This window comes from Amphibalanus amphitrite, unplaced genomic scaffold (assembly GCF_019059575.1).
Source record: "Amphibalanus amphitrite isolate SeventyFive unplaced genomic scaffold, NRLGWU_Aamphi_draft 001542F_arrow, whole genome shotgun sequence".
NCBI classification, from domain to species: domain Eukaryota; kingdom Metazoa; phylum Arthropoda; class Thecostraca; order Balanomorpha; family Balanidae; genus Amphibalanus; species Amphibalanus amphitrite.
In genome coordinates this window covers 6,943-79,031 of record NW_024883035.1, presented here as the reverse complement: position 1 = coordinate 79,031, position 72,089 = coordinate 6,943, and the positions used below count along the sequence as shown (strand labels likewise).

At 50.3% G+C, this 72,089-nt stretch overlaps 1 protein-coding gene across 1 annotated transcript; it reads left to right on the top strand.

Moving 5' to 3' along the window:
* The first annotated feature begins 14,578 nt into the window (after positions 1 to 14,578).
* LOC122373722 (dipeptidase 1-like) lies at positions 14,579 to 57,644 on the top strand. Its single transcript, XM_043352060.1, has 10 exons — positions 14,579 to 14,715; positions 20,950 to 21,106; positions 40,504 to 40,636; positions 45,654 to 45,804; positions 48,612 to 48,669; positions 51,880 to 52,056; positions 52,589 to 52,673; positions 54,316 to 54,391; positions 55,566 to 55,704; positions 57,524 to 57,644. The coding sequence occupies exons 1-10, from the start codon at positions 14,582 to 14,584 to the stop codon at positions 57,629 to 57,631; spliced, it is 1,218 nt and encodes a 405-aa protein (XP_043207995.1). The 5' UTR covers positions 14,579 to 14,581; the 3' UTR covers positions 57,632 to 57,644.
* Positions 57,645 to 72,089: the final 14,445 nt, after the last annotated feature.

Here is a 72,089-nt window from a genome sequence, read left to right as displayed (position 1 = left end):
TGTGAGGCAAGGGCCGGTCGTATCAACTCGGGCTCCGGGCGGAATCGGTTTAGCTACCGGTCCACTGCACCCCGGTGTCGGCGAAATTAAACACTGGCAAATAACTTAAACTATCAATGTCCCCACTTGAATATTACGATGTATTGATCTCGATGTAAGGTCCGCTGGTTTAGTTTGCCTCGTTTGGGTCGCTTCAATTAGGCATAGTGTGAGCCTCGTCATATCTGTTTGCTCAGTTGTATGCAATACAGATCCACTTGAGTTAATTTCTTGTTATTTGAAAATCAAGGTAAATCGTTCGGTTGGTGTCGTCACCATCGTTTTGATCGAAAGACGTAAATGTAACAAATACAGTCCACTTTTATCAGTAATCACAACATAGTCCTCCGGGCCGGATATAGCCGAGACCTGTGGTTTCAAGTATAGGTCGATTATTTCATCGGGTAGTTTTGCCTAGGACAGCTTCATTTCTCTTTATCTTTAGTCATGGAGGAGTTGGCATCCGCCAGGTCTAAACTTCGCACCAAAGCTACGAAGCTTTGCAACGATTTGAGGGCGTATCGTCAGGGAGAGTCCAAAACTTTGGATCAGGATCAGCTTGCCTTGAAAATTCATCACATTGAGAAACTTCAGCATGAATTGCACGACATCCAAATCCAGCTGGATAAACAGGGCCACGTGGACGACACGAGTCACGTCCAGACGATGGAGGACGAGGTGTTCCTCAGCTCTCGCCTACTCGCCCGTCTTGAGAAGGCTGAAGAAGCCAAGGGCAAGGCTGAACAAGGGAACGCAGTGGGGAACGCAGACCTCAAATCCTCACTCGCCGTGAAAATTCCAATTTTTCACGGTGATGTCATGAAGTGGTCCGAGTTTTGGGAGTTGTTCGTTATATCAGTCCATAACAATCCTGGGTTCGCTGATGTCCAGAAATTTGTCGTTCTCAAGTCCCACCTGGCTGGTGTGGCGCTGAGAGCCATTCATGGTATTCCAGTTTCTGGAGAGGGGTATTCCGAGGCGGTAGCAGCGCTCCGAGAGCGCTTTGAACAGAATGATGTACGCCGAGACACATTGATGCGAGAGATGCTGAACATGCCGTCGATCCGCTCAAACGATCTGAAGGCCATGCGGTCGCTGATTGACCACGTGTCGGCACACACGAGAGCATTAAACTCGCTTGGCGTTACAGCCGACAGCTTCTCTAGCCTGCTTCTGCCTATCGTGAAGGATAAGTTACCCGAGAACTGGCGCCTTGAATGGGCCAGGCGGAACACTTCCGACTTCTGTGAGTTCCTGAAATTCCTCCACGAGGAAATCCGAATTCGAGAGTCGGCAAGGGGAGCCACCACGGCTGATGCCTCTCCCAAGCCTCTGCCCACAGTGCCTCCTGTGGCGAGCAATCTGAACGCACAGCGTGTGCACCGCTCTGAGAACGCCAGATTTCCACCCAGATCAAAGCCAGCCTCCTGTGCAGCCTGTGGTAAGACCGGGCACGGGCTCGATCGCTGCGAAAGGTTTAAAGGCACGACTGTGGATGCTCGTTGGAAGACTGCCAAAGCGGCCAAGGCCTGTTTCAAATGTCTCGTCACCGGACATCGTGCCAAAGACTGTCAGGCCGATTCCTGTTCTGTGTGTGGCAGGGGCCACCATCCTCTGCTCCACTATACGGCATCGAGCTCCAGCGAGTCCCCATGCAGCCTGACGGCGCCCGAGCTGTCGGTACAAGCAGCGCCATTCTCGCCCCGTCCTACCACCGCTCAAGCTTTTGGCTCTGTGGCTGGGTCCCAGCCATCATTGGGTCAGCGCCGCTACAACGCCAGCGGCGCCGGTGGAAAAGGCTGTTTTTTCCAGACAGCTCTGGTTAAAGCAGAGGGTCCGAAAGGTCACCGGATGACACGAGTTTTGTTGGATGGGGGCTCGGATTCATCATACATTCGGAGCTCCTTGGCCAGCGAACTTGGTCTTCAGACCACAGGCACGGGAGTCTTTTCATGCGTCGGGTTCCAAGAGAAAGCTGAAGAACCTCGTGAATACGACCGAGTCAAAGTGAGCCTATACAGTCGTTTCGGCGACGGGCCAGTGAGCCTTGAGCTCTGGAGCACCACTCAGCTTTGCTCGCCTCTCCCTGCTACCCCACCGCCAAATGGGCCTTCCGGGCTGCCGGATCTGATGGCTGATGATTTTGAGGGCGGTGAGGTGGACATCCTGATCGGCATTGATAACTTGTATCATGTCGTGCTGTGGGATCAAGTCGATCTGGGAGATGGTCTGAGAGCAATTGACACTGTGTTCGGCTACGTGGTGCACGGTCGTCACGGTGATGGATCACCTGACCAGGACCAGCCAACGTGCCGGAGGGCGCATCACATGTGCCAGGTGGAGCGCCTGTGGAGCTTGGATACGGTCGGAATCAGTGAAAAGGAGGCATCAGACTCAGAGGCGAGACCAGAATGCGAACCTCAGTGGAATGACGATGAGGGACGCTACGAAATGGGTCTCGTGTGGAGATCTCATGATCGTCCGATGGACAACTTCGAGGCTACGAGGACAAGGACACAGCGCATGACGAGGAACCTAACGGACGAAAAGGCTAAAAAATATGATGAACAGATCAGAGAAATGCTGTCTAACTGTGTGATAGAAAGTTTACCCGTTCAAGTCGCCTCCCATCGCATGAGAGAAATGTCGAAGAAGGAAGCGACTGGTGAACGTGTTCCTGGCACAGAGGCAGCTGAACAAGAAGAACAAGCCGTACGTGCTCTGGCAGCGGCTGGCAGCGGGATAGGTCCCGAGCCTAGCCCTGGCTTAACGCGCGGTGAGAACACGGCGTCCGCTTTCTTCCTGCCTCATCGCGGCGTGTTCCAGAAAGACAAACTCAGAATCGTTTTCGATGATTCTGCAAGAGACGGACGTGGCAAAAGCCTCAACGCTTGCATATATGCCGGTGATGATCTGCTACTAAAGCTGTCTGCGGTGGCTCTCAGCTTCCGCCCGTGGTCGTCCAGCACTGCTGCCTGCAGTTGGGGATGTTGTCCTAGTTCATGGACAAGGACCCCGCAGTCGCTGGCCGTTGGCGTGGGTTAAATCTTTGATCGTCGGCAGCGACGGTCACCCGAGGGCAGCCAACATTCTGATGCGTGGGAAGAGAACACGCAGGCCGATCAACCGGCTCTTCCAGCTTGAGGCTGCCGCCTCGTCCGATCACTGAAACGTGGTCAAATGGTCAAGCTCGGTGTAGCTACCGACGGCCCAGCATTCTTCGTCGTTCTTAGGTTGCTTGTAGATTATTAGGTTAAGGCACGTTCGGTATGATCACCGATGTCTTGATAGGCATCGTCGTCTCTTATTTGTTAGCCCATTGACAGCCCCTTCATTGATGGGTTTGATAGATAAGTTCATTGTATTTAAGCAGCATTAGGCACTTAAGTTTACAAGAGATCGCTGATCACTTGCGGTGTGGCCACCGATCTAAGTTATGACCCTGTTTTACTTCCTCTTTTTTCATTGGTGAGGTTGTCTTACCTGACGTAAATCTGAATACCTTGCTATCGCATCGTTATTACTGGATGAGTCATTCAAACATAGCACCCCTTGATGATTAAATTCTCCCTCCACATGCATCGTGACACTGTATATATGTGAAAGTGTTCTTACAACTTCCTCTCTTCTTAGAAGCATGGCTTGTCTCGAGCTGGTGGATGCTGGGGCCTCGGGCCACCACCATATATCGTCCCGGTCTCCAGGACGACCGGGTCCTGAGCCACGCCAAAGGAGCCGAAACGCTTCGAGACTGCCACGCTTCAGGGCAGCCCTGCTGGCTGCTGGAGCGACGCGACTCGACTCGAAACTGAGGACCACCTTTCCCCTGAGGGGTGCCAGAAGGTGGCTGATGTGGTGCTTCTGCGGTAGCGGGCGTCGGACGTGGTGCCTCCGTGGTTCACCCTGTCGTAAGCGCATCGACAGCGTGGCGTGTGGAATTGGGAGTGCTGTGAGTTGCGCCGTTTCTGTGCGCTGTTGAAAAGTGACCACTTTTCAAGGTGGGGAGGAATGTCGTGATTTGTGCCTAGCGCCGTTTAGTTTGTTACGCGCCCCGCGGTAGCGGTCAGCCGGCCGGCGAGCGGCCGGCGCGATGAGTGCACGTGTACGGGTCGTGGGCCGTGTGCTGTGTCTATGGCCCGGGGCGGGGACCCGAGCTTATGTCAGGGCCGGCCAGGTAGCGCCGGCCAGTTGATCTCTGGACCTCCTCGCGAGCGGGTACGGTACTGATACCGCCCCGGTCTGTGAGGCAAGGGCCGGTCGTATCAACTCGGGCTCCGGGCGGAATCGGTTTAGCTACCGGTCCACTGCACCCCGGTGTCGGCGAAATTAAACACTGGCAAATAACTTAAACTATCAATGTCCCCACTTGAATATTACGATGTATTGATCTCGATGTAAGGTCCGCTGGTTTAGTTTGCCTCGTTTGGGTCGCTTCAATTAGGCATAGTGTGAGCCTCGTCATATCTGTTTGCTCAGTTGTATGCAATACAGATCCACTTGAGTTAATTTCTTGTTATTTGAAAATCAAGGTAAATCGTTCGGTTGGTGTCGTCACCATCGTTTTGATCGAAAGACGTAAATGTAACAAATACAGTCCACTTTTATCAGTAATCACAACAGTTTGACAAGCACAATTAATTGTCCCTCTGTAGACGTTTTCTTGCAGCGAACAGCAAATGATCGAATTAGACCCGCCTGTTAACCGCGGCACAATGATGAGTAACATGCAGTTCTACTCTCAAAAAACGAAGAAACAAAACAAAACCCAGCTTTCTAGCGTCATCACCGTGATAAATGCTTTAGTTTCCGATGGAGTATGAGTTGCATACATATGCAAGAAAGTCGCTCGCTCGCCGTACCCTGTCTAATTTCTCTCCCTCCCTCTCTCTCTCTCTCTCTCTCTCTGTCTCTCTGTCTCTCTCTGTCTCTCTCTCTCTCTCTTTCTCTCTCTCTCTCTCTCTCTCTCTCTCTCTCTCTCTCTCTCTCTCTCTCTCTCTCTCTCTCTCTCTCTCTCTCTCTCTCTCTCTCTCTCTCTCTCCACATATTCGCTGATGAGAAACGTCTGGTGGAATACTATTTGCATTCGCTGACTTCACAAAAGCGTTAAATGCTAATTAGATAAAACACTCGGTAGAAGACCAGCTTCCAATACCTTTTTAGCCCTGGCCAAGAGACGCAATGCACAGAGCACGTGCGTCGGGCAGTATGGAGTCGCTCACCAGCTCACGCTAAATTAACTGTCTGGGCCGAAAGGTTTGATTCATTAGTACTGAATCACTCGGCCACCTTTTCTTGTTCGAAGAAGATAATTTTACAAGGAAACCCGATGAAGTTGGATAAAATTTGATAGATCTCCAAAACTGAATGACCCTCAGATGGAATCAGGGGAAGTAAATGACCGTCATTGACCAATGAGGAAGCTATATCCTATTGAACGGATGCCGATAGAAGCCCCCGAAATAATTATGGGGTCCTACACACAGTCAAGTGTTGTGGAGGTAGTTCACGATCAAAGGCTAACGGCTTCAACCCACTCCCAAAGGTTGTGTTGGTAACCCACCGTCGAACGTTACGCCACCGCCTCAATTCGACTCTCTGAGAGCTACCGCTCCCATGGCGGGACCGACTGAAGACTTTTTGATCGACTGACCCCGGCTGAATACCAAAGACTCCCACATCCGGCCCCTGGTCAGTCTCTGAAACCGAACCTCACCTTTTCTGACTAAGAATCGGGCAGGAGTCGGTTACGTAATAGCGTCTGATATTTTGCACATGGCTCAGGCATACCAGGGTGAAGTAACCGAAATGATGAGCAGTAAATCAGCATTTACTGCTCAGAGGGGGCACTAGTGTATTATTTCTATTTTAGCACCTGAGCACCAGTATCGGCTAATACAGTCAGATGTTAGTCAGGTATTGTCAGAAGCATTTTGCGTCAAACTCTGTCAAGATCTTGAGTAGTCATCTCAGACAATTTTTGTCAGAAAATCAGCTTCGCGACATAGGTCTATGAATGACGAATAGGATACCGTCAGAAGTGTGTGAAGACGCGCTGGGGGCCAACGTGTAATTGCAGGCAGTGCTGCCAACCGACAGCCCCACACCGCTCCATCGGCAACCGAGAGTCTGTGCTGTTTTGGGAGCAGACCAGTGCAGCTCAGTTCATAAATGAAGCCCGATTGTCCAAGTTTGGCCAACTTGGAGAACTGATGTAGCGCTCAGCGGCCGCACCTTTATCCGGCTCTGATTATCGGTCGGCATTGGCTGCGTCTGGTGTGCTGTTTGCTGTAGTGGAGCACAACCATCATCTGTAGTGAAATAATGGCACGGGTATCTTCCGCGCCAGTGCGGAGGACTCATTTCTCAAAGCGGGGCTGTACGGGACAGAGCATCCCTGTTCGCGGCAGTGTGGCAGGCGGTGGTCTGGGACTTTTCAGCCAAATGATGTGCTCAAACGGGTAGTTAGTCAATTACCACCAGCAGTACAGGAGTATTGAGGAGAATGATCGTTTGGTTTATGCCTAAGCTAACTAGCAATCCTTATATGAGGCTACATCACGTCGACTTTTCACTTTAAACACGCCCATCACAGTTTATCGGCAGCTGGAGGACCAGGCGATGCCTCCCTTGCTGTCTTTTCTATCCTGCACTGATTTCTGCCAACCACGTTCACCAACTGGGCCAAAGTTTGGCATAGTTCAGAGGACATCCACTTATGGTGTCAATCGTGTCAGACCGGCGGTCCTAGGCGGAGACTGGTCCGAAGTTGATGCCCCGGGGGCCTTTGGCTTGATCATTCATATGACATGTCGTGTGTGTGTCGCCAAGACCCTAAGGTGTAACTTTCGGTTGAACATTGGAACGTGCACCACATGTGTGAAATATGTATGAGGGCTGAATGAGTTAGTCAATGAAACACAAACGTGATTTTAACAAGTCAATGTGATTTACTAGTCACTACAATGCCAATGTCTTACAATAGGAAGCCATGGGCGCTCTACCAAAGATGATGTTCAGACTTCAGAACATTTCTGTAATGGGGTGGATTATTTAGAGCTTGAAGTACCACCACAGCAACGCAAAAGACGCAATGCGCCCAATTATACCCCTTAGTGCGTGCGAATTATCACATCAACCCCTACAAACATTTTATCTCAGAATTTTACACCCCGTTTCCGACGTCTCCAAAGTTCCTCACCTATGACAGCTCCGGCGGCGTCTCCACCATACGTCGGGCTCATTTTACGGCCGCCGTATATCATCTGCACCCGTGTCTAATTAAATAACGCGGGGCGCACTTTGTCCTTTACGCCGCCTCCAGATGGACATCACGGTGCCAGTGGCGGGTCATATAATGCTCACCAAAGAGCGCCCGCTGAATGTAACGACTGCTCTCATTTGGCTCGTTTGTAGCCTAATAAGGTAGGCGCGTTTAAGGAGCGCTATCGACCCCGACTGGAGTGGCAGGGCTAGGGTGGCGCCGAGAGATTGTGAGGGGGCGAATTAGGGAACTGTTTGGGAGTCTATGGTCGGGAGTAATGAGTCAGGACTCATAGCTCAGGAGTCTACATATGTCGGAGTTAGGACTGCGGTTCAGGCTTTAATTCAGAATTTGGGGTCTGGTCAGCAGTTTGGTCCGACTTTTGGTCAGGGATCATGGTCAGTGTTCTGGCCATGGATCTGGTAATTGCAGGGCCACTGTCTGGTCACTGCCGGGTCAGTGGTATAGGATGGTAACGCCGTCATTTCTGTATCTTGGAAGAAGGACGGGATTGGGGTGGCGCCGAAACTGCAGCACTGCACTGTCGCAATGAGATCAATAATGCATTGAAGTCTCTCTATCATTCTATCTCAATTTCTCTTTCTCTCTCTCTCCCCTCCCTCTCCCTCTCCCTCCCTCACACTCTCACCGCCTCCATGCGGCTGTCTGGCCTCTGACAAAGGTGGCCCATTTGAGAGCGAGGCGATAATTGAGTGCCAGCGCCAGATTCTCCCGCTGTGCCGGTGCTCCGCAGTCTAATCAGCTGCCTTTGGACCGTCAATTCTGGGCAGTCAGCTGTTCAGTGCTCCGTTGTCAGCTGCTCAGTAGTCGCCATCAGTCACTCGTAGTCCGTCTCCAGTAGTCCAAGCAGTCAACACTTCAGAATGGCCGGCAGTTTATAGCCATAAGAAATTGTTCCTATATGCAGATTGCAGACTACCTCAATTTGTTTCGTATCTTTCATGCTGAAATATTTTCACACTTTCAACATCCCCAATATGCTGCAGTCTCAAAGCGCCGAAGAATAAGTAACCACCCAGACTGACGGTCACTTTTCCTTATCCGCTGAAATTGCTGCTGACCAATATTCCTCATATGGAGCCATTTCTCCCTAATCCCTTTCCAATGCAGGCAACACATGCCGGGTCACAGCGCAAGTCAGCCGTAGTCCGGGCGGCCAGCCGGTTTACAGAACGACAGGCTGGGGTCACAGAGCGGCAGGCTGGCCGGCCGCCGTCTCTGGTGCCGTTTCCACGTCAAATCGATGATAAATCTCACGCTGGTGGTGGCTGGCGGCCGTCGGCAGGGCCATAGCCGCCGCACGTGCTGAATAGCGAATGGCGCTGCTGAGCGCTGCCCCGTCGGCCCAGCGCGACCACACCGACCCCTCTCAGTGGTCGGCGCCGCCCAGAAGCCGGCCGACATGTTAACTTTGCCTGGAACCAGCAGCGGCCCACCAAAGAAGTTAGCGATGCGCCAACTCCTCGGGAATATTCCGGAAAGGGATGGAACTGGTGCTGAAAGCGGATACTAATTTGCACCGGAAACTACGGGACTGCAAGACTGGCAATGGCTGTTCCAAAATCGTTGAAAATTCAAAAAACAATGATGATTACACGCAACGAATAGTTGAAGTCCCAACATTTACTAACATTTAACATTTTACACTTACTGGACTATTTTCCTTCCTACCTTCCTTCGCCATTATCAGGAGCCTGAACGCTGAGTCCTGCGTGCGTTTCTCCTTCGTCCCGCTATTGATATTCTTCTGTTCTCGCTCAATCTGCGTGTGAACTCTTTGCAGCATCCACAGAGCGTCACGGGCTAATAGTTCTCCCCCGTGGATACTTCTGTTCTACCAGCCTTCCTCGTGGAGGCTCCCATTCTTCCCAGCTCCCTCGTGGGTGCTCCGATCTTCCCTTTCTCTCTTTCTCTCTGTGGACGCTCACATTTTCTCACACTCCCCCGTGGGCGCTCCCATTCCTCCCCTCTTCCCCGTGGGTGCGGCGCACAGCTCTAGATCCGGGATAAGTTCACACATCCTGGAGGAGCCGCGCCCCCCAGCGGCCACTCCGGCGGCCGTTGTTTGTTTTCAACGCTTGGCTTCTCTGGCGCAGCCTTATCTTCACGTCAGGCGGCCTGATTTCTGAGCTTCTAAGGCGCCCGATCGCTGGAGAGAATCCGGAACCCTTGGCTTATCCGGCTGCAGGGGTGAAACAGCAGCTAAAGCACTCGCGTAGAATCGATTGTGCTCTGCATAAATAAACGCGCTTGCTTTGCAGTCAGATTCACGGAAATTCATATAAACTGCTGTGCTTGATTTACGCGGTTGAAGAAGATTGCCGATGTTTAGCTCTGGAAGCTCGATGTATAGAGGCACGCGTTGCTATTGATTACGAGAAACATTATAACAATGTATTGGTGTTTCTAAGGAGAGACGGAAAGAGGAATGAGGCCGTATCACAGAAGCATCGCTCTTTGCTTATTTATTCCCAGTTGTAGGTTGGGCTAATGAAGCGTATTCGCAGTTTTATGATAAGAGTAATATAAGCAGTTTGAATAAGTTTCATCTCCATTGACGCTCGAAAAGACTGTGTCTATTGTCGACATAAGTTGGCTCCTCTCATACGTGCCCCGACCTCCAGCACGGTGGTAATTTTTATTCGCCCACCTTGTGTCAGCTATTACCGGCCTCTGTGATCGCTCGATCCGTGTGGAGGCTAGGGAATTCCATTTTACCTGGGAGGGGTCTTCCTACCTCGCTCGAATGCGCTCAATGGGATAGGTACTCACTAGCTCAACATTTTCATCATCAATCCACACCAAGATCGCGTGACGCATGTACCACGCCAGAGAACTCACGCCACGCCGTGTGTGCTATAACTCAGCTCTGTCGTAGATGAGTTAGCACTGACACGGACAGGCGTCGGTGAGTTAGTGCCGATGAGTTGCCGCTGATGAGTTAGTGCCGACTGCGATAGAGTGAGGAGCCCCGGCAATGATCCGAAGATTTTCCGGCGCCATTTCGCTATTTCTCGGGCCATGAATGTCGGAACCAGGCCATTGGGCGCTGAACTATTGGCAATCGGTGCTAAATCGAAGCAGAGGAAGGCTCGCGACGAGTGTTGTCGGACGCTCGGATTTTGGGGATCGTCGGAGCTGTCGATGTTCGCACGAGTTGCATTCAGTGTTTTTATTGTTTGTCCAAAACATCATCTCACGGACATATTCGATTTCGGAGAAATAGCGCTACGAAACGAGACGGCGTATCTTTTTGCTAGGGTGAACTGAACGTTATTGTGTACATGCGAAACTTCGTCAAACGTGCACTCTTTGAAGAATGTAACACTACACCGTATACGTCATCCGTCGATGATTGCCACTTACAGAAGCAAACACCATCCGTGCCCACCAAGGAATGTAAATTCGATTAACCGATGTTTAATTCATAGCCTTCTAGATGGAGTTACGTGACCTGCATGCCAACTGTGGCTCCCGGCCCTGGAATCGACATTCCAGGGAGGCAGGATTTGACTGGTGCCGAATGGCAGCGCTCCGCTGGCAGCTCAGCTGTGACTAGCACAGAGGCGGTAATGAGTTCACGGAACGTCGATCGCACAGCGCACGTGTCGGGTGTGGGTGTTGGAAAGGGGGGATTGTGGCACTCAGCTGTAGGATAAAGCATCAGTCAAACTACAGACTAGATAATATGTGGCATTCTCCCTGCTTGTTCAATCGTACAACACACTATTTCATCGAGTTCAACAGTATAAGCACAACTTTAGTCGTCTTTAGTGATCACACAGTTCACCATGTGAATAAAAACCCAGGCATTTCGAATAACAAATTGGGCATCTTTTCTGAGATATACTTGTTAATTTCATAGAATGCTTTCTGATATTGGTCCCTTCTGTTTGATTTGACACACACTGAGAATGCCACCCACTGATCATAAAATATTGCCGTCTGAAACAACCCTACCATATTGAGTGCGCTTGGTTCGTTTTGTTATTTTTGTTTCCATATTTCACTGTTGTAAAATATTTAATCAAACCACCCGCGACTATTCTCACCACCGACCCATCCGTTGTGGCTGCACTCGACACATTATGCGTCATCGGCACCGGGTGGCCCGTCCGACCGTCCATACGGCAGCCTTCACTCAGCCGAGGCCCATCGGCGCCAGATTGCAGTGCGGAGTTTGACAGATTTGCGACCGTCGCGGGGTGCCTGTCGTCGGCGATATTCACAGCTCCACGGTCTGGCTCCAGACCGCAGTCTGCAGAGGCGGCCGTGGTTTCGTCCTGGCTCCAGATCTCAATACTGAGCGAAATGGAATGGGGGCCCGAGTAAACTGCGCCGCTTGAGTATTGGTATGGCTGAAATGGAAATGTATGGCGTTGTGTCAGTGCAGGCTCTAACTGGTAATGCAACAGGGTTTACATACTTTCAGGAAATTGTTTATTATCAATGTGTGGTGAAATGTATCATCATTGCAAAAAAAAAAAATCATGAAAGAATAGCAACCGATCAATTCTTGTTTTATGGTTAACCAGCTCCAGAAAATCAGAACGATTCCCTGGCATTAACTGTCTCTTATTTCACTATCATGCCTCTATAATACGCTCTACCTTTTCAAAGTAATCCACCCAGCTAGTCTTCTCCAACATCCCCCGACCATCGGAGGGTCAGTTAACCGGAGTCGGTCCATTCCGATCCGCCGAGCGCGGGCCGCCGTGAGACCAGGATCGTCCGGTGCCGGTCGGTCGGACCTTGAGCCATTTCCGAGCCGGGCTTCGGCCAGACGGAGATAAATCCGCTCAGTCAGAACCGTATAAATCGCTGTCCGAGACGGCCGGCCGCCGGCGCTGTCCGGCCGTGCGGGCTGCGCCTGTCCGCGAGACGCGTCACCGGCCGACAGACTGCCGAGCCGCGTCGGGAAAGGTAGTGCCGGGTCGACCTGCAAGGTTTGTTTGGTATACATAGTCTTTTGAGGATGCAGTCCAATGATGCCTGACAACACCCAGAATGCTTGTCATCATATGGCTAGAGGAATCCAGGTGTGTTCTTTGCTACTGGACCTTCCACCGGTCACCTATCTCGTCTCTTTTTTTTAAATAAATCTAGGTATTGCAAAAATAAATTTCGACAAATTATTTAACCTCGCTTAAGAACCTTAAATGACCTCACTGTTTTTATACTTATCTTATCATTACCAAAAACCAGCAAAATAACTAATAATCTAGCCATTTATCCTCAGCTAATATGAAACTGGAATGGAGAGTTTGGATGCGCTCGATATGATATCCGAAAACCGAGTGCTTTTACCACAACACTCGTCATTTCTTGTGATTTCCAACCCATTGTCATCCGGACTCTGTGGCAGACCAAAACCATTACCAGCCGTGACACTGCGAGCTGTTGTATTTATGGATGGGTTGAGCAGCTGACAAGCGGACGATCCTATTGTGTGGCAATGGTCGGCCGTTTTCCCGCAGTCGAATTTACGCGAACGGGACCGGCCGGCCGGGCGGCAAGGCGAGTGTTGCGGCGCAGTATCATACAGGCGCTCTACCCGCAGAGCTATCTGTCGGGCAGTCTGATAACTACGTCTCCCACAGCTGTGGGGCCGGGCGGGCGAATGTTGCGGCGCAGTATCATTCAGGCGCTCTACCAGCAGAGCCATCTGTCAGCAAGTCTGAGAACTACGCCTCTACGGCAGTGGGGCCCCGTAGTATAACTCGCAGCCTATTACATCTGGACTGCTCATGTCTCCAGCCGGGCGTATGAAGTCTCCACGAGTCAGACAACCTCTGGTTGGCACGCCGGTCGGCTCTGGTGCAATATAACCGCGTTACCGCCCGGGCGACGGCGCCGTTCCGCGATAGCCGGCCTCTGAGTCGGCTGTTCAGTGTCGGCAGAATTCTGACACCGCCGGCAGCACGGTCAACCGCCCGGCCTTTGTGCCGCCAGCCAGTCCGTCATGGGGCCTTTGAGACGAAGATCAAAGGCAGATGTGGCGCCGGGGGTCTGGCTTCACGCCGCTTGACTATGAGCGCAATGTTGAGAGGCGGGATCAACTATGGCTCCATTATACTAGGAATGCCTTGATATGAAGCTTGCGCGATATTCGGTCTGATTGTGAAATGACTGGAGGTCAGGAGACGGCTCCACTGATGCTTTGTGGAGTTCATATCCCGTAAAGGTTAGATGTCGCATAGAAGCTGCAATATGCGACGCAGGCTAGTACTATGAAAGCACACAGCGCATTACGGCGAATATTTGTGTTGTACCGATTATACATTGCCACAACTCACAGTGATCAAGGCTGTTTAAGCCGAAAGCGTTGTGTATTTTGAATATATTTGATTTGTATTAATTGGTTTATTATTTACATCATTATCCACACAGCGCATTGCACTTATACACTCAATATACAGCATCCAGTGCCCCATATGCGTATGGGCAGTAAAGTTGGGCGGGCACACCTTACAGTAATTGTATGCCTTTTCATCTTTCACTAATGTTGCTGTTCGTGTGCCTACGAATGTGACGGTTCTCACCATCGTCCTACGCTCGAGGCCACCGAAGCGGCCACAGTATAACTCTCCCTGAATCCGCACAGTGTGCTGCTCCTTTGCCACCGTCCTCTGTGTCCGCCAAGCTCTCACTGACTTTGCCCTGTGTGCGCAGAGGCAAGCAATCTCCCTGTCCGCATCCTGTCTCCGAGGGCGCTTCTCTCACTCTTCCCTGTCCTCTGTGTCCTGGGCCGTCTCTCTCTCTTCTCTCTCTCTCTCTCTCTCTCTCTCTCTCTCTCTCTCTCTCTCTCTCTCTCTCTCTCTCTCTCTCTCTCTCTCTCTCTCTCTCTCTCTCTCTCTCTCTCTCTCTCTCTCTCTCTCCCCTATTTTCTGTACCATGTGTCCGCGCCCCCTCTCACTCTCTAATGTTCTGTGTCCACAGAGGGAGTCTCTCCGTGTCCGTGTCCTGTGTCCGCGGTTCCTGTCACTCTCTCTGTTCTCTGTGTCCGAGACCGTCTCTCTCACTCTCCCCCGTTCCATGTGTCCTCAGTGACCGTCTCTCTCAATGTCTCCTGTGTATCCACTGTGTGCACCCTCTGTGTGTCCACAAAGGGTGCCTCTCTGGCCTTCCCGTGTCCTCAGTGAACGTCTCTCTCACTCTCTCCTGTTCTCTGTGTTCGCTGCTTCTCTCACTCTATTCTCTGTGTCCTCAGAAGGAGCACCTGGCGCCGAGATCGGCCGTCGCCACTGGTGTGTCGTCTGTATGATTCTCCTAGTAGTAGCCGCTACCGGCCTCATCAGCGTACCCCTGCTGCTGCGAGACATGGCACGCGGCTCCGCCCAGCACCGGCTCCAGATCGCCAGGAAGATACTCGCCCAAGTGCCTCTGATCGACGGGTGAGTGTGACTGACCCCCAAGGCTATAGAACTTCACGCTCACCATTTACCGGTAGATTAGCGCACCACCGCTTCTTCCGTAAAGTGCTGTATTAACTCTTTTTCGGAGGCGGATCGGTGAACGAATTTTGTTTGTTCGACCGGGGAATTATCTGGTTGATTTTGTTTTCAAGCGGACGCTGATTCCCTAGAGTATTTGCAGCGCGCATTGGATACGCGGAGAACCAGAATAGAGCTGCGACTAGCGGTCGGGTAGAAATTATTCGCTTTGGTTGAGCATCGATCCTCGACACACCCTTGCGGTCGCGGATCAGTGTTCTGTGATAAATTATTCAAGAGAATCGTCAAAACGACTGCGCGTTAGCCGGCCTCAGATCCCGGTTCCATTTCGCGTGTCCGGAAGGACGGGAGATGGAGACTCTCTTGTGAAGTACGGAGACACGTCAGGAACGTTCCGGGGGACCCCCGTGAACCTGACTACTGAATCTCTGAAAATCGGTCCACCTGACATCTGATAGCTGCAGAGAAAGACGACCTGAAGTTACCGGAGAGCTCAGATTACCTCGGGACTTAGTGGATTACTGTGCACGGTTAGAATAATTATTCGCAATTTTGGCTAAAGTTACTCCACCACATATCTTGGGCGGGGTCAAAATCAGGTAACTATAACAGCCTACAGACAATGCCTTCTAATTATTCTCTTATATGTGGTCGGTATAATAATTCCGATGAGCTACACGAGAATTGAAAATCAGCACCTTCTTTGGTCCAATATTGTACTTCACAAACCTTTATAAATAAGTGTTGAGTGAAACGCTGCATGTGACATAGGTTTCCAACTACCACAAATCTTTAGGCATTTTATCTGGTCCGTTCGCATTTGTATTAATGCTTAACTATCTGATGCATCAAATACGCAATAATCACATATGAATGCATTTCAATGCCACCATCACTATCATGAAGGTGACTCTGATAAGCATCATCTTCTTGGTGTGATGATGGTGATTTTCATCATCTTTATCTCCGTCATTCATATAGCATTATTAATAGCATGAGCAGCAGCAGCACCGGTATACATAATAAACATTTAATAACCGTCACATAGCGCACAAATAGCAAGCTACTGCAATACCTTCTTTGTTCTCTGTCGTATGCTTTAATGAGAAACAGAGCCCTTAGAAGCGCCTCCGGGCACGGTAGTCACCAAGTAAACACGTGGTTCTTGTGGTTCTTGAACTTACTGCGGCTTCCGACCGAGAATAGGCCCGTAAATGTGTCGAATGAAACTCAGGGTAGATAAACTTTGGCAAATAACTTCCAGAAAGACCCTCGGCGTGCTTGTGAAACCACAGCTCTCCTCTGGTCTTACCTAGACTGCATTCAAATTAGAGGTCGTGCGAAAAGAAACAGTAGTGTTCGGAATGCTCTAAGATAAAATAAAAAAATATATTTTCAGGATTTACATATCAGATAGCAGGGATCTGAGAGGAACCAGAATTTGAATGAACATTACTTAAAAAAGAAATTGTCACCATAACTATTAAACTTTTCGAGCCTGTTACATTCGTCACTTCTGTATTAAATGCAAGCTGTATTCTACATATATGCACTTTTGGTCGCTCACCCACGTCTAAAGCGTTTGGTCAACACGGCAACTCATTTCTATTCATCCTCACTTGCCGGAGGAAATTGCACTGCAAATAAACAGCGTCGTGAACTGCAGCTAGAACACATCTGGCGTCTCTCTCTCTCTCTCTCTCTCTCTCTCTCTCTCTCTCTCTCTCTCTCTCTCTCTCTCTCTCTCTCTCTCTCTCTCTCTCCCTCTTTCTCTCTCTCGGACGCAGAAGCACTTGTCACAACTGCAAGCTATGCAAACGGGCCGCCTCGCTCGATAGAATGAAGTCGCGCCAGGGAGTGGCGCTGCTCAGAATATGGCACAAATGGATGATATTAATCAGCTAGGCGCTCCATTCGACCTGAGAGGATGATTTCACCCGGTGTGGACTCCGCCTCCTTCTTAACCCGCGCCCTATGACCTTCCATTCAGACCCGCGCCACTTCCAGCCAAGGATCGGCAGGAGCTCAGCGATATTTTCCGGCATCCATCCATGGCTCCATGATACAGTCTGGCGGCACGGAGGTCTGGTGAAATTTACAACGTCACCATGTTTCTGAAGGACGCTCGCCGGCAGGATCTCATGTCTCGTGAAGGGCTACCGCGCGTCTGTTGAGCGGCCCGGGTCACGGCCTGGTCCGTGGGGGCGGACGTTCTCTTGGGTGTACCGTACCTAATTGCTACCAGTTGTAAGTGAGAGCCGGGAGCAATTGGATTGGCTGCCGTCCCGCAGTTGGTCGAGGGAGGACGGGGAGGGGAGGGGAGAAAGAAAGTCGACCCCGCGGCGAGACTTTCTGAGGAGACCGATCAACAACACGGAGATGGAAACACGCAGGCTTGCGTACTGTCACGGTTTTTTTAGGTGAACTTTCATATGTAAGTTGTAGATATGATGCGTAAGTACAAGATTATTAGCGCTCATCCTCACGCAACGCTAATTAGTAGCCATCAGTAGGTATTCAGTAATGACATTGTCTTGCCAAGAATAGCTACCTATTACAGATCGCAGCAATAAAGCGCAACGCAGCGTCCGCGTATAAATTAGCATGAGTGATTACCTCGACGCAAAACAATTTATCGCTAATGCATGCCTCCGCGAATCTCTCAGAAATGATGAGTCTCTCTGCGAGCATCTGTAAGTGCGTAGTTTGCCTGTGAATGTGTGCGTTGGACTTACAAGTGCTTACATTACCATTGACCAGATAACTACAAAGTTGCGTGGGATTTATCAAATACTGGTGGGTCTGCACCAGTGACGGCGGAATACATCGAACTTTTCCGGGCTACATGCATTGCCGCAACGGCAACAACAACATAAACAACATCAGCCGCAGTAACAACATCAATAACAACACCGATAACAAAAACCCAAGCCGCACCAGCACATGGGTAAACAAACTGGAAACGAGCCCTGATTGAATTCCAATTTCGAGCCGAGAATTCCAATCGGGGACCGCCAAACGGCGGGTGGCGCGGACGCCGCGGGTCCAGCGCGGCGGCTCTGTATCGATTCGCCACCCCCGCTGCCGCAGGCCGGCCAGCTCGGCGCGGAAGTTGACTGGAGAACCCGCCGATTGTCCGGCAGATAGTACGCACCAATCTGCTAGCGCCCCGGCTCTATCCAAAGGTTGTGGGGGTGGCGGAGGCGGCGGGGGCGGGGCGGCGGTAAAGGGGGCGAAGGCGGTGCCGGATGGGGTGAGGCATCGGGGGCCATGGTAGCGAGGTGGCGGCGGCGGCGGGCACTAGAGTACCATGGCCAGACCATAGCATGAAGCATCCCCGGCTCCCGTGGGGGACCCCTGACATGGGTTCTCAGAATGACCCGCAGGGGGACTTGGGCAGAGGGAACGAGTGGTCGGGTAGAGCTAAGGGGCAGCCGTTGCGGAGGTCGGTGAGTGGCCATGCAGTTAGAGCGTGGGACGAGGCGAGAGTCAGTGATGAGAGACGAGGGTGAAGGTTGAGGACTGAGCGACGACGGCGAGGGCTGAGGAACGGCAACGAGGGTTGAGGGACCACAGGGAGGGCTTAGGAACGGCGGCGACGGCTTAGGGACCACAGGGAGGGCTGAGGGACAGTGGCGAGGGCTGAGGACAGCGGCGAGGCCCGGGTCAGGGGAAACACGGCGATGAGCCGTCATTAGTGGAGCGCAGCCGTCGCGTCGGCGGGGTGCCCTGATCGATGGGTGTCGAGTGATGCGACTCTGGGCGGCGGCGGTGACCGATTGGGGCGCGACGGACCGCCACCGCCGCCGATCATGACTACCGACCAGTGGCTGGATCACTGGCCAACGATAGAATACGGACAGCCGACCACTCATGAATGTTGATCATTGACCACGGACTTCTGATCACTGGTCGCTGTCTGCTGACTGCTGACCAACCACCCCTTGAGGACCGATCCTAGCTGAGTTCAGCGGTGGCCCACCGATCTCTGATGTCCACTCAGACGGCGAGCCGATGTTTCCCAGACTCCTGCAATAGTGAACGAGGCCGACCACTGCAGCTGTGCCAGTCCACACTCTGCAGAAAACCAAACCCACCAGTGGATATCCCTTCAGTCCGGGCAGCTTTACTAGTTAATAAAAACAACTTCCAGTCCTGCTCATGATTTCTGCTCATCTTTTCGGCCCTGCTATTTTGGTATCCGGTCACTTAATACCGATTCCACCTCCTATTGCCGCAGTTTTCAGTTTCTTCTGTCTGGTTACCAATCACCACCACTCCGACCGGCCAGACCACTTTGACTAACGCCAGACCATTGTGACCAACGCCAGACCACTGCGACCGACCGACACCAGACCACTCTGACCAAGCGGCCAGACCACTCTAACCAGCGCCAGACCACTTTGGCCGACGCCAGACCACTGTGACTGTCCGACTCGAGGCCACTCTGACCAACGCCAGACCACTCCGACCGACTCGAGGCCACTCTGACCGAAGCGAGGCCACCCTGACCAACGCCATCGTCTTTGATACCGATCCGTTCGGGTGCCATGCTAACAATGACGCAGTGGCGGGCTCCGTCGGCCGACGACGGAAAACGAGAGAGAGAGAGAGAGAGAGAGAGAGAGAGAGAGAGAGAGAGAGAGAGAGAGAGAGAGAGAGAGAGAGTAGCGGAGCAGGAGCCAGTGTCGGTGACGATGATGGAGAAGGACTGAGTATCGAGAGAGGAGGTCCCGACGGCACTGGATGCTAGGTAGGGTGGTCAGAGGCACTCTATGTGAGGGAAAGCGAACGAAGGTGGACTGGGTGAAAGGACAGTTCCTACTCACTTATCCGCGGGCTACAAGTGAGTAGGAATCCTGTCTGTCGATGTTGGAAAAATTGCATTCAAACTTCTGACTAGTATTTTGTTGTCACGTTTTTTTACATCGTGTTGGCCGTTGGGACTCCCGGACAGTTCCAGAAGGTAACTGTCAACAGCGAGGGATGAACGGCGTCCAGTGAGGTAGTCGGAATGGAAAATTGAATATTTAAAATGAATGGCAGTTCGGTGAAGCTGAATGTTGTTTAAGTGGTTTCAATTCGTCCGAAATACGGCGTGTTCTCTAAATGATATTCTCTCCTCTGGACATGAATTAATAAAGCAACTCATTTAGGGTTCACTGAATCCGTGTGAACTTTGGTCACGCCGTTGCTGAAGCCTTTCCAGCTGTATCAGCAGTCCACCGTTATGAGTTCATTTCAGACTTCTGAGCGGCCGCGGTCACTTCAGTAATACAAGTTTGCAGAACGGCCAAACCTATACGGGCACTACGGCACTTCACTCCTGCCCGGGCCCCGGCATCTCGTTACAGTCTCTGGGAACTTGGGTCGTCTGGGTAAAGTGGGACTACCTCTTCTAGTATAGGGAAGGGGTCAGATGCTCCGAGTCCGGATACTGTCGTCTGTCCTCCACGGGAAGGTGGCATACCTCCTGAATGGTACGACAAAAAAGGGCGCCTCGAGGCCTGGAGCGTTCCGCATTAGCTGTGGTGTTATCTGTGATAACAAGCTGCCGAGGCGTCCGATCCAAAACGACGCTGACATGTTGACGCACCGCGGGAGGTCAGGGCTGGAACAACAGGACTGCCCGGGTCAAACCAACAGCTAAACGGATCACATCCTAAGGTCGATCGGCTGGATAGCTGTAACTTGTAGTTGAAGCAATATATCTTGTGGAATGCGGACCAAGTGTTCACAGGAAGTCTCAAGCTGTGCCAAGAAATAACGGTTCGATATGATCATGTGCCTACCCGGAAATCAAAGCCGGATAGCTGCATAGATCTCAGGCGCACGCCGCGTACATCAAAGAATGTGAAGAGACAGGAGACTGCGAACAGCCGGGCTTTGATGAAATAATGAATACTTTGATGACGTGGTTCTGTATAGATTAAATCAATTTTGCCAAGATGAGGCAGCGAAAAGAGGAACTAATGAAATGGTTTCATCAAAGACGTCAACTTTGGTAATTTGGCGAAGACAAACTTTTCCTATTCCCGATGCTAGGCCACTGTAACCAAATGTCAATTCATTGGCCGTTGATTACGCATCCCCAGCTTGGCGCATTATTAACTTGCTGTTTAGTTTATTTTACAGATGCTGGTCGCTCATGTGATTTTGTCGCCTTGTTCGCAGACACAACGATTTTCCGTGGAACGCGCGACGGTTCGTGTACAACAAGCTGCAGAGCGTGAACCTGACGTCCGACCTGCGGCACGTCAGGCCGTGGAACGAGAGCGTCTGGTCGCACACGGATCTATTCCGGCTCCGAGAGGGCATGGTCGGCGGTCAGGTCAGTCACGGGGAAGGGAAAGGAGGGGAGGAGAGGGGAGGGGTCAGGTCTCAGGTCTCAGGTCAGTCGCGGGAAGGGGTACTAACAGAAGAGTGCAGACACTGAGCCAGTCTTACAAGCATGCAGGTCACCTGAACAGGTGAGTTCCTGTATGCTATTTATCTATCGCATTTGCCAGCAAGTACAAGTTCACATTTGCTAATTTTTATTTTTGCAGCCATGGGTGACCTACTGCCTGGTGACCTATCACGATTTTCGTCCAATCATTTCACAGCAACCTTTGCTGACCATCCAATAACCGCCTAGTTAGCGGCTCAAACTTTGTGGGTTTTGATTTATTTCTAACTGACGTCAAATTGAATAGAGCCAACAGGGACTGAAACACAAACCGTAAAATGCCATATCATATGTAACGCTACCCGGACCTAGTTGCCCACGATTATGCGCAGCAGACACGATCCACTTGCTCTCGGCATCCCTGCCTCCGCAGGCGGCGGGAATACGCTGACGGATGACGTGCAGTGGCCGCGGGTGAGTGGTCCACATTCAGGGGAGCGTGGCTCAGTTGACACTGATTTCCCGGTCCGCTGGGTAGAGCCCGAGGCGAGCCTCGTGGCTCGTCCGTCCTCGTTCATCGTCTGCGCTCCTTTCGGATAATGTTGGACGACGCTCGGCCTCGCCCGCCCCTTCGATCAACTATGCTGAGCTTGTCCTAGTTGTTTCTCGCTGGTATTCACTCATGTGGCTGTCGCAGCTCTTCCCACTGAATGAACTCTGAATGTGATGGAAAGGTTAACCCGCGCGGGGCTGGGGGGGGGGGTAAATTTTACCCCCCTCGCGAATTTTTGCGATATCTCAAAAACGGCGGCGCGCAGCGCCGCCAAACTTTCAGTACCTTTTCTTACATCAATTTGACACGTTCCCTGAAAATTTGAGCGAAATCCGTCGGAACCTTTTTGAGAAATTGACGTTTTAGTGACGTCATGTTCGCCATTTTCGCCTCAAAAACGGCAAAAGTTCAAACGCCGCTAACATCTTCATTTTTAAAGGAATCAAGACGTAACAAAAAAGGTTATACGTAATTTTACTTTGTCTATCAAATGGCTATCTCGGTTTTTTGAAAATTTTGGATTTTGGCCTAATTGTTTTAAAAAAACTGACTTTTTTGGGAAAATCATTATAAAATCCACAATTTTGGGTCTATCGAAAAAAACCGGAATATATGTCAGAGAAGTGGTCTATGTGCACCTACATACCAAATTTTAGAAGAATCGGTTCAAAAATGTGGGAGTTATTCAAAATTTTATGACGTCACGACACACAATTTTTTTGAAAAATGACTTTTTTGGAAGTTCTAGACCTCGTACGGAAACAAAAATAGCACCATTCGATTCGCCGTGAAAAACTGCATCAGATAGACACCTTTTTAGGCCTTAACAACCAACTTCAAAATTTGACCTCACTTGACCTGACCTTGACCTGACCTCGACCTGAAATTCATCCAGAGGTGGTCCATATCACTTATTGAGTGTGCCTATTGAATTCTATGAGTAAAATGACCCATAAAACATGTGTCGCACATGCCCTTTTCTATATTTTGTTTTTTGGTGACCTGACCTGACCTGACCTGACCTGACCTTGACCTTGACCTCTGAATGATATTGTATGCAACGAATATTGTCTTGGTAGCCTAAGAACACGTTTTGGGCGATCAGTCTCAGTCCATGACTCCATTCTTCGGCAACTACGGTGCAAGGCCGATACTGTAGAAACTTGCAATTTGTACCCTTGACCTGACCTTGACCTTGACCTCAAACTTTAAATTAAGTACATGTTTTTAGTAGTTCGTGATGAGAGCTTTCGATTGGCGTTTGAATTTTCCAAATCGGACCATTAGTTCGGGAGATAACAGGGGGGGTAAAATTTACCCCCCCCCCCCCAGCCCCGCGCGTTCGGCTGGAGACCCCAGCCCCGCGCGGGTTAACATCAAACTCGCACGAGAAAAAAAAGAAAGGTACCTTACCTAAAAAAATGAGCTTTATCTTTTGATCTTTTTTGTCGGCGTTTCATCATCTCCTATATCTTCCATGCTCATAGACACGTGTGCCGTTCAACTTCACAGTTTTATTTTATGCTCCCATGAATTGAATCCACTATAGGTACTAACCTACCAACTTCCTTGGCCAAAATGATCTAGTTGATATGCTATTTATGCAGTTTCATGTGCTCTTTACTGCATCTTTTGTGGGCGGATCGCGGAAGAGTGGAAGTGTGATGGATGACTGGACTGTGGCAGTAATGCTGTTTATTTGACAATAAATGCACTTAAAAAAAAAAAAAAAAAACTTCCTTGGCCATGAATGAAGGAATAAACGAACGAATGAATTCCTCTTTACGAATGAAATGTCATGCAGTGCCATATTTGAAAGTAACTGTATGTCTATATGGTTCCTTTGGCAGGACGGCATTTGCCCCATAGAGACGTCCCGATTGAATGCCCACACTGTCGGTCCCATGTGGTAGATTATGTATTATGGCCTCGTCGGAAGGCAGTCGCCATCTGTTCACTGCCCCAAATGGATTAATTCCGAGAACTGTAGTCAGCAGTCTGATAAAGTCTTGAAGACCGTAAAGCCCACAATGGGCCACAGCAGAGTTCAAAAACTTTAACAAGATGAAGTGGGAAAAGTCGCGAAGTGCGTTAACCCCGGCAAAGACAGATGAAGCACGTTGAAGGCTTTGGTTTCATAAAATTATTGGGGTATACACCTGCTAATGTTCTCATAACCAAGGTCAATGAGGTTGGTTAACAAACGAAGCAGCTTTTCCCTTTTTCTATTTAAACGGCGTAACCAAACGCAGGTTCCACCACCAGTGGAAGATTCCATCGCATAAATGAACCATCAACTACGATCAACTGCAATGCCTCTGGCAAAACTACCTACTTTCAGAAACATAACGTCATTAAATTGTTTACCCTGAAGGCCGTGGTTTTTAGGCCATACCGGCATAATATGGCGGTAGATAAATCTGCAAGTCAAAGAAGTCGGCTGCCAGTTAACCGCCGGCTCGCCAACTGTTTAAACAGAGTTGTGCTGCAAAAGCCCGAGGCAGGCCCGGTGCGGGTAACCTCGCACACAGTGCGGCAGAGTTGGACCGATGTGTCGTCATTTAGTTACAGGGCTGATGAAATCAAATCATTTTTAACGATTGAAAACACCACACATCTACGTGCCCCCATACACGAGTGTTGGCCAAAAAAATGCGTAAACTCGGAGGTGAGGGCTTAGAGATGAACGAACTACAATATATCAGAGCAACTTTTTTCATGAAAACTATTGCTAACCTCTCCTTCACCCTATTATGATGCATTCATTATTTCCCAAGTTTTTTGTTTTCAATAAGACGTGTAATCATTAGCCAACCTTTGAAGCTTTTAATCATCGAGGCCTCGCGAGTCATAAAAGATAAACTCTGAAACTTTGCAGCTTGTTGATCTGGCCATTACTGAGCTGCCTTTCAGCACCAAAGCATCAATTTATACCGGACACTTATTTAAAATCAATAGTGTTCCCGATCAGGAAAGCACAGAGCAGCATACGATTTGAATTTATTAGTCCAAACATCCATTTGATGATCACAGATGATCAAATAGTAGCAGGTTGGATGCTCTTTATTTATTTATCTTTTTTAACGACTTGTGCAGCATTTCACCGTGCCGCAATAGGCTCTGAAACCCCGTTGAGATCCAACGGCGCGGGCCATTTTTGCTCAGCCAACTTGGCCACCGAAAAAACTCGTCGCTTTCGCAATGTTTTGAAAGCCCGCTCTGAAAGGCTGGCCAAACGCTGGCTGTCGGCGGCCGATTCCCTTTGATCCGGGCCGTGCCAACGGACGCACCAGCGTGTCGCTGATGTTTCTGTCGGCTGTAACTGGCTCTGTGTCGCGCGCGACGCTCGCCCTCCGGCGTGTTTCGGCCCCGGCCGGCTAACTTCACCGGCTAACCTCGTTATCTCTCGGAGACAAGCGGATCAGGACGTCGCGTCTGGCTGGGCCGAGCTGCCTCCGACTGGGCGCCCGGCGACGAGCGACGGCTGACCCGTCGAGGTCGACGCCACTATCACCATCGACGCCATCGCCGACGCCATCGTCAACGCCCCTTGGACGGCCGGCCAAAGTTTGGCCGATCTCTGGACCCGATGCATCTTCATTAGGGGCCGGCTGAGTGAATATCTGCTAGTTGGTGCGTCCGGGTATTCGAGGAAGTCGTGCCATTGAACTGCAAGCAGGCTAGTAGTCAGAACTTTGTCTATTTGGGAGCGTACAACAAAGCGTGTATCTTTATATTCACTGGGTGTGACAATGTGACAATACATAATGCACATCTTACCGGTGAAGTGTCTGAAGTGGGTCAGAACTATTGGAAAACTATCCCTGGATATTGGAGTACCCTGACGTACTACGCTGCTGTCCAAATGTCACCGCAGCTGAGAGCCACTTGAACGAATGTTTCACGATCCACTCTGACTTTCATGGCTGTGCGAGAGAGGACTTCCGTGCCAAAGATAAAAGAGAGGTCTCTGTGGGATCTCAATGTTCCAGGCAGGCCACGCTTGCGTGCCGTATAAAATGCAATATCTGGAGTGGTTAGGTTACATCTCTGTGCGCTATGGTGCACACTGTGCACACATGCACCGATAGCCCACCGGATGTTCTCTAATTCGACGCCATCCCAATGACGCTTACGATAGACGCAGCTGACGCAGCAGTGATGACGTCACCGGATGACGCCTGCTGTCATCACCGGATGACGCCAGCTGTCAATGACCGGATCCTGACAATGACGCCATCAGAGAGCCGGCAGCGCGACGGAATCGGCGGCGGGGAGGGGTCGGGGAGGGGTACCTTGGTGCCCATCAGATTCCGGCGACCGGGAGGCCAGGAGGGCCGGGGAGGGCGGGAGATGCCGCGGGGAAACCAGGGAGGGTCGGGGAGGCCGGGAGGCGTCACCTCGCGCGCACCAATCGATGCCAACAACGGAAGGCGGCCACTCCACGCGCGCCGGGAGGGCAAGTGGAGTGAGTGATGACGGCTGGCGCGTGCTGCAGCGCCGCCACCGGCCGCGCGGCCTCTGCCATTGTCGTTTTTGCCGCGACCCGGCCGGATAATGTGCATGACAAACAGAGGTGTGATGGCGCCGTGCCGCTGGCTCTCACGGCGGCCACAGCCACCCGGCTGGGTGTGCCGGAGTGTGTGTGCCGTGTGTGTGGTGTAATATGAGTAAGTGAGTGAGTGAGTGTAATAATGTGGTGTGGTACCGGTGCTGTGACGGCCTAAACGAAAAGGGTAGAACGAAGCAGGACCATAATTCAAAATAAAGTTACTCTGGAAAAAACATGCTGATTTACGCATTTAAATAATAAGGTGTCCATATTTATCCTTATAATAGAGTTATGTAACATCTAATTGCTTTATTCTCACTTTATTTTCCGATATGTAGAGTTACTGTCTAAGCAAGTTCGTTCCAATCATTTTCGTTGCCTTTCTCAGCTCCATTTCAGGATGTAGTGTCTGTGCTAAGAAATGTCGAACAATAAGGCATTCAATACTCACTCACGTCTTTCTGTATGTAAACTCTAGTTTTAATTGGACATTGTATCCGTTACAAAGCTTCATTTCAGTTTCCAGTTCCACGCTAGATGGAACATTCAGATGTTGGCAAAAAGTCCTTTGATATAATGGAACTGTAAAGCAGGAAGCCGTGTAACGTGTTTGATGTGTAGGGACTAAAACAAATGAATTCCTTCAATTGTGTAATGAAGAGTAATACGGCATGTTTGATATTCATCTGACATGTGTTATACTTTGTAGTTACATACCGCCGCAGAACGAGTGATCTCCATAGAAATGATGCTTTATATGCTCAGCTTTAATCACAAGAGCAGTTTCCTATTTCCTTCTGGTTTATTGATAAAGTCATGCTTCTAATATCACTTTGTGGCACAGGGCTTTCCTTCCACACAATAACGTACGCAAGTCCTTCATAAAGGATTCATTGTATTCCCTTTAGCGATTATCTGCAGCAGTTCGTTCATATCCCTCATGCCACATTTGATGTTTCAGTCAATTTCAGTGTCCACTAAAGAAGCCTGCACCAAGATGGCGACATTCTTTTACGGCGCTGTCACCGCGCGCTACCAATCTACACCCTAGTATATTCGTTCGTTGTGCGGCGCCACTGGCGGTCGCAGGGGGGGGGGGCCACGGGGGCCATGGCCCCCCCTTTGGTGCTGAAAGGTGGGGCCATACTATCTTTTGGCCCCACCTTTCAGATCGAACAAAAGTCCTAGAAAAGTTTTTCGTATGTTTCATTTTCTTTCTTGCGCCATCAAAGGACGTAAATTTCACTCATGAGTGGGCTCAGTTTCGCATTCTGTCAATTTGGCGGTCAGCGTCGCTGGCACCGGTTCACGAGTATGGCCGGATCTTATATGGAATATCAGCGTGGGTTTACTTGAGGCTCTCGTAGGCCCAGCATTCAGCAATGGCTGGCATGAGACCCTCTTCGGCAGTGGCGGGTGGGCCCTGCTAAAGGAGATTGGCTCCAAGACACTAAAGTAAGACCTCATGGGTTGGTGCTGTGCACCTCAGAAGCCCGGTGGTGACGCCGTATGCCGGCTTGGTTTCTTAAGGATTAGCGTGGGACCTCCGGGGCCTGCATAGAGTTTGCATGAGCTAGTATGTAATCTCAGAGGCATGTGTGTAATGTGTACACAGTGGCGGTCGCGGGGGCCGGGGGGGGGGGGGCATCAGGGCCATGCCCCCAAAGGTCAATAAAGGGGGCCATCATATCATTTCCCCCCCCCCCCCCCCTCAAACAACCAATGGGCCCCCATATAGGTGTATGGGGCCCTGGCAATTATTCGATCGTCACGAGGCTAAAAAAACCACGCCCAGCTATTAATATAGCTCCCACACCGGTCTTTGAACGTCCTACACTGACCTCTGAGGGAACTTCAGTGGCGGTCAAGCGCCTACGTTGACCGCTAAGAGCCTACATCAACCTCTGAGGCCCCACATCTGGCCTATGAGGGCCCCTAACCGGCCTCAGTGGTCCCAACCGGCGTCTGAGGGTCTCACACCGGTCTCCGGTGGCCTTATTTTTGTCTCTGGTGTCCCAAGACGAACCTTTAGGTGCCAATAAGGGCCCCGCACTGGCTGCTGAAGACCCGATGCCGGCCTCTAAGGGTCTGCATTGGCCTCTGAGGAGGGCCCATCTTGGCCTTTGAGGGCCCTCTGCTGGCCTCTGGGGTCCAACGACGGCTCATGCCGGTCTTTTAGGGCCCCACGCTGACCTCTGAGGGCCCATGCTGGCCTGTAATGAGTAAGGACCCACATTAGCTTCTGAGAGCCCAACTCGGTCTCTGATGGTCTCAAACTACTGGCCTTTGTAGTTTGCAGGCCCTGTACTGGTCTCTGAGGGCCCTAAACTAGCCTCTACATGAAAACATACATGGGTGGGTTTCTGAAGATCAGAGGGCTCACGCAGTCTCCGGCACAGCCTTACGTTGGTCCTGATCGAGATTGCTTTACGTCCTGATGGTCCCGCGCTGATTCCCTCATATTTCGAGGTCGGGACCCCATGAGCCGGTGTGGGTCCTGGGGCTGGCAGAGACTGATGAAGTCCTTAGGGCTCAGGGCCAGTCTTTTTAGCAGTAGGACTAGGCAGGTTGAGTGAGCCCCAACAGAGCCGTTGCGAAGCCCCGCAGGAGTCGCGCGCGGCCCTCAGATGCCAATTCTGAAAGCTCGGAACCTGTGGGGGTCTCCAGAGGCCGGTGTACCTACTCTCTCCCGCCGCCACACAACTAGGTACCTATATGGGTAAATGTCATAGTCTAAAAATGCTCTCTGGGTTTCACATGCTTGTTCAAAGCAAGAGGCATCTGTACTTTTTAGCAAGATGTATCTGTACTTTTCCGAATTGTTTTATAGTGGTAAGGTCATGAATCCGCGTGCCTGACCTTCCAGTATACCTATGCTTCACCGATCCGTCGTCATGGACGGTGCAGCGGCCCGACCGGTGGGCACACCGTGAGACGGTAAATGGAACTGGTGATTTTGCCTTAAATTCCTTAAATTGAGCTCAAAGATTTCACGCAAGAATGAGATGGATGAAGCATAAGTAATGCCAACTGTGCGGCGCCTCGTGGACGTAAAAAATTAGCCGATCACCCCCCCCCCCCTCCCGGTGACGGATAATGTTATGTCCCGCGAGTGTGACTTTGGCCCCCCCTTTTGCTAGCGGCTGCGACCGCCAGTGTGCGGCGCACTCCTATACGCATTATCACAAGCGCCAAAAATGGAGTATTAGATCAGTAGTCTGTGAGCATCGTGGTATACCCCATCTCGATAAATTGGGTCGCTGCCCGGCCGGCTGAACCCATCACCTTTGGGAGCGTGCCATTCGCTGTTGTTTCTGTATCACCGATGATGACACGCGTGCCGGGTGACAAATCTACCGGACTCCAGAGGAAAGAAACGGTGGGGCTGCGTATATTCGGATGCAGTATGAGTAGAGCATGGGTCCCGAAAAATTCTTCAGAAACTAGAGAAATTCTCGCGGCCACCGGCATTTAGGCGATCTGCTCGTGCTTTTGTCACTGGAGCGCTTCTTTCACGGAGATTGCGCCGGCCGCCTGCAACGGACCAAAAATACACGGCTTTGCAATCCGGCTGATCGTGGGAAAATACAGCCGGAGGTCTCGGCTCTATGCAGGTATACCACCGGGAGAGATGTATTTATTGTATAGTATATACCACTGGCTCGATGTATAGCCTGCAAGTTGGCTTTGGTGCAAACATGTCAAACAGGGTATAGGGCGGATCGATGTAAGCAAATCAGACGTTCAATTGACAATTTCCGATTCTTATTCGATAATTACGACCAATTATATTTTATTTCGGGAAGTGTTATTGGGACCGGAGCAATAAAATCTCATTTTCCCCTGTCTCCTTACCTATCTCCCAAACCCCTTGCTCACGATCATCTTTCCTCTCTTTAGGTATCAGTCTCCTTCCCGCAGGGGCGGTCGCAGACTTGGCGTTTGGGGGGGGGGCCAACTTGGCAAAGGGGCCCCTGCACTGACCCGGGGGGCCCGGTGCTAGCTTAACCTTCGCCCTGGTGGGGGGGGGCCATTTTGGCCCCCCCCCTGTGGTTTTTCAGCGATAACTCAGAAACCACTTGAGTTAGCGCCCTGAAACTTTGTATAGCTGTTTATTCAACATTTTTACATCATGTCCTTTTTTTGGGGGTTCGGGTCAGGTCAGGTCAGGTCACAAGGTCACCAAAACTGACACCACCTCTAAAAAAGTTCAAAGCTCTCTCAAAGGCACAGCTTTTATCCGATCGATGTAAAATTTACAGTACTTGAAGATGTCACCCAGCTCTACAAAATGGCTATCTCGGATTTTTTATAAATGTGACCTAAGGTCAGGTCAGGTCATCGCTGCTCCCCATTATAAGTCAATGGGAGAATCGAAAAGTAGTTGTTTTTCAGCTAAATCGGGCGTGATTGTTCCTATATTTCGTTATTGAAGTGTCTTGGGTCAGCAAATCACAGCCCATGTGAAACCATTTGCTTGTGACCTCGCTGAGGTCACGCTAGGTCATCTCCCTGGTCACCAGAGGTCACCAGCGGTTTTTCTGCACTTACTTGTTATTGAATAGAGATAGAGACTCCGTTCGACGTTTATCGTGTTTGTCTCGTCAATGCGGATCGAATGATATGCAGCATGACCTATTTCGGTAAGGTCATGACCTTGACCTGAGGTCAAATTTTCAAAATGACCTTTCGAGGTCAAACTATATATCATTCGACGCGTCTCGACGAGCCAAGCACGATGGTGCATGAATCGTTTCTCTATTTTCTCGTGAATGCATGCTATAGTTAAAAACATTTTCAACGAAATTTGCCAAGTTGACCTTGCATGACCTCTGTAGGCCAAACCGTTGAGCTGAGGTCAAATCTGACGAACCTTGGCGAAAGAGCTTGAAAAGAGCTATCGATTGCTTTTTTCCGCGGCTCTCTAGCTCTTCTAGTTTCCGAGCTACAGCGGAATATGTCCGGCAACACCGAAAACACTGAAATTTGACCTATGATGACCTCTAGCGACCTCAATATTGACCTTAGCGAAAAAATGACCGAAATACTTTCGAACGTACTTGTTATGGGCTTTCGTTTGCTTTTTTCCGCGTCTTCCTAGCCCTCTTCGTTTTCGAGTTAGACGGGGGGGGTCATTTTGGCCCCCCCCCACCAGGGCGAAGGTGGCTCAGACCCACACCAGGGCGCGGGTTAAAGGGGCCCACGGGCGTAGTGCATGAGTGCAGAAATCCAGCCATGACCGGTGAAGCGGGGGGGGGGGGTAGGGAGCGGCACCCGAGCGGAGGCTTATTGCCAGCTTTGAGAGTGTACTATGTCGAAAAGGTAAGTTCATTTGGAAGCATTGGTAATGTCAATAATTCACGCAACTGTGAATTGACTACCGCAAAAAGTAAAACCGGCTAACTTAGCCATTTTGAAGATATCGTGCTAAAACTTTTGACAGTGGGTCATCGGTATGTGTTCAATCACATGTGTTCCGTTTCTTATTTTTCACTTGAGCACACATGTAAGTTTTGAAGACCATCACAGTAGCAAATGCATCGAAAGATGGATAGTAGTGGGCAAAATATCCTGAATTTGTCGTGCTGCATCGAGTGTTGATGAGAAAATGGGTTTCATTCCAGATTATTGTGGGTAGAGAATACATTGTCTGCACCCACTGGAGAATTATTGTTGGTGCAACTTCACCCACTGCACCCGTGGCTCCTACACTAATAGGCCCATGGATAACGCTTCGGCGATACCTATCGCATAGAGGCTGCAATGTGGCCCTTAGAGTACAGTGTCAGACCCCCAGAGGCCGGCGTTGGACCCAAGGGTCAGCGAAGGGCCTCAAAGGCCCCATATGGGGCCCCAGAGGCTGATGTGGGCCTTCAGAGGCAAATGCGTGACGCCCAAAGATAAGTCTTGGGCCCCCATAGAACATAATACGGCCATCAGTGGCCGGTGTAGAGACCTCATAGGCTAGTTGGGGGCATATAGAGGCCAGTTTAGGGCCCTCAGAGACCTGTACAGGGCCTGCAAAGGGCAGTTTGAGACCATCAGAGACCGACTTGGGCACTCAGATGCTAATGTGGATCCTTACAGGCCAGCATGGGGCCCTCAGAGGTTAGCGTGGCCGCCGTGGGGCCCTTAAAGACCGGCATGGGTCGGCGTTGGACCCCAGAGGCCAGCCTCAAAGGCCAAAGATGGGCCCTCAAAGGTGATGCGGGCCCTAAGAGGCCGGCATTGGGTGTTCAGAATCCAGTGCGGGGCCCTCAGAGGCTAATGTGCGCCCTTACAGCCCAGCAGGCAGCATGGGGCCCTCAGAGGTCAGAATGGGGCCCGGAAAGACTGGCATGGGTCGCCGTTGGACCCCAGAGGCCAGCAGAGGGCCCTCAAAGGCCAAGATGGGCCCTCAGAGGCCGATGCGAGCCCTTAGAGGCCGGTATCAGGTCTTCAGAATTCAGTGCGGGGCCCATAGAGGCTACTGTATGTCCTTACAGGCCAGCATTGGGCCCTCAGAGGTCAGTGTGGGGCCCTAAAAGACCGGCATGGGCCGGCGTTGGACCCCAGAGGCCAGCGGAGGGCCCTCAAAGGCCAAGATGGGCCCTCAGAGGCCGATGCGGGCCCTTGGAGGCTGGCATTGGGTCTTCAGAATCCAGTGCGGGGGGCCTCAGAGGCTAATGTGGGTCCTTATAGGCTAGCATGGGCCCTTAGAGGTCAGTGTGGGGCCCTAAAAGACCGGCATAGGCCGGCGTTGGACCCCAGAGACCAGCGGAGGGCCCTCAAAGACCAAGAGGGGCCCTCAGAGGTCGATCCGGGCTCTTAGTGGCCGACATCGGGTCTTCAGAATCCAGTGCGGGGCCCTCAGAGGCAATTAAAGGCTAGTCTTGAGACAGAAATGAGGCCACCAGAGCCTGTGTGAGGCCCTCAGCCGCCGGTTGGGCCCCTGAGACCGGTTTAGGGGCCCTTAATGGCCAGTGGAGGGCCCTCAGAGATCAACGTGGGTCCTCAGCGGTCAATGTGGGCGCTTGACCGCCACTGAAGGGCCCTCAGAGGTGAGTGTAGGACCCTCGAAGACCGGTATGGGAGCTGTTAATAGCTGGCGTGGGTTTCTCGAGCCTCGTGACAATCGAATACGGGCCAGGGCCCCATACGCCCATGGGGGCCCATCGGTTGTTTGGGGGGGGGGCCAAATGATATGATGGCCCCCCTGATTTGCCTTTGGGGGGGGCCATGGCCCTGATGGCCCCCCCCCCCCGCGACCGCCACTGCCTTCCCGTCCTCCCCGAGTCTCTGACAAGTAATATCCATATCTCTAAGTCTTTTCCTTCATCTGATCCTCCTTTCTCTCACCACCCTTCTCTCTCTCTCTCTCTCTCTCTCTCTCTCTCTCTCTCTCTCTCTCTCTCTCTCTCTCTCTCTCTCTCTCTCTCTCTCTCTCTCTCTCTCTCTCTCTCTCTCTCTCTCTCTCTCTCTCTCTCTCTCTCTCTCTCTCTCTCTCTCTCTCCTCTCTCTCTCTCTCTCTCTCTCTCTCTCTCTCTCTCTCTCTCTCTCTCTCTCTCTCTCTCTCTCTCTCTCTCTCTCTCTCTCTCTCTCTCTCTCTCTCTCTCTCTCTCTCTCTCCTCTCTCTCTCTCTCTCTCTCTCTCTCTCTCTCTCTCTCTCTCTCTCTCTCTCTCTCTCTCTCTCTCTCTCTCTCTCTCTCTCTCTCTCTCTCTCTCTCTCTCTCTCTCTCTCTCTCTCTCTCTCTCTCTCTCCTCTCTCTCTCTCTCTCTCTCTCTCTCTCTCTCTCTCTCTCTCTCTCTCTCTCTCTCTCTCTCTCTCTCTCTCTCTCTCTCTCTCTCTCTCTCTCTCTCTCTCTCTCTCTCTCTCTCTCTCTCTCTCTCTCTCTCTCTCTCTCTCTCTCTCTCTCTCTCTCTCTCTCTCTCTCTCTCTCTCTCTCTCTCTCTCTCTCTCTCTCTCTCTCTCTCTCTCTCTCTCTCTCTCTCTCTCTCTCTCTCTCTCTCTCTCTCTCTCTCTCTCTCTCTCTCTCTCTCTCTCTCTCTCTCTCTCTCTCTCTCTCTCTCTCTCTCTCTCTCTCTCTCTCTCTCTCTCTCTCTCTCTCTCTCTCTCTCTCTCTCTCTCTCTCTCTCTCTCTCTCTCTCTCTCTCTCTCTCTCTCTCTCTCTCTCTCTCTCCTCTCTCTCTCTCTCTCTCTCTCTCTCTCTCTCTCTCTCTCTCTCTCTCTCTCTCTCTCTCTCTCTCTCTCTCTCTCTCTCTCTCTCTCTCTCTCTCTCTCTCTCTCTCTCTCTCTCTCTCTCTCTCTCTCTCTCTCTCTCTCTCTCTCTCTCTCTCTCTCTCTCTCTCTCTCTCTCGTCCGTCCATCTCTTTGTCCGTCTCTCCGTCCGTTCGCCCGCCCTTCCGTCTCTCAGTCCGTCCATCCGTCCGTCCGTTTCTCCATCCGTCCGTCCATCAGTCACTCTCTCCGTCCGTCCGTCATCAGTCTCTTCGTCCGTCCATCCGTCTCTCCGTCCGTCCGTCCGTATCTCCGGAGGTGCAACTTTTCCCAAATAGTTCTTGGAACGTCACACAGTATATCGAACCCACATATTACATAGAGGTGCAACTTTTCAGGTCCCACGTTCACCACGTCCAACGTTCTAACAGGTCCCAATTTTCCTGCCTTTTGGGTCATTGACCTGACCTGGAAGGTCAACCGGTGACCTAGGACCTTAAAATTGGGTATCATCGGCTTCCTCTCGTCACGGGCAACACGCTGGTTTTTTCCGCGAAGCTCTAGCTTGATCAGGAGCAAAACGGCAAGGGGTTATACCTTATACGTTCGCGGCTGGAAAAAAAACACCTATACGGGCGAGGGTCAAGTTAAAAGTATTAATTTGGTTCAAAACGATGATGTAGATAAGTTAGTTATTTAAATCTAAATATCCTATGACGAGAGCGATGGACATTTTTGGTATGCAGTGTTATCCATTGAAAACAGGTCAAAGCTATTGAGTTTTTAATTTAGTGGTCGCCGCTTACTAATCATGCGGCATACACGCCGCACATAACCGCCAATGCCGCAACGCAGCTTAACTTTCGAAGTAAGCATTTAGTCTCACCCGCATTCATATGGTACCCGTCGTGTGTGTCCGAGAATTTCTCTAGTTTCTGAGGAATTTTTCGGGACCCATGCTCTGCTCATACTGCATCCGAATATACGCGGTGGGGCTGGTGTGGATCACTAATAAGATGGAAGGTTACAGTTCTTAGAGTGTTCCGGATATAGCCACTAAGTACTGTCTTTGAGTAGAAGACAGTTCTCGCGATTTTACTTGTTTGATCAGTTTTTCGTGAACGTTGGACGTTGGCAGCATAACATTTTTTAAATGGTAAAAAACAGGTGTTGTCATTAAATATTTAGCACTCAAAATATTATTAACCCTCGCATGTGTGCGGCGTTTGCCAGCTTCTAATGTGTAGGGGGGGGGGGGGTCGGTTGGACCCCCCCCCTTGCCGTTTGGCCCCTGATCGAGCTAGAGCTTCGCGGAAAAAACGAGCGTGTTGCCCGTGACGAGAGGAAGCCGATGATACCCAATTTTAAGGTCCTAGGTCATTGGTTGACCTTCCAGGTCAGGTCAATGACCCAAAGTCGGGAAAATCGGGACCTGTTAGAAAGTCGTAAAGTGTGGCTGCTAAGGGGTTTTTCGGGGTGCTGATCACGAATATCGTGTTGGTTTTGATCACAGATGATGTCTTGAAGCATTTAGACCAGGTCGGGTCAGGTCAGGTCAGGTCAACCAGTAGGCGTCGTGACGGGTATTCGTAGTACGTGTCAACCGCCTCTGACAGCTTCGTAACATGTTACGAAGTCACCAAAACTACTTCTTAAATGTTCAGATGGTTGCTAAATTCGAATTCAGCTCCAAAAACTAGCCTAGAAACATGTAAAACTCGAAAAAGTGACCCGAGGTCACCCGAGGTCACCAAAGGTCAATGACCTGACCTGACCTTCAGGTGACCTTGACACACACGGGAGTAACATCAAATCACATGTTTGAACGTTTGAAACCACGAAAAGCTTGCAAACACGCGACTAGTGCGAGCCGACATACGCGAAATCGCGATTCCGGCCAAACATGGTCTCGGAAAAGAGGTCACAGGTCAAAGGTCATTTGGGTCAGGGTCATGAAATTTTCAGGGTAGGTGTCAAATTGATCAATGCGAGGGTACTGAAAGTTTCGTCGCGATCGGCCGCTTTTTACGCGAGTTATTCGCGAAAAACCATGGGGGGGTCCATCCGACCCCCCCCCCCCTACACATGCGAGGGTTAATTGAACACTTCCATTCAATATGCATTAAAATGATGTGTTGTATTCATCACATACGAGTAAAATATAAGCCCATGCACCGTAGACCCAGCAACAACATCTATGAGTTTGGCAAATGCTTGAGAATCCGGAATGGTCTCGAAATGGTTTTAGAAGTAAAACAGATATTTTAAAAGATCTTTCAGAAATTGTATCATTTAAGTTTTGTTTGGCCCGCCGATATGACATGCATAGCGCTCCCTCGGGTGGTATTTCGTGCCTCAGACTCTGCACGTTCTCTTTCTAGCTGATGTTCCATCGAACACAAAAGCCGGAACACACGGAAATGGCATCATTTTCCCGAGTGTTCAACGGAGAGGGGGGACTCACACAAATGTCAATTTGTGATACAGCCATCCCGGATATGCTAACATCGTTCTCTTGTGCATGTTTTGGCGGCCTTCTCTGTGGTTGTCGAGATTTGATGAGATAGGTTGATCTTGAAGTAAAGAGTTGAAAATTGGAGTTTTATCTGAAGAGATGGAAACTCAATGCAGTGGCGCGGGAACCGGGGGGGCTAGCGGGGGCTGAGCCCCCCCTAGCTTTTCGGCTGGGGGGGGCTCGTAATGTATTTGAGCCCCCCCCCCCCACCCCCCCAGCTGGAGGAATCGAAATCGGAAATCTACCAACATAATTTCATAGATTCATACATAGGCGTGGGAACCGGGGGAGGGGGCAGTGGGGGAAGCTTGCCCCCACAACTCTGCGGCCGTGGGGGCGGTGCCTCACAACGTTTCATGAGGCCAGGAACCGTTGGGCAGCTTGTCCTCCCCAAATTAGGGGTTGTGGGTCACAAAGGAAGAAAGCATGTTAGTGAAAAATCCACCTATTTCACTGGCTCGGCAACTCATTTGGCAGATTAAAACCTTTATTCCAGGTTGCCAAAACGGTAGTTTCTTCACTCAGCTGAGACGGAATACCTCACTTTTTGAAAATATTTTCGTGTTTTTTGTTGTTGAAAAGGCCAAGGTCTGAAAAATAAGTGGCCTAAAACCGGTGAGAAAACTAGATTTGGGAGTACCCTAGGTTGATTTCTTTTATGGTTCAGCCCCCCCAGTCTGAAAGAAGTTCCCGCGCCACTGACTCAATGTCACCACTGACAGGTGCACCAGGTAGTAAAATGCATTGAGAATGAGGTAGATTACTCAGAATAGTTAAACCACAGCATTCACACGGTAACTCTCTCCCTCATGCATATTCTAACGCGGTCGGACGACGTGCATTGTCCATTAGGATGGAACATGTCCGAATTGCACCACCCGTCCGGCGTTTGTGCAACTTACTGTCTTCATCAGAGGCGGTTCAATTGTCCGAGCTGACCCTAACGGGCGCCGACGAGCGTCGAGACGCCGAGCCCGCGCTACAAACGTCGCCGTCCTGCGCTACAAACGTCTCCGTCCTCCACTCAGTAGGGGCCGGACGCTGAGACATCGTCCCAAATGGCATCAGCTTACAGGCGTGCCAGACATGTTTAGTCCGTCATTTCTACCGCTAACGCTGTGCCGCAGAGTTTAGGACTGTGTACGTTATAACCGAGTCGGCGGCTATGTAGCAGTAGGGGGTGATTTCGGTACAAATGGAACGGTTATCTGTGGAGTTACGAGTTGAAATAGGATTCAGCCGGCTCCCTGAAGAGTGATTGTGTTATCTCCACTGTGATGCTGCACTGTTTAAATGCAGTTGCATGACCGTTGACCCGCTGACTTATGAGGTGTGTGTCGTAGTGTTTTCGCAGCATAGGAAAGAGCCCTTTCGCGTAATGATATCAATTCAACAATGAAATCCATACCGATGCTAAGAATCCCAATGCCAGGTGTAGTTTTATAGGACGTTTTACTTAAATGAAGCGGTAAAAATGAACCTGAAAAATGAAAAAAAAACGGTACTTAAATGAACCTACCTAGAATTGACTTCAAATAAATGGAAATATGCCTATCAAAAATGACATTTTTGCCACAGAAGTAGAAAAATTGATGAAACACCCAAATCAGGCGTGAGACAAAGATGCAGATGGAATGCTGTTTAAAAGCAGACACCCCGACAAGAATATTACCAGATGAGTCAGAAATCATTTCATATTTCAATAAGCCGTATATATCTTTTGCCACAATTATGCGGATTGGTGGCATCGCATCACAATGCACAAACGTACCCCCTTTCAGTTGCACTTTTCACGGGAGATCACCGATTATCATGATGGCCGCCTGTAAGACGCTGTGCGGTATATCTGGTCCCGAAACCGGCGGACATAGCTCGCTGCTCCTTGACGGAGACATTCTCCTGATGGACGACGGTCTCCGTCCGCAGCTTATGAACAGAACTCTGCATTTTACAGTCGGAAACCAATACCGGCAGTGCCCCGTTTCATTTTTACGCCCTCTTTTATGGAGACACGACTCATCAACATGCACCAACTTTAAACTCTAAACACGGGCTATACGACTAAGGACCCTGCCGCTCTTCAGAACTAAGCAGCTGGAGTCTGTCTCTTCTCCAGGACCCCCAGCTGGAACCCCAGCCCTCCAGAACCCCAGCGGATACCCCAGTGCCCCTGGGATTCCATGACAGCACCTGCAGCCGTCAGGGACTCCCTGTCACTATACCCATCCCTCAGAGAGACCCTCAGTCGTTACACCCAGCCCTCAGAGGGACCCCAGTCGTTACACCCTGCCCCCAGAGGGACCCCAGTCGCTACACCCACAGCCCACCAGGACCCCCAGTCGGGTGACACCGGTTCTCTGACGCGCAGACTCACACCGGACCCATCATTCTGTCATATGGAGCCGCTCTGCATGGGGCCGGTCCATGCGGCACGTTCCCACGACTTCTCATCAGCGCTCGGCGCCGCCCACTGCCGCACCCCTCCCCCAGCCCCCCCCCCCCCTCTGCGCCGCGTCGGCAGACGACCCGGCCATTTCTACAGCGGCGGTCTATCTTTGCGGCAGACTCGGGCGGACCACTATCAGAATAAGATTTTGAGAGGTACTCAATGGTGCTCCGTTTTCAATTAGTTTGAAATGTTTCCGAGATGGTGTGATATCTTCAGAAGTTGATTGAACTCCGATGGGTGTTCGCTGATCCAATGATGACGAACATCCTTCTCTGATAAAGAACGGGAAATTTAAAAGCGTCTGACATTAATTTGCTAAGATAGCGCCACTTGCAGGCCTTTTCGCGATGGTTGATTACAAAAAAAAAAAATGCTCGATACCCCTACAGCAATACTAACTAACAATACTAACTACAGCGATACTAACAGCTTCACTAGACAAGGACAAAACTGATAATCAAAGTGATGGAGCTCAATAAATGGTGGTCTAACCGTAGGCCTAACCCTTAATAACATACAGACTAGCGATAATACATAATCGGCAACCAGTTATGCACCAAGGATGAAATAAGAAAAAGATGAAATACATGAAAAATCAGCGTAAGATATCCGATAAAAGGTGCAGCATGATGATAAACTGACTTGATATTTTGGGGTAAGCTGACTTGATGTCTCATGTCCGTCGATTTCCGTTCCAATGCCGGAGAAAATTCACGGACGGACGGCCCTTCGTTTCAGCTCTGTATGGATAACTAGCGGACACCCATCATGCATCTCCGTTTCAGTTCTGAAGTGTGTACCACGAGATAACCCTTCTCCTCCATTCCAGCTCTGGAGTTCCTATATCCTAGCGAATGCCCGTCCCCTCCATTTCAGTTCTGGAGTATCCGTGTGTGGTGGATCCCGTCTCCGTTACATTTTTGGAGCATACATTGACAGACGCCCAGCTCCCTCCGTTTCAGTTCTAGAGTGTAACTAAATTAACTATGCAAATATTCACAGATTCCCGCCCCCCTCCGTTTCAGTTCTGAAACTATATATATCCTGACAGACGCCCGTTTCTCTTCGTTTCAGTTCTGGAGTATATACGTGCCGTGCGGCGCGCAGTACCTGGACGCCGTGCAGATTGCCCTAGAGCAGATCGACACTGTACGGCGAATGGTGCAGCGGTACCCTTCTCACACCGCGCTGGCTACATCTGCAGACGGTGAGAGTGCAGCAAAACTCACTACGTGAGAGTCGTATCACAATGTGAGCTCACCTAGCGCCATATAACTCACTAGGTGAGAGCAGTGTCACAGCAGCGGTACCCTTCTCACACGGCCCTGGCCACCTCCGCAGACGGTGAGAGTGCTGAAACGCATTGGGTGAGAGCTGTGCCAGAGGTGAGAGTGGTTAACTCATTGGGTGAGAGCAGAGCTGTGCCTCAGGGTGAGAGTCTCATAGCCTGAGTAATGCACAATTATCTGTGCGATTAGTCTCATTGTCAATAGCCAATCATCTATTGCTTGGTTTGGGTTGAGGTAGCCTTCTCTGACGCCATATCAGAACAATTCTGATATAATTTTGAGTGGGAGATGGCTGCGGCGGTCACCGGTCTGCGTGCCGTCGGGGCTTTAGCACTATCCTGTTTGAGAGGCGGATTCCGGGACGGCAGAACGGTCACCCCAGGGAGGGATCAGGATCCTCTCCATAGGCTCAGTGGCCGGCGACCGTCCAGACCCTGCGCAGACGTGGGGTTCGGAGAAAGAATAAAACGGATCAGGGCATATAAAAGTCTAAAAATGACATCTGATAAACGTAGACATGGAATAAAGTCGGTACTTACGCCGGGTATAAATTGTTTTTGCACTTGGAGACAGCATCAGAACGTCAGTAAAAAGCCGCTTACCTGACTTTCTCTAAGTGCTCTGAGCTACCAACATTAACTTAGTTTGATTAAAGTCTCATGGGCCGTCTCCTAGAAGCCGTGCTCTGTTCCACCGCCCACAAACTTTGACATAAAAACATCTGCCTCGGACGTTTTCTCCGTCGACCAGGGCCTGTCCGGGGGCGGGAAGAGGGCGAGATTTATACGGCGCACGACACTGGCCCGCCTGGCCTGGACAGCCTAAGCTAATTACTGTTCACGAGCCGAGTCTTGAGTCGTTGCACGGCGGAGTGGATCTGGCGAGCCGTCCGGCTGCGCCCGGCGCATCGTTAACTAACGACGAACGTGAGCAACGCCCTCGGCCGTCGGGCCCGACGACTTTACGAGCCGCCTGTAGTTCCACTCGAGTCGACAGACACTCGACGGCAGTCTGCAGCTCCCACTCGGCTGCCGACAGCCGCCTGCAGCTCCACACAACCACCGTCTGCAGCTCGGCTGGTCAGTCAACAGCAGTCTGTAGAGTCTCACGACAATAGACAGCGGACTGCAGATTGGCTGGACAGCAGTCTACACTGCACAGCAGTCTGTAGGTCCACTCGAAGGCATTCTGTGGACTGACTCGACAGCAGTTTGCAAGGCATATTGTTCGAAAAACTCGGATGTTGCCTCGCACCACGTGTCAAACGTGAGACACTTGTCTTTTTGCATAAAAATGAAGACCCAATTGCGTGAGCACATGATCGATGTCCAGGTTCAATGATGTTTTGTGTTTCGATTGATGATTGCAGTACTGCAGTAGCACGGCTGTTTATCCTTCACAAGGAGGTGAACGAGAGAATGCGCCATACAGCCGGCGCTGCTGCCTCTGGTTGTTGACAACAATCTTGTTTGTAGTTTCCATTCTGTCCAAAGTGCCAATCCACAGCCGCATTGTCTCAATACAGCCAGCGTAAATTTGACTTCAGCACTCCTGTGATGACCGAAAAATCTGAAACAAAATACCGGTGGCATCGTAAATAAGACGTCACGAGACGGAAGGGGATGAGAAGACTATACAGACGAAGGCTCACCGTCCGACGTCTCGGATCGACAACCCCTCTTCAATATGTGCTGTATTCAAGCGCCCCTATCAAACATCAGGTGCTTCCACAGTCGTAACTTCCCATGGTATTCATCAAGCCTTCGGGACAATTTTGATCATTAAAAAAAAACATACCTCCTCGTAAGGGAAACTTCAGCTTTTTAGACTCGCACGTAGGTTCTCGCGCGATTTGTATGCTTTCGCGATGTTAATAATAGCATGTGCCTGGGTCAACCCTCGGAAGTTTTAGTTGGAGTAATTTCGACAGCCCCTAAATGTTCTGTCATGAGTAGCTTAGCTACACACAAGGTTTTACTGGCTATAGTTTCGCTTGGTGTTGGATATATGCCAGACCTGTTCATTCTCAATCGATCGGGGTTAGCTACCGATTAGCAATCAACGTCCGGAAGCAATCCTACCGCCTATGTTGCCGACCGGATAACGACTGCTTCCGACCAGCTGTAATCCGAATCCCACGGGTAGGTATAAATATATCGGTTACTCTAAGGGGACTTCGATTCTGATGAGGCTAAGTATGATGAAAACCATCAGAGGCACGTCACAGGCGAAGCCGCAAAGCCCTACTATTATACCGTAATTATTTTGGCATCCAAGCGATGCAAAAATAATGGCGGCAGATGAGGCACAAAGAAAGCCTAATCTGATGGAAAAAATATGCGACTGCATTGGCATTGAATGCAGTGACAGTGGCACCGAACTCCTGGCTGTGCTGGTGGCATGAACATTGGTGACGGCATCGCCCAGGCTTTTAGCGTATTTCAGCCATGCGAATAAAATGAGGCATTCTATTTTTTTTTTTTTGTGAAAACTTGCAATAAAATGCTTTGGCAATCAAGTAACTGTTGGTGATACTTCACTACCAACGCTGCACGCGCGAGCAGCGCCACAAAAGACCCACTAGCACAGCGGGTTGACGTAAAGGCTGGTTCACAGCTCACCCTCCGTATCCGCCGGCTTCCCAGGGCCGTCCGATATCGGCTGGCCAACCTGCCTTTTCCGCCGGCCCATACGTCTTGGCAGCGCGCTGGCCGGCCGGCCGGTCCGTCGCACAGCCCGTCGGCCGACCAGTCTATTGTTGGCCGCTATTGGCCACGCTCGATCGTCGTCTCAGTACCGCCCGCGGCCACCGACCTCGCCACCATGGCCGATGACCTCTGATGACCTCATCTGACCGCCGCCAGCGGCGACCGGCGCGGTGGTCGCGACGCCAGAACCGCCGTCAGCCCCCGAGGAATACTCGTAAATCCCGCAATAAGCTGGTATTCGCGTCTGGTGTGTACCAACAAACTACAGCAAGCAGAAAACTTTCTACATCGGGAATGTCTGGAATCTCGGACAGAAACTTTTCTAAAAAAACAAGTTTTTGTTATTCCACCAGCGGCACGCTGCACGCAGCTGTGCCGATGGCATGTTATGAATCTTTCCAGCCGGAAACGATTCGCGGTGCTATCCTCAGCAGGCTGAGCTGGTTCACAATGGTCCCATCTTTTCGTCCACATGAGACCTGAAAGGCCAGGGAGGCGGCCGGGGTGTCTCCATCAGACCACGGGCCGAGTAGCAGCCAGCACCAACGCCGGCGGTCGGCGTCGAGCCGTGTTTTAGCTGGAAATGAGTAGGGAGCTAATTAAATCCGGCTGATTTGAATGGCCTAATCGAATTCAGCGGAGCTCGTTAGTTGCGTTGGAATTGACCGCCAAAACGCCAGCGTCGGTCTGGAATGCTAATGCATCAACTGGTGCTAATCGGGCTCTTCTGGCTTAAAACGCAAGAATGCACTAATGATAGATGATGGAAGCAGTTGACATGTTCATTTGCATATATCACAAGAACTAAGGTTCATGAGGTATCATTCCAGCCGTTCCGTGTCGACCTTGGCGACAAAAGCTATCCATCATGCTACCGATTGCCTCCAAGAAGCATCGATTTTGCTTTCAGGAGGCCCATTCGGCTTTAAGAATGGCTGATTGGACCTCCATTTGTCAAATCTCGCCGAGCCGTGGCCCGGTTCGGCCCCGCTAGTTTCGGCTCACACCGATTCCGGCCAGCTCAGCGGTCTCCCGTGTCCAGAAGGCATCAGCTCCCAGTCGGCCGGCCAGACGGGCCGCCACAGCCGCCGACTTGGCTTCGGAGGCGCGTGGGATGGCGGGCGGGCACGCCATCCGATCGGCACACCACTCTGTTGCCGAGGCTGTCCGGTGTGCCGCTCTCCGGTCACGGAAGGAGACCTTCTCTCCGCAGCCCGACAAACCCTGCACGGATGCTGGAAACAAACAGTCGACCGCGGTTCTGCGGAAAATAGCGCTGCATTTTTAGTTGAAAGCGATGCGGGATATTTGTTTTAGTTGAGGCTGAATTTCTCAGAATTTTCCCGCTGAGAAATTCAGCTAGGACGGGTTGACAAACATCCGCGACTGGCGGAGACATTCACAGATGACTGATATAAATACTAATAACGACTTACCCAAAACGGGCCTCACAGAACGGACTCTCCGACCCGGCCTGGGCCACGGCGAGCTCGAAATGTTCTGGATCATGAGACCGCTCTGAAGCGAGCCAACGGCCACAGTTGGGGCCGAACGTCCTTTTCCGGCTGCGGAGTCCCATTTGGCATTGTCGAACCGAGCGGCCCGATAAGGTTAGGGCCGGCACTAACCGACAGTGACAGAATGGAGTCCGGTCCGGCGGTCCATCGATCCCTGTAGCGATAGCACGGACATGGGGAGATTCCGCCACTGAATTCGAAAGGTGCGGACTAATAATGCCCGCGGCCGTTAGCGATATCATTGAGCTCGGTGATCCCGACTGATTGATGCCAGTAGCGAGCGCTGAAATTTATGCGGATGGAAGCGTCGCATGTCATCATGGCTAGTCAGAATCGCTGACAAATTGTGGCCTGAAATAAGCTTATGTCATGGCCTGACTATGCAATGTATAGTTTGGTTGGCTCGGAATGATTCATCAGTGCATTGATCCTATGATAGATGAGATTGTCCAACAGATGAGTTATTGGTGTGACGAGCCGAGTGACCAAATATGTCTGTCTCGTTCAAGCCATCCATTCTCTGAAAAACTATGTAGACGCTGCTCTCATCGCAAGTAATTTGCCCATTTTCTTATAAAAAATAAAAAAAACAATTCAACAGGTTTACGCCACGAAACTTACTAACACTTCAAGATAATTATTTAATATTCATTCCCATAATGCCGTGACCCCAGGCCCCTCCCGCTGACCGCTCTTCCATATACCGGCAGAGATTCTGGAGATCCACAAAGGAGGCCGAATGGCCAGTCTGCTCGGTGTTGAGGGAGGTCACGCCATCGCCAGCAGTTTGTCTGTTCTGAGGAGTTTTCACGACCTGGGAGCCCGTTACCTGACCCTCACACACACCTGCAGTACACCATGGTGAGTAATCACGGGATCTGCTGGAAACCATGGTAGCGATCACGGAATTGTAGGAAACCATGTTGAGTGAGAAATCACCTAAAACACATCGTGGTAAGTTAGCACATGGCCTGCAGTACACCGCGGGTCCGTGGTATCGAGTGGCCTTAAGTACGCCATGGTAGGTAGTCAGGTGACCTGCAGCACATCCTGGTTTGTGATCACATGAACATGCACGCACCTGAGTGCACATTTGTTTTCTCATATCAACGTCAACACACCCCTGAAGGCAGTGCATCCGTTGATTTCAAAATTGTTCGCGCGACCTTTTCGTAATAAGTAACTCCACGGAGAGAAGCCGACGTTGTCTCATGATTCTTCCTCTGTTCAGTCTATATTGGACCTGAGACTGAACCGGTATTGGATTACAAGAGTCGCTCAAATATTGGGTCTGCTCGCCTCACAGACCGAAATCCCCTTTATTGGCGAAGTTTGGCTTCTCCTTCACCATACTGGACATTTCAGTACGGGCGACTCTCACCACACTGCGGGCCGCCGCGCTGACAAAAGTGGCGAGAGGTCACTGTCGCTCAGCGGAGAGGTCACTGTTTGTCGAGAAGGGAGAGGTCACTGCGGAGAGGTCATTTCTGTCCAGTAACGAGAGGTCACCGAAGAAAAGGCATTCTGGCCCATCGAGGCAGCCACCATCGTCCAATTGGCAAAGGTCACTGCCGTCGATGGGCAGAGGTCACTGTCATCCATTAGGGAGAAGTCACTGAAGATCACTGGGCGAAGGTCAATGCGGGGGCGGTAATCACTGTGCGCTGTAACTGTCGTCCTGTGCTTTGCTAACTCAACTTTGTTTTATCCATGAGTTGATTAATTTTTGCTTCCAGAGCTAAATAATGTGAACATAGCACCAGCTTTACGTTGCCATCCTACCAGTGACGAGTACGCGTGCGATGTTTTGCCCATTCCTACTTTGTGCAGCCGCCCCCGATCTCAGCCAAGAAAAAACAGCCCTCGCTTTTAGCGTTCCGTGACTTCTTTCGTTTGATCTTCAGTTTAAATTCAGCGGTCCAAATGTCAACATCGATAAAACACAGTTGCCGCAGCTGGAAAGTCAATGAAATGTATCGTTTCATCTGATGGTGGGAGCTGAACTTTTGAGAGGGACGCACGCTGAAATGGAAAGGCGGGAACTGAAAAATATGGCTACTCATTGTGTACACTGCTCAGGGAGGTACGCTTTCAGTGAGGCAGGACCTGATAGCAGGACCTAGAAATAACGGCAACCCTGCAGCTGGCGCTACTGTCGATTCTACATAGTCGCTCTTTCCCTTTATTCGTTTAGAATTCCATGTAACACCAAACCAGCGTTAATCATGCCTCGTATAAGACCCATGCCTGCATTTTGTCATGGCGCTAGTATACGACTTTCTGCCACACAATAACTACACTGGCTGTGAGCGATCGGCGGCGCGCCACTTATGTCGCGCCATGTGTGTGCTGCGCCAGCCTGGCCGCCCTATATTTGCCGCAATGGCCGCCGCTACTCTTATTATGGAGTCATGAGATGCACCAGCGACCGTAACGTAGCTAGGTGACTCCTTCCGAGCACAAACATATTAGTTTATTGCACATTGCTGCAAATGCATGCATTAGCAGGCATGCGTAAATACATGTAGTGGCCATTTACTTCTAATTGTACTTAAGGCACTAGCGGATCAAGAAAGGCGGTCTTTGACGCCGAGGACGGAGATAACCCCAAAAACATATCTCCGAATTGAAAAAAAACTCATCGAATTTCGATTCCTTAACGCACTACGCAGTTTAAAAGAAACCTTTCCTAACATAAAAGAAGTTGTTAACTTTTTGTTTGATTCTAAAAAAAAACGCAAATTTTCGCCGATTTCAGGCTCTGCGGGGGGGGGGGGGGGAGCATCCCAATGCTGCAAAAACCTAATAAACCTTCACACGCGGGCCGTCATATAATTGCAGCTATACATGGATCATCTATCAAAGTAAATATAGCTGCACCTACGCAGATCGCTACATTGACGGATCTCGCATATATTTACACCTCACACACCTGGGTCTCTTGGGTAAGGCACCACCCACGCTGACGTCACCGGATGCCCCTGATGACGTCACGGCGGGTCAGCTGAGCCGCGGGGACGGCAAGTGGGCGTGGTACTACGCTCCTGCTGTCGGGCCGCAGACAAAGCACTACGGTCTGAGCAGTAATGGATGATTATGTAGGAAGTCAGCTGAGCGCGGTGCTAGTCATACAAACGATACCCACGCATGCCAGCCGCTGCAAGACTTGGCAAGGCAAAGCGAACTATTGTGTTTGGGTTGTCGGTTGACGCTTTGATGTTAATTTCGTGTGTCATCGGTTATTACATGCGTACGATGTTGGTGATGGTAGATTAACCTCAAAGGATTACTGCCGGTGATACATGGATCGTGTACTGTGGCGTTCGCCAGTATCGTAATTAGCTATCGTTTCCACCATAACCATATTCACAGTTCCGCGTATACGGTTATTGGAGACGCTAATGCGTCTCAATGCTTGGCACCTCCTAATGATCTACCATCGGATAATGGGGGGAATTTTCTGAAGGCGCCAATAACTACATATATAGGCTCTTGCGGAAAGTTGTACAACGCACTTACAGGACTATGAGCTTCCTTGGATGCTGAAGCTGAACATTTGAGCAAGATTGTTGCAATAATCTCGCAGTATAGGAAATGTGTTTTTTATGTATAAAAAAATACGAATTTGTATACAAATTCGTATTAACGCTGTGACTGATGTGTTCCAGGTCGGAGTACTCGGAGGTTCCATCTCTGCAACAGCGAGGTCTCACAGAGTTTGGTGAGGTAAGAACGCCTCCACGCGTGACCCCGGTCTAAGTTGGTGCACTCGGTAGACAAGCTTCCTACCGTCTTTTCCCTACCCATCTGACTTTTTATTCAGGCACATGATTTAGTTGATCAATGTCACCCATGTGCCTTCTTCAGTTCTCAGCTGGTAAAGCTGCTAGATCAGTTTTGCCTGTCTCTTCTAGTGTGACAAATTTCTCAACTTCGCACCTAAGACGGCAGAACATCTCTTACAAAACCTCGCCTGTTTATCCCTGGCTTGCCATCGGTGACCAAAGCCATCGCCATCCTCCTATCAAGTCCGCCGCCACCCACCACCAACATCTTCCATCTCCCACCGCCGGTGTCTCCCTGAATAGAGCGTAAATGGATAGTGGATACCCCTGCAGCACCGGCGGTCGGGTCTACGGCAGCTCGCGCGGGCGATGGGGTGGCGGCGGCGGCGGCGCTACCCTTTGATGGCTATTTACGGTATCGGCGACGACAGATTTATGTCTGCGCCGCACACACCATCAGCCAAATGAGAGGGAGGGGCGCCGCCATTGGTGGAGTGACAGACGCCGCAGTAACTCCTCCGCTCTCCCTTTTCCTGTTGCTCTTTACGGTCTATGCCGCTATCTCTTTATCCTTGCGCGCCTACCTTCTCTCTCTCCCTCTCCCCCCTCTCTCTCTCCCTCTCTCCCCCTCTCTCTCTCTCTTTCTATCTCTCTCTCTCTCTCTCTCTCTCTCTCTCTCTCTCTCTCTCTCTCTCTCTCTCTCTCTCTCCTCTCTCTCTCTCTCTCTCTCTCTCTCTCTCTCTCTCTCTCTCTCTCTCTCTCTCTCTCTCTCTCTCTCTCTCTCTCTCTCTCTTCCAGTCAAACAGATCCAATTGCCATCTGACGATGGATCCAATGGCCATTTTTGTCTCTTTATTAAATTTAACTGAGTTTCGTTCAGTCTATTTTCGAGAAAAGTTGTGCTGTAATAGGTCGAACTGTTTAACTCTGCGGCAGCCTCACTTTCACCCATCTTTTAAAGCTGAACATTTTGTTGCCCTACGAGCGATGGTGTTGCTACTGGTGCTAAAAAGAACATAAAAGGTGCATTTGGGCATTTCTTTCCTCACACTTAATGTACGCGAAGCTCGTAAATTGAAAAGACACACCTCTAAACTCCGATCGGTTAACTAAAGAGTGGTTCTAAAAACAAAAGAGCGACGAACATTGGGCCCAAAGGGGAAGAACAGAACTATATACTTTGGTATGTTTTTGTAAACGCAACCCACCACGATGCCGTCACACTTCCATCTCACTTGTTTTATATTTGGGCTAGGGGTCCGGGTGGCCACTTGCACTGGCCCGGGCATGACACTGAACAGTACCTACACGCATCTTCCACTTCCTCAAAGAGCCATCTAAAACTTTAAATTTCTAACGACTTACGCAAACTGCATTCCTTACGCATACTTGTGTATGCCTTGTCTTGGTCAACGCGACTGGACAATGACATGAAGCCTCAAAACAGCCACAGGTGATGAACATCACCAAAGGTGTTCCGACAGCCAGCCTCCGCTAGAAGCTCCAGGTTTGCTGACAAATGCCTGCATTCAGCGGAGAAGCAGCGGTGTCTAGACAGCATTTGTGGCAACGTCACGCCAGTTTGTCCTCCTGCCCCGATGTCGAGTGCACCTATCAATACCGGCCCGGCCTGTGGTGTTTTTCCTGTTTGTTTCTCCGTTCGTGGCGACCGAAAGACATCGTCGGCCCTCTTCAGATATGGAGGAGAACCGGAAAGCAATGAAGCGTGCTCCCGCCAGTGTGATATCGATGGCCGCTTCGTTTCTCGGGGATTTGCAGGAAAGAAAGGCAAAGGAAATGGTGTGATGTTTGTTGATGTTTTTACGTTTTCTTTTTCCCCCTGACCTACTGCAGCTAAGGTTGTGTGCTTAACTCGACCACACGTCGCATGGCTGCCAGCTTACTGCATCATTAACCCTATTCCTGGCGGGGGGGCCTGAGGAGCCCCCCCCCTGAGGTTTTTTGGTTATTTCTCCCAAACGCGTTGAGCTAGGAAGCTCAAATTTTCTGACTTTTCCTAAAAGGCTTCTACGCAACATGTCTGAAAATTTTGAGTTGATCTGACCTCAGGTCAGGTCACCAGAGGCGGTTTGGTGACCCTACCTCAGAAAAGTTTGCAATCACGCCAGAGCTAGAGTTTTTGACCGATCAATTTCTTCTCTTCAGGCTTTAGTTAGGGTACCAGTATGTGCAATTTGTATATCTCGGAATTTTGATATCGGTGACCTAAGGTCAGGTCAGTTTCGCGACCTCCCCATTATAAGTCAATGGGGGGAAAAATCAACTCCCTGTTTTTACCACTAAAACGGGTCGGAATGGCCCCATATACCATACATGACTTCATATACAATCAACCTTCACTACCTTGAGGTCTGTTTTGCTGTTGGGCAGCTGTGAGGTCATGTGACGTCATCAAAGGTCACCAAAGGTTTTTGGCCAATAACTCCGTACAGGAACAAGATACAGACGCGTGGATGGTCTCATTGTGTTCAGCTCGTCAAGACGCATCGAATGATATACATGATGACCTCGAGGTCACGTGACCTGAGGTCAACCTTTGACCTTGACCTTTCGAGGTCAACATATATATCATTCGATGCGGATTGACGAGAGGATCACGATGATGCCCTTCGTTTTTTCCTATCTTGACTAATTCGAAAGTTATTCGAGAAAAACTCTCTCCATATCTAGCGCCGCCATTTTGACTTTTTCGACCCCTGTGACGTCATCTTTGACCTGACCTGAAAATGATCTTAGTAAAAATTGTAGATCTTGGCCGTGCGTATCCGATGCCGTTTACCGCTTGTCGCTATCTTGCTTCGTTCTCGAGATCTCAGGGGGGGGGCGAATCGGCCCCCCCCCCGCCAGTTTCTTGTCCCGGCGGAGCCCGCCAGGAATAGGGTTAAAATCAGCGTAATGGGACAATCTCGTGCCTGCAAGTGTCACCACCGCTCATCGTTCACATGAGACTTGTCTTCATAGGTGCCCATTGGAATACTTGTTATAACTTATAGTATTCATGATGGGAATGGATGAGAATCCCGTCCATTGGTATACCTACTTTTGACTAAGTGTCGGAAGTGTTCCCATTAGGTACAATATCCGGACCTGAGTATCACAATTACACCCAACTCCTCTCGTCTGTCCGCAGAGCGTTGTGCGGGAGATGAACCGTCTGGGTATGGTGGTCGACCTCAGTCACACCAGCACACAAACAATGCGAGATGTGCTGGCGGTGTCGCGAGCGCCCGTCATGTTTTCTCATTCGTCTGCGCATGCGCTCTGCAATATCTCAAGAAACGTACCGGACGCCATCTTGAAACAGCTGGTGAGTAGAAATGATGGGTGGCTGGTCTTGTCTCGTTTATTAAAAGCGAGATATTGCAATGGTCTGAAATATTGGCGATGTGATCTATGATCTCTATTGGCGATGAAAAATAAACCGATGAACGTTCGGTTTGTGTCTTTTATGGGGGATTAGCGGGCAGTCGCGGATAAAATGTGTGTCTGTGTGTTTTAGTTTTTAGAATTTTGTTCTTTTAAGCAGATAGGTAGGTACTGCGAAGAATAGGTAATTCAGTCAATTTCTGTTTTAAATATCAATCAACCGTTTGTGCCATCTAGCCACTGATGGATCTAGTCAGGAGGCCGTTTCGGGGGTGAGCAGTTTGGGAAGGTCGCTCTCTTCCTTTCCTGTACTGCCAATTACCATAGACGACTGCTGAAACGAGACCTTCGAGGAGGCTGACCCCGTGACCCCGGTATGGATCCACCGGTGAATAGGGTCTGTATCAGCCTGTGCAGCTGCCCCCACAGCTGACACGGCACTTCATCTCAGAGACTGTTCCGTTCTGTTTCAGGCGCTGCACGGCGGTATTGTGATGGTCAGCTTTTATAATCGTTTTCTAACTTGTGGGAAGAATGCAACTATACATGATGTTATAGGTATGTATAATTATTGATACAGGCTTCACATTACACGTTTAACGCTAAAATAAAGTAAATGACTTTGCATAAGTCTTAGAACAAAGAAGTTTTGTATCTGTGGACTGTGAGTGTTCAATATAGTCAAAGTTCGTTAAAAATATGAGTGTTTATCTTCGGGTGGAGACTTCCATTTCGCGTCTAGCTACACGCGTCTAAGTCTTAGACGCGTCTAGCTGGACGGCAACTGCGTCTATCTGGCGACGGCTAAATTTAGACGCGTCTAGCTTGGAAGTCTCCGTCCAACAGTTAGACGCCAAGTTAGACGCCAACTTGGACGTCTGCTCGGTTAGACGTCAGTTGGACGTCAGTGGAAGTCTCCACCCGAACGGGATTATTTAGGAATCTAAGGTTTCGTTTACATATTCAATGCATGCTGCAACGCAGCGAGCCATAAATGCACTTCATCCCTATTTATCTAAAGTCAAGGGTACATAAGTGCAAAGGAAGGAAGACTTGGAAAATTGTCAGTGCCATGCCTATTTACCTAAACTTATCACTCAATTACAACAGTCAATATTACAGTGTCAACCGACAGCTTCAAACCTTCGCTTGCATGGACGAAGCATAGGTTAGCATCCTTTGTTACACAGGAAATCTATCACTTAATTCATAACAAGCGTGAGGAGAAGAACAAGGAAAAACACGCACATAAATTACGGATAATGATAGTGCGTGATATATGGATCATGATAATGCCCGAGTACAATTAAAGCGCAGCAGTTTCTTCCCGAACGGAATCTCTTCCGTAAGGCTTGAGATGAAAAATTAGAAAAAGCATCGAAAATGAAGTAAGGATTAGATCAGCTCAGCAGTCAAAAATCGTATAGGTACGTAGTACGTACTATGCAATATCGCTGGTTTGAATAACACTTAGTGAATGCCGGCCTAACCCTTACATACATTAATGTTAATCTTTTTATTCATTTGCCTACTGAACATATGCATTGTGAGCTATCTATCATGTTTTTGCAAGTCAGCACGAGACCAAGAATCACATTCAGATTCCTGCAGAAGGTTATGGAGGAGAAGGAGCGTCTGCCCGCGGGTTGGCCGTCTCCCAGAATACCCGTGAGCGGAGGATAATGATGTGAGGAAAAAGCCCACAGTCCGGCCGACCGACTGTCTAAAGATAGCCGGGAGAGACGACTGCACCATCCTGACATGGAACGGCCAGAGCTGTTGAGCTGCGCGAGAGTTCAAGTTTCGAACTTGAAATTTAGGCCGGCGTCTGTTGGGCATCTGGCATCTGTTGGCTGCAAAATTGACATCAACAATCATCAGATGACAAAGCTTGTCGCAGCGATCGCATGACAATATTTCGTATTTATTCAAATGGAAACACTGGTTAGTAACAAACCCATTATGTAAATTGATTCCCCAGTGTTAGACGTAATCCATTCGGTTTACTACATGGATCAAGCATGCATGTTTACTAGGAAGATGAAGAATAACGGTAGTAAACATTTACGAGCTCCCTTCTTCCAACACAGTGCACGTGCTAGTTCTCCTACGCAGACTGTTCTGCGACGCCAAAATCAATTTATTTTGTAGGTCTGTTATTGTTCTCCGGTGATCTGACTGTGCTCTGTCTGTTTTTCAGCTCACATAGAGCACATTCGTCGGGTGGCCGGGGTGGACCACATTGGTCTCGGGGCCGGCTACGACGGTATTGACCTGTGAGTACCGCCTGGAGGAGGGGTTTACACACCTAAACCGGGGCTGGAATGCACCCAAACGGGGGCTGGGGTATGCCTAAACGGAGGCAGGGATACACTCAAACGAGGGTTGGAATGTACCTGGATGGAGGCTGGGGTACTCAATTCAGTAGTGTATGGAGGTGCTGGTATGCACTTCCGTTCGTATTGCATATTGGTGTCAACTCTGTCAAGTGTTGGTGCCTAATCGATAAATAGCACACGGGAGTGGATACTCCGCGGTATCTTTAACGCAACGGATCGCACTCCATTGCGCTTTACTTATACCGCTGTATCAGCAGGCAGCTGAGTTGTCTGATTTCTTGTTTGGTCCTGTCTTATATCACGTCATTAAAAACATTTGGTGAGCTTGTCATTAATCTTTGTCATATTTTGCACTGGCAGACCTCAGGGACCATGAGTTTTCTCTCGACATTGTTTCGGCGCTCCCGGCTCTATAATTCTGTTGGAAATATTGCACCAGAAACGAACGTGGGAAGTCGAGATTGATTGCGTCTGGGCCTCATAACCCACATATTACAGCCATATACCAAATGCGAAACGGCGAAATCACACAGCAACAGTGTCTGTGATTGCGACTCGCCAGAATAAAATGTTTAAAGACATATTTCACATGTAGATCGCACTAGCTTTATATTTTCCTCGTGACTACATCCGTCAGCATTGAGAGAACACTTGCTCCAATGGTGGAGTTTGGCTACTTTGTTGGGCGTCCATGGGGCTACCCCAGTAGCAGCTAGATGCCAGCTAAGGAGATGCATTGTGCGTGCCTCTTTGGGAGGAGATGCAGGTGAAAAAGCCAGCCGAATGGCCATTTGCATGTGAATGGTATGAAGGGCCCCGCTGCATTGTTGTATCGGCGAATCGATGGATGCCTGGGCGCGCCGCCGATGTTGTTGGGATGGGCGTACAGCTCCTATAGGAAAACCCGAGCTGGAGTTACATATCATTGGACAACATCTGATCGAATACCCACATGTGCTGCCTATTCCCCAGTAAGAAGGTAATGAACATGGACAAACTTCATACTGCTACACAACACTTCCCACTTCCCAGAGGATCACCATCTGTCTATTCGTCACGCATTTTAGCGCTCACCAGCTGATGGTGTATGCTTGTGTCTGTGTGCCGGCAGGGTGCCCGAGGGGCTCGAGGATCCGTCCAAATATCCTTACCTGGTGGCCGAGCTGCTCGGTCGGCCAGGCTGGTCAGAGGCCGACGTCAGAAAGGTGGTCGGCCTCAACTTTCTGCGTGTGCTCAGGAAGGTCGAACAGGTGGGATCACGCAACGATTTTGGCTTCTGATGAATGTTCGCAACGACGCGTAGCTTCTAACTACTCTAGCTCCAATGGTAAGAAGAGGGCTTAATTGAGAGACTTGTCTTCTTTCGTAACAATTGTCAGGAGCCACAACTTTTCATGGTGATATTTGTCTTTCATAGTCGGAATTTACTGGCAAACCATTTTGGACAACATTTTGTAACCTAGCTCCGTTGCGAATTCCTTTCATTACAACCTCAACCCCAATCCCATCCCTAGAGCCGTCTTCAATCCACCATCATTCCACTACCTGGCAGTCCCGGCACCACTCAGACGGCTCCACCCCCGGGCGGCTCCTCTGCCATTCAATCACCGCCCGCGGGCCGTCCGGCCAGCGTGTCCGGTATCTCCCCGTGCCGTCTCTTTGTTTGTCGTTTCTATTCGGGCGGCGCCACAATCAGAGACATGTTCCGGCCGTAAACCCCGCCGTCCAGTCCGATCTGGGGCGTCTCCGGGCTCAAAAAGCGGCCCGGCGCGCGACTGGTCAGCCGAGGCCGACGGACTCTCCCAGGAGAGGAGAGTATGCCGCAGCCTCCGGGCCCAGGCCCCGCGCGACGGCCGACTATTGATTGCGTCCGCCGGCAGCAGAGGTGGTCACCGCCGCGAGTGGGCCACGCATCGGAACGGTACCTGGCGAATATCGGACCAAGATGACAGACACTTGACCATATTAGACCAGGATCAGACCAGCAACTGACTAGATTAGACCGGTACGTGACCTGTGAACATATTAGACCCACACCGGACGATATTAGACCGGCACCTGACCGATATCTGACATATACCTGACCCATCGGGTCAGTTTCGGATCGGCACCTGACGCATCCTGTCTGAACCAACTGTCAACACGTACGCTATTTTTAGCAAACTTCGAACAGATACCCAGAGTCCAGACCCAGTCAGTGTCTATCTGAAGCTGGATCGACTCACTCCACATGTGGACCTGATCGAATCACGCCTCTGTCTGCCATCCAAGTAGTTGGAACCCAACCGATGTCTGGTCTGCATCACTGGACCGAAACCACAGACCGGTATTTGTCAGACATCTGACCGGCACGCCACTCACGACCGACAGACTGACAGGCAGTTGCAGCCCGACAGGCCGACCGAAACCAGGCCGATACTTGCCGATATCCGACCATTACACGACCGATAGTACCCGACTGGTGCATGCTTACAGATATCTGACAAATATCCGGCCGACCTTGGTCAGCTATGAAGGTGCAATCCAATAGTTGACCGCTCGTCGAGCGAGTTACGCTAGCGTCAGAAGATCGATGGATCCCGACCGCAGACGGCATGGGTGTGGGGACCAGCCCTCAGCCAGTGTCTGGGTGATATCATATGGCAATAGCTGGACGATAACGGATAGCGATATCATAGGCGACACCAAATCACGATGACTACCGAATGACGACATCTTGACGTATCAGGTGACTATCCTCTCTGATGCGAACTTTCGGTAGTACATACGTTTTACGGCTGAGAGGTCGTGCGCTATCGCTGACATCGCATTGCGGCCCAGGTTGACATTTGACCAAATGCTTTTCATGCGGCTATCAGACAACCAGGCCACGCAGCTTCCCAGCCGATCCTTGTTCCCTCCCCGCTCGTCTCCAGTCCGCTCGAGCACCGCTCAGATCCATTCTCCGACTACGAGAGAGTCTATTTGTTTCCATTCGCCACGCTGTGTTTGTCTTATGCCATCAATATCTGCCTGTTGTCTCTCTCCCAGTTCTGACCGAAGCCGTCTCTCTCCCTCCCTTTGTTTCAGACCCGTGATCATCTTTCAGCAAAGAAGCCTATATCGTTAGAACCGCTGCCAGATATAGACGAGGACTATATCAACAATAATTGTACCTATGATTTACGAGAGAATTAAAATACGGAAATTGTCCGGTCGTTTGGTTTGGGAACGCTACAAGGAGAGACGAGCCACTGAACATAAGGAAAAGGCTAGGGAACGAAATATGGACTGAGGGGATCAGGAACAGCAGCATCCGGCTACTTTCACTATTAATGTAAAAATATTGCTGGGAAGCTATGCACCACTGATACGAAATGACTCATCACAACGGCTGTGGACAGCATTGCACATTGCACATCGCACACGTTCAAACCACAGCTAGCTACTATCGAGCAGATACGCATATCGCCTTTTTATCGATGACGTGAAATTCGAACCACGCATGAATTTCCTCTATGCAGCTCCAAACCTCTGTATTCATGTGTAGCGGAGAGCCTCCGGACTGCCGACCTTTTCCGTTTGTTGGAGTGGTCTCTGTATAACCGGGCCCATACAGCCGTGACCTTTGGATGTCGGAAGACACTGCGCTACTCGGAGCGACATGGAAAATAATCCAAGTAGCCGCTCTGCCGGTTGGACCGACTCGATGGACAGCGCTCCGAATGTAACAATATTTTAGCTGAAAACATTCAGATGTTTGGAATTTGTTGAGGAAGCATAACGGATAGCTGTAGAAGAATGAAGGGGTGGCAGATTGATAGAGTAGTTATCAACCATATGTTTTATTCAAACATTTTTTTCGAACATGACGTTTTTGCATTTATGTGGACAAGAACAGATTTACTAACGAAAAATATGACGCTTAAAACAAAAACAAAAACATGTTAAATCTTTCTTCCATTCCATTCTTTGAACATTACTTTAGTTTGTAATACCTACTTATTTTTCGGATATTTTATATCATTATGAGAGTTGGCTTTTAGCAAAGCCTAGCAATATAACAGCAGCGCATCCGCCCTGCCGAAGCAGGGTCCGCGGTCGCAGCATCCAGCCTGCCTTGCCATGGTGGCAGCATCACTCCACCCTTTCTGCCGCCATGCCGCCGCCGCGACGTCGGTTCGTTTTATCAATCTGACGGCGCTCGCCGGCTCGACCGATGCATAATTACAGTTCGCCGGCTCCTGGAAGAAGCCACTAATTGAATCCGGCCCAGCCCGGCCTGCAGAGGTGTTGCACGTTATTGGGAAGTGCCCGGGCCTCACCCGGGCCCGGTTAAGAAATGGGAAACTGGTGGGAGATGTGACAGGTTGCTGCTGATGTCAGTTATAGGCACCCTTGAACTGGGGTTAGACCTGATTCAGATGTTAAAGCCTAAGTGTACCGAAATGTCGAAATCTTCGCTGGAAATTGTCCAGAAACATTACTTGAAGGACTGGACGCATGAAGAGCAGGCAATGCACCCCGGGACCCATCAGCAATTGAATATTATGTACTTCTTCGTACCCACTGAACTGTAAGTTAAAACAATCACCTCCGTCTATACCATCGCACTAGCGCACTTTCATAGTGCCCAGCCTAGCAAATCTAGACGGAAAGTAGAAATGTTTTAGTGTGTATAATCCCCGGGCTGACATCACTGATGATATATTTTAAAATGAGCCAGCTCCAGTGGCCCACTCGGCTTTCTGTGAGACCGGGAAGTCGAACGAGAGCCGAGCGCTCTTCAGTTCTGATGCAGCCATTTTGCCTGTGACACAGGACAGTTTCACACGGTATTTTCCAGTGGACTGGACAGAGAATAAATCGCCCTCACTCGGTGCCACGGCCCAAATATGTCGCGCTGAACTTCTGAAATGCGCAGCCCAGAGAGGATTTTAAGTCTGCAGCTGTGCGACAGAGAAGAAATGTATGGCTATTCTCATTAGTATTGGTGCCCTATGTTTAGCATGGCATTAGCGCTAAGTGACACGGTATTTGCTTAATTCTTTTAATGTATCGCATACATTTGAAGAAAATGGAGCATCTACTTCGTTGAGAAAATGTTGTAAATTATGTTCTCACTGATTCAGCCTAGTGTTCAGATCCGGGAAGCAGAATTTCATTATTGCTTGGCTAGATAAGCGGAGGGACTTTTTCAGCATTCCCTGGAGCGGGTTAGTGAGCATGTTTACCGTAGAGGCACACTCTACCGAGCACATAAAAAGGTACAGAGAATAAGTTGCACCTTTAATTGAGATGGAATGGAAGTAAATTCATTCAATAAGCTAGAAGCGCCTTTACGTGCATCCAATTTCAAAACATAAGGGCAACAATCATCGTTCCATCGGTTACACACCACGATGTGTTCTGATTGCCCGAACCATCGACTTTTTGCCAGCCACTCCAAGTATTACCTGTCGAGTGCCGTAAAATTTCGGTCGTAAAAGCCCCATCACCTCAATACGGCCTTTTACAGCCAACCTGCTGCTCGTGGGCACTGCACTCTGCCTCGATCACTCCGAGCTCTACCTATAGGGACACCTGGGCTCTACTCTGCGCTCTGCCTATACATCACTGCGAGCTCTACCTATAAGGACACTCGGAGCTCCACCTTTAGAGATACCTACTCCAAGCTCAGCCCATATAACTCAGAGACCCACATACGGCGACATTCAGGCTCTATCCCAGAGTTACTACGTTCCCGATAATTTGTTACATTATTATCATTAATGTTGGATATAGGCAAAATGTCTTACTGCACATGGGGGCTAAATATCGTCGAATTTAACCCTCGCCGGCCGAGGGGAGGGGGCGGGTGCCGCCGCCCCCCCCCCCCATAGGGTTTTTTCGAGATAGCTCCGAACACGCTGGAGATAGAGAGCTGAAACTTGGCATACCTGACCTTTAATCCAAGCCGGATCTTTTGACACCAACCGCGTTTTTGGGTCAGTATGACGTCATAAGTGAACCTCTGCACGGTCTTCAGAGATGCGCAACTTCGCAACGCCCTCACTGCCAGAGGAGATGTCACAGGGAAATGAAACTTGCAGGATCTAGTATCCATTATGAGTCTCACAACTTGTATATCTCGGATTTTTTCCTAAAGGTCATATGAGGTCAGGTCATTTTCGTGACCTCACCTAAGTCAATGGGGAAAATGGAAACTGCTATTCTGGCGCCGGGAACGATCTCCAACTATCTCAAGCACACAGAATCGTGATTTGATGCACTCCTTGCAAGGTTAGATGCGTCACTTTTGTAATGTTGACCTTGCGTGACGTCATTTATGACGTCATCAAGGTCATATTAGTTTTTCGTCAATAACTCTTGATCAAATTGAGCTAGCGACTCGGGAAAGCCACCAATGGACTCAGGAAGACCTGCCGAATCGTATGATATGCGACATGACCTCTTTCGACCAACTTCGTGACCTGGGGGTGCTGACCTGACCTTGACCTGAGGTCAACACCCCAAGTTGAACTGACCCGGACAAAAAGTATATCATTCGACGCGCCTGAACGAGGCGAACACGATGCTGCCAAAATCGCGGCTCTGCGGCCGTTTTTTGCGAAGTTATTCACCAAAAACTGAACCGCCCCTTGGGGCACTTGACCTGACCTCAGAGGTCACCGGTTGACCTAGGACCTTAAAATCGGGTACCAATCTCTGCGTCTCGTAACGGCGCGCACGCTCGTTTTTTCCGCGACGCGCTAGCTCCACCAGGGGCGAAACGGCGAGGGGGGTCGTACCCGCCCCCCCCCCCCTCGGCCGGCGCGTATGTAGAAAACCAATAGGTCTGGCGAGGGTTAAACGGAAATGTATGTCAGCAAGATTGTTTCACTTTAACCCGACTTTCAGGTTTATTGTCACATCCAACGAATATAAGGAATATAAGGTAGGCAGATATTCGCATGTGTTTACATGTGCCCATTCAAGCTTGAAGTTCCGAGCCAGTTGCGCTTTGAGACCTTTCAACCAGTCAATAGATACAATTTCAGCAATTGCACACTAAGCAGACAAGGTTGAGTCGATTGAAAGCACAACAATTCAGCTTAATTAGTTGCCTACGGGAAATCTTTCCATTTAACTACATAAATCAATAAATCAGACCAAGACGAACTGCACCCAAACACTTTACACTCAGCCTCACTCGATACGGATCTAGCTTCTCAGCAATTCAACTTGCGCAGCACACTCAACCTCATTCACTCTACACTCAACCCCACTCACTACACACCCAGCCCTGCACTTACATCACACTTCACACCCAACCCAGTCTAATCCTCACGCACAATCCCGACCTCTGCGATAGCCTCCCCTCCCCTCCCCTCCCTCATCCCCACCGCAAAGTTGGCAGTGTCGTTAGTTGTGCCTGTCCCAAGTTGGGCCATCCGTCGTCACCAGAGAGGTCTGATGTCGACGCGCCAGTCGGGCGAACCGACGCGTCGCCGCCGACGCTGTGAGGTGGGACGGACGTCGGTTGTGTGTTAGGTAGTCAGTGATCGTGGGTACTGCCGGGTGGCGACAGGGAGACAGGATTATCAGGAAGTAGCTGAGGCTGTTAAAGAGTTCTGGGGAAACTGCACCTTAAACCTCATTAACCCATATATGCATGAATTAATTTTTTGTCGAGTATTTGTATGAAACTTTCTAGCATTGTTAAACAACATGTTACTAAGCTGCTGACATCAACTGTTTTGTTTTTACATTTAGTGCTTGCCTGATATGCTCGTTCAAAGTGACGTACAAAAATGTACGTCTATGCCAGGTGTCAACAAGACAATTGTGACGTCTGCCGCCGCCGTCCTAAAATAATACATCCGATATCCCTAATACAATGCTAACGTCTTTCGTACTTCAGAAGCAATGTATGAGGGATGGGTTGGGGTGGGGATGGGGTTGTGGAGGGGGTAGGGTGACGTCATGTCATCGTTAACCTGGGCGAGGGGAATAACTTGTGTTGTATGGTCAAATATGATGTATGATATGTTGTGTTGCATTACAGACCCTTGGAAATGGTTGTTACAATTCATACGTTGAATTAGGAAATAGATGTAGATCATGTATGATGAAAATAAGGAAATTTGCAAAACACAACTCAATTATGTCAAGTTTTACCGTCTATCGAAAACTTGTCTTATGTACATAATAGTCAACATAGTAGACCTATAAAAAGAGCACGTTGTCAATGGCGATCAGGAGGCGTTCTGCTGCTGGCCACCGACGCGGTGACCCTGTGCTCCCCTGTGGCAGTCACAGTCCGGCGCACGGCGCGCTCCATGCTGACTACCTGACTGCAGAGCTTCTTGAGGAGACAGAAGATGTAGCTGTTCCGCTGGGGGCCTTCGCCCAGGACGTCTGCCTCGTCCACGCAGCTGACGCGTCGGTCGTCGTAATGGCACCACCTGTCCCGTCCCACACTGTACACGTCAGACACTGTCCCGAGCGCGTGGCCCCGCTGTAATGACTAAAGACGGCCATCAGCCGGACGTAAAGTCGCCGGCATGGTCAACGGAGCAGAGCGACTGGTCGCCATCGACTTGGAACTCGGAGAGGTGCGTCTGTCCAGGGGCGTCGGCCGGCTCTTCCTTCCCCAGTGACGGCATGATGGCCTCTTGGAACTCGTGATCCTCGACCACGTCCATCCAGCGGATAACAGTGTAGCGGGTTTTCGCGGCGTTGCGGGGCTAACCGGGCAGTGTCTTTCGGGAGTGAGATGAGAGCAAGCTAACCGGACAGTGTCTTTCGTTATTGAGAGCTCCGTCGGCGCGCTCCTAGAAGCCCTCCTCTGTGTCCAGCCCCTCGCGAACCCGTTCCGACTCAGACTCTACCTCGGGGCGATCAATCATCGGAAACACATAGGCCAGGGTTAGGGAATGGGAGATAATGATAAATGTTAATCAATTACCCTCGATCATATTGGTAGAGAAAATCAACTCTATTTAACAAAAAGTCCCACTCTCAAACAACAGCGCCCTTCCTAGCTTGAGGGTCATCTCCCACCAGATATATGTATCAATCATTCGTCCATTTATCCATCCCCTTACAACCATGTCATTCGTCCACTTATACCTCGTAATTTACCAGAGTTGACCATCTCCGGTCCCTCCCCTTTTTCCTAACTTCCCCCGGTGGTGCTAGGGCGCGCGCAAAGTCGTTATCGAGTCATTGGCCTTAAATGTCATTTAACCGTTATCCCTTCATAACCACAATGTTCCGTACATCAGACAAACGCTTCATAATGCTCACGCTACACAATTAGAGATACGACCCACCACATATTTCGGCACTCGACCTTCGCGTTACGTGACTTATTGCGGTCCGTCCCATCACCATGTCGAACTACCTACACAAAAAAAAAAAAATGTCTTCGGCCAGCGGTTCCGAGACTACGGCTCGCAGGGCACTGTGTAGTCCGGTTTCCGCGGGGGACTTATTTGAAATTTGAGACCGGGGCTGGGTAACTAAGGTCCGTCCGGGCTGCCTGCGTCGTCTCCGTATAGCCGCGGTTTTCGGGCCAGCCCCCGGCGACCGAAAGGGGTTAGTCGTTCGTCGGCTTTACACGAATCCATGACTACCAGTTTATGCCAAATTGCCTATAATAAAACGAAAACTAAGCGTACCACGGCCCGCAATGGGCTTATCTAAAATTTGAAACCGGGCTGGGTAACTAGGTCCGTCCGGGCTGCCTGCATCGTCTCCGTATAGCCACGGCTTTTGGAACAGCACCGGCGACCGAACGGGTAAGCCTCCGTTGGCTTCACACAATCCACGACTACCAGCGTTATAGGTGCCCGAAGCCCTATCTATCCGTTGCTGGTAGTTAAGCTGTCGTCACAGACCTAACCGAAATGACCGCTGCACGGCCGGAGTAAATCGACTGACAGCGGGGTGGCCAGTACCGACTTACCGCGATCACCCGACTCGCATGCTTTGGTATTTAACCCTCGTCCTGCAGCATCACACGTTTCTTCGCGGGACATTACTTAACCGGCGGCATACGTCTCCTCGCTGGGACGCCTGGGGTCCTAACCATCTCCGAAACTACCTACGTCACTTATCGAATGTCATCCTGCGCTGATCACTCAATGGACCGATAGCGGACCTAACCTATCTTTTAAAACCGGGCGGGGTCACTAGGTCCCTCCGGGCTGCCTGCATCGTCTCCGTATAGCCACGGCTTTATGGGGCCCGCGCCGGCAACCGAACGGATTAGCCTTCGTCGGCTATGCACTCATCCTCAATAATCGATCCTCAACTCGCTCTCATCCTTTCTCTTCACTTCGCGACTTATTGCACGTATCCAGGGCTTACCCAAGCGAGGCCTACTATTTAAGTGGGGTCTATCCGAGCTGAGCTTCATTTAGGAATTCCGATTCCTCTCCGTGTACAGTCTTCTTCCATTTCACTCGCTTCTCATCTCCCTCCTAACCCATGGCCGCGTCGGTGGACTTTCCACGCACAGGGGCGTGACGTGCATCATCTATCTCCCCGGTTCCGTCCCTTGCAGTGTCCCCAGTGTCCATGTGGGGTAAAGTTACAAATATTTCGTGTGCGGCAAGGTCTATGTGTGCTCCTTATATTCGGACCGCTGGATAGGGTAGAGCGCCAGGAAATCCGCTGGCGAGGGCACTTGGGAGTCAACCGGAGAAGCTCCAGTATCGGTTGGGCTAGGGAGGTCCCGTATGTGTTGTGTATAATCGCTGTCATTTGGACCGTGGGATAATTTGGGGAGGATGGAGTGCCAGGAAATCCACTGGCAAGGGCACTTAGGAGTCAACCGGAGAAGCTCCAGTATCGGTTAGGCTAGGGAGGTCCTGTATGTGTTGTGTGTAATCGCTATTGTTTGGACCGTGGGATAATTTGGGGAGGATGGAGTGCCAGGAAATCCACTGGCAAGGGCACTTAGGAGTCAACCGGAGAAGCTCCAGTATCGGTTAGGCTAGGGAGGTCCTGTGTGTATTGTGTGTAATCGCTATTGTTTGGACCGTGGGATAATTTGGGGAGGATGGAGTGCCAGGAAATCCACTGGCAAGGGCACTTAGGAGTCAACCGGAGAAGCTCCAGTATCGGCTAGGCTAGGGAGGTCCTGTGTGTGTTGTGTATAATCGCTATTGTTGGACCGTGGGATAATTTGGGGAGGATGGAGTGCCAGGAAATCCACTGGCAAGGGCACTTAGGAGTCAACCGGAGAAGCTCCAGTATCGGCTAGGCTAGGGAGGTCCTGTGGGTGTTGTGTGTAATCGCTATTGTTTGGACCGTGGGATAATTTGGGGAGGATGGAGTGCCAGGAAATCCACTGGCAAGGGCACTTAGGAGTCAACCGGAGAAGCTCCAGTATCGGCTAGGCTAGGGAGGTCCTGTGTGTGTGTTGTGTATAATCGCTATTGTTGGACCGTGGGATAATTTGGGGAGGATGGAGTGCCAGGAAATCCACTGGCAAGGGCACTTAGGAGTCAACCGGAGAAGCTCCAGTATCGGTTAGGCTAGGGAGGCCCTGCATGTGTTGTGTATAATCGCTTTGTGCACTGTGTAAACTCAACAGATAAAGAGAACTGATCGTTGTAAATTACTCTGGCCGGACACCTTGGAAACGACCTCTTTCCTGACTGTGGGTTAGCATATGGCCTTTTATGCTCCATCCTCCGATCCCTGCCCCTTCAGCACTACTCACACTCGTATTTCAATATTTACAAGTCCCATTTATTTACATACTCCGACGCAACACCTTAAATTCCCTTACAAGTCAAATTTAAAGGAAACATTCTGGGCCCAGGCCGCCCATCAACTGAGCCCCACAAGCCGCGCGGTGCGGTACACAGTCGCCCGTCCCTTTCCCGACTCCCCACGGTGCATAATCCCCTCCGTCCGCCTTAATCACCACGGGGCGCCGGACGAGGGTCCACGTCGGCACGCGTCTCGCACCACGCGCACATTTACATAATTGACCGAAATCGAATTGTTAATTAAGCTACCTAGACTGAAATGTCCCCAAAAATAAATTGAACTACCTAAACTGAATGGCCTAAAATATTGCGGACGACACCTAAGAAGGGGAATATAATGTGGCTCACACAGCAGTAACGGGGGGGGGGGGTTACTTGAAGGATTTAGGGACTAGGTGCGCACCCGTGTTCACCGCGTGACCTTACTTGAGATGGAGTCGCTGACATGATGGTCGTGTCCGTCCAGCGCCCGGCCCGGCGGCCAGAGCCGCCGCCGGCGCCGTGATGCCAGCCGCTGGTGTCTCGTGGGCTGTCCGCGATGTCAGACGAGAGACGTGGGCCGAGAGTGCCACCGGCGCGGGATGCGTCGTCCGAGAGAGAGCCAGAGAGCGCGGAATGCGTCGTCCGAGAGAGCTTTTCAGTTCCGTTTCATCAACTTATACTTATGATGACGTCATACTTCAGAGGGCCGGGCAGCATCACCTTGTCCAATCTCCGTCCTCCATTCTCAGAAGCTGCACTCGGCTCCGCCCTCGAAAGTTCGTGATTTGCTGACAAAGTTCGGTTCCCCTCCGGCCATGGCAGTCGCACCCTTTCACGCAGCGACCGGGTGGAATTCGCCGCCGGCGCTCACGGCGCCTGAGGCGCCAGGTGGCGGGCCTGGCCCTCTGCTCCCCTTGTTTTGAAGTCAGGTCCGGCCAGATGTCCTATATTTTGTCGTTGGCGACCGAGTTCCATTTCATCCTGTTTTCGTACAACCCGGGTCGGTCTCCGCTCCCCTTTCTTGTTTTGGTTCAAATCAGGGCCGGTCTGCACTCCCCTCTCCTTGTTCTCTGGCGGGGTGCCGAGCGTGGGACAGAGTCTTGTTTTCCAAAGGCTAAACTGATTAATGGCTCGAGGCTGGCAGAATGACGCGTTTCGGTATGCTATTTGTTGGCTTCAGATCCGGGTTCTCATGAAGTGGGGTCAGGTGGTCATCTATAGAGGACTCCTGTTTGTCAGAGCCTACTGCGCCGTCTGTGTGGACGCCAGCTGGGATGGAGAGAGGGTATCACAGCCGATTTAGCCGGCTGACCGTGTCTGTGCGGCGCTCGCAGATGGCCGTGTTTCAGCTTGTGGCACAGCTTGCAGTTCAGCATGAAAGATGAAAAAAATGCAACGCATCTGCGTTACATTTTCAGACCTCTTTTTATAGTCGCGCCCCGCGACTAAACGTTTGAGAGCCCGCTTCTGCCGTGCTATTTGGTGCCGTTTCGTCGTTTTTCTTGGTGACTTCTGTGACGAGAGCGGGTGGCCGTCTTCTAAAGGATTGGTAGCTATTTCAACAGGAGTGTTATAGGTAACTCGAGAATCAATTTTAAGTGACGGGCGAGCGGGCTTAGTATATTTTTTTTTCGGCTACAGGTTTACTAACTAAATTTATGTGGCTCACATCTAGCGAACCCTAACCTTGAGTGCAATCCCGTGATCCAAAGTTAGAGTAATCACACCGAGGATGCCATTTTAACCCAATTTTTAAGAGATTGTACCCATCCTATACCAAAAAGGTGCAGTGACCTATGTGTGACCCGTTGGACTGACCCGCCTCTGGAGAGAACTGACAGGAGACCGGCAACCGTCCACGAGCCGTTCTCCGCGACGGAAAACCCCGTTACAAAGCAGGCAGTCATGTGTGTTGCCGAATCCGATGTATATAATGAAGATACGACTGAGCGCCGAAAACCCGCTACAACAGCCGCACTGCAGCCGTTGTTGGCAGTCGTAAATGCTTCGATGGTCTGATTGGACTTCTTCTTGAAGGCGTTGATGTCGGTGAACTTGTTCGCCTTCAGAAGGCGATTCCCTCACATGGTACCCGTGCCATGGAACTGGCGCTTCTGGATCTCTGCTGCAAAACCGATCATCAGGGTCAAGCTTGGTGCTGCTTTGGAAGTGACATACATCCATAACCATCCCGAACCGGTTGAGCCGGTGGGTGCGACCAGTTACGGGCTCAGTTACGTCTTTACGGCTCAGTTACGTCAGTTACGGCTCAGACCAGTTACGTCAGGCGGGCTGGGTCAGCATTCTCTTCGTCGATAGAGTCTCCGTTTGTGTCGACGCGAACTTCCGGCGGCTCTAGGACGACGACCGTGACATCGGCGACTCGACTTCGCTCCTCGATGCCATCCAGACAGGGCTGCGGAGTCGGAGTCGGAGTCGAAGTCGGTCGGAGTCGACAATTCTGACCGGAGTCGGAGTCGGAGTCGATTTTGGAAACCGGAGCCGGAGTCGGAGTCAGAATCACCGACAAACCCATTGACTCCGCTGACCTGGCAGGGCTGCTGAGTCGGGAGTCGGAGTTGGAGTCGGTCGGAGTCGATAGTTCTACCCGGAGTCGGAGTCGGAGTCGGAGTCGGAGACACTGAAAATCCATCGACTCCCGCAGCCCTGATCCAGAACATCGTTGAGGCTCACATTTGCCATCAAACCAAAGCATAAACGTGTTTGATGTTTGGGAAACAAAATGTAACGGATATGCATAGACGTACATTATTGTACGTGCGTTTTTGTGAAACGTACTATTTTTGGATTTGCTTGGTAAGCAAAATTAGCATTATAATGACACCACTCATGAAGTTAGGGTCATGCTTGAGCAGATTGCTGGCAACGAAAGCTAATCCGGGAAAAGCACTTAACTATAATTAAGAACACTTGGCTCACCTTGGGTCGAGCGTCTGAACGGGTGAAAATCTTCCCGTTGCGGCATCAACAAACCGAATGCCTCAAACTCAACACTGAATGCATTGGAACCGTGTTTTTTGGTATTCACCTGATGGCTAACAATGTAAATGATTTAGAACGACCGCGTTTGATGGCTCATTAGCTCTATTTCTATAAAGATGGCACACATTGGTCAACTCAAATTGACGTACATTTATGTACGTCTATGCATATATGGGTTAAGGGTGGGCAGTATCAAATTCCATGTACTATATATAGCTGAACTTAGAACCCGGTGGTAGGGTCACAATTGGGGGGATAGTCTGCTTGACCACGTAAGAATTGGTAACCATCTGTGGCTTACACCACCAAGCGGATTTGAATGAATTGAATGAATTGGTGTCCATTCATTCACGCACTGGTGGCGTAAAGGAACATCGTTAAATCGCTCTGACGACATCGGTCCCTCTGCGGCGCCCTGATCTCATATGTAACCCTTTGTAAGCACCGCCTTGACTTCATTTGTACTCCCTTTCTGCGGTTTACATCTCATCAGTACCCCTTCGCGCCTTCCGGAAGCAGTCTATCGCTATGCGCAGCACCGCAGCAGCATGCATCTTTTATCAAACCCCGCTGCGTCCCATCCTCACCGCTTCTGGCGGCGCGACTCCCATCCTTCTGTAGGCAGGGTCGGTAATATAACCAGGCGCCGTGCCGGCAGCGACGGTCATCGGGACCGTCCGGCCGCTCCGGCGCGTCAATTGGACCCTCTGAATAGTTCAAAGGCGCCGGGACGCGGCCCGATGACGGATGTCACCCGTAACGACCCGGGAGGCCGACGCGGTGCCGACTTATCGTCCCAGTTTGTTCGTGTACTTCTGGTCCGGGGGAGAGGTCACGACTCACGACCCACCGAGGTCACGACCTGACGTAGTCAGCTGACAGGTCACGACCCGACACTGCAGTCAGTTGACTAGTTGCAGTAACCGCGATTCATGAAATTACGATAGCGATTTAGTGCATGCTGATTGCTTATCACTGCCTTGAACTGGCGCTATCAAGTTCAGCTGCTCAGTGCTGTCTGATAGGTCAGAGAAGCGGGTACTTCATGTAGATTGCCGTGACCATTCAACAACCTGGCATTAAAAGATTTATTCTGCAGAGTTAGAACATTTCTAAAATGAAATAATACTAAATGATTCTAATTGATTTTCAGAAATTTGAAAAGTTAGATAATGATATCCTGGTCGTGAAACTTCTATCCATATTAGCTTCCTCACCGAACTCAAAGGGGCGCCAAAACAGTATCAGACAAGTGGAGTCCGACAGAATTGTTTCTCAAGTACGGGACAAAAGGAATGACAAACTTATTATTAGAGTGTTGCGCATGATGACAAAACAATTAGGGTATTCATTTTAGGTCATTCCACTGCACCAAATCAATATAACCCGTCCTACCTTTTCATTCAGGTTCTGTTGTCCATCAGAATACCTTGCAGTGGAGAGAAAGGTACCGAGATTGACTGAATGCGGCTTCCAAATAAGCCACAAACGACGAGAATCGTTTCTCTCGTGCGAGTTTAATTCCGTGGCGCTCCGCGAAAAGACTTTGGACACTTTTTCGCTGTCTCATCAACAATTTGGTAACTTCCTTGGACGCTGATACGAATGAGCGCAGCCACGCTTCGGCGAATACTAGCTGAGTTGCGAAAACCCAGATTTCTGAATGATGAAACCGGTCTTCAGTGGCTGCTCGCTTCCTTTTATAGAAAAACAGGCGAGCCTCGTGGCACTGGAAAAAGACGTTTGCTCTATTCGTGTTTGAGTCATTTGTGGACATGAGATAAGAGTATCTAATGGTCTTGCAGCAGTTGTATTGAAAATATATCGATGATCGAAGATACGGGCTTTCTGTGAATCGCAATATTTATAATGGCCTGTTCTTTAGAATTAGATCATGAGAAAGCTTTCGACTTCTAAACCAGGTTAGGTGATAGATCATGTATGTATGTACCTACGGGCGCAATTTATTGGTGTAGAGGACGTATGCATAAAGAAAGTACCTGTATAATGTGTAGCATTACTTACACATTCGTTATTTTCCGATAGGCTTAGTCTTTACTTTTCCTAGTGAATACCAAGTGAATACGACGTCTCTGCTCAATGTTATGACGCCTATGTGCATGCGCCTTCCCTCCTCTTACTTCTCAGTATCCATCTATAACTTAAACTCAAGTGTAAGGGCGGGGGCGAGGCATTAACTCTTCCATCGACCTGAGGCAGCGTCTGGTTTTAGGGTCAATTCAAGGGATTAGCCGGGCCTGCGGCGGCAGGAGAACATTGCTGTACGGCTGAAGGAGGTCGTACGGTGTCCTTAACTGCATCCCTTCGCTATCACATTTTCATACCGCAACAGATAAGTGCCTATTATGCTACCCTGAGGATAGTGCGTAGAAATATGTGTGTGTTAGACGAGCAACCGCGATTATCAAGAAGAGGATGCAAGTCAGAAATAACCTGAGTATGGCTTCAATGCTGATACACTAGCACACTGCACAAGTGCATACATTAATCAACATTATACATGGAATCATGTTTATATTACCCACGAATGAAGTTTTCCGTTTCTTTGTTAATTGTGAACATATTTGTAACATTTCAAAAATGACTTCATGCAAAACAAACTGACTGGAGCCCCTGTAGCATACAAACAATCAACACACAGGAAACGCCCAACGCGTGAGATTTACACAGTCACATAGACGTGATTGATTAGCTCGTAGCACCAAATACATGAGCTTCATGACATAACTTAATGACGTTACTCAATGTAGCTTCAGGACATAACTTGCAAATCAGCTCGAACCTAATGTGAACGAAGAACCGGCTTATGATCGTTTGTTTTGGGTCACCTAGAACACTATCGGATCTGCAACCGCTTATCTCCGGCCCCACACGTCAGTACG

Coding starts and splice junctions, on each gene's coding strand:
- LOC122373722 (XM_043352060.1), top strand. CDS start 14,582: ATGATTCTCCTAGTAGTAGCCGCTACCGGCCTCATCAGCGTACCCCTG. Junction 21,107..40,503: donor AGGGCATGGTCGGCGGTCAG/GTCAGTCACGGG, acceptor TCTTCGTTTCAG/TTCTGGAGTATATACGTGCC. Junction 45,805..48,611: donor CACACCTGCAGTACACCATG/GTGAGTAATCAC, acceptor GATGTGTTCCAG/GTCGGAGTACTCGGAGGTTC.